This window comes from Triticum urartu, chromosome 1 (genome assembly GCF_003073215.2).
Source record: "Triticum urartu cultivar G1812 chromosome 1, Tu2.1, whole genome shotgun sequence".
Lineage (NCBI taxonomy): Eukaryota > Viridiplantae > Streptophyta > Magnoliopsida > Poales > Poaceae > Triticum > Triticum urartu.
This window is the reverse complement of record NC_053022.1, coordinates 547099617-547171705: the sequence shown is the minus strand read 5'-3', so window position 1 is coordinate 547171705 and position 72089 is coordinate 547099617. Positions and strand designations below refer to the sequence as shown.

At 46.3% G+C, this 72089-nt stretch overlaps 2 protein-coding genes and 1 pseudogene across 4 annotated transcripts in view; all 3 read left to right on the top strand.

The window, feature by feature from the left end:
- Positions 1 to 1763, top strand: part of LOC125528750 (auxin-responsive protein IAA19-like) — a 4387-nt gene extending 2624 nt beyond the window's left edge. The window contains exons 4-5 of the mRNA XM_048693193.1: positions 481 to 542; positions 1405 to 1763. Of these exons, the coding sequence (XP_048549150.1) occupies positions 481 to 542; positions 1405 to 1415 (73 nt within the window). The 3' untranslated portion in view covers positions 1416 to 1763. The remainder of the gene's footprint in view (positions 1 to 480; positions 543 to 1404) is intronic.
- Positions 1764 to 26497: 24734 nt separating this feature from the next.
- LOC125528739 lies at positions 26498 to 52396 on the top strand (annotated as a pseudogene).
- A 13176-nt stretch (positions 52397 to 65572) lies between these two features.
- On the top strand, positions 65573 to 70142 carry LOC125528720 (U-box domain-containing protein 25). 3 transcript variants are annotated; one of them, XM_048693164.1, is made up of 6 exons: positions 65573 to 67698; positions 69205 to 69290; positions 69385 to 69435; positions 69529 to 69624; positions 69745 to 69816; positions 69922 to 70142. In XM_048693164.1, exon 1 carries the CDS (start codon positions 66524 to 66526, stop codon positions 67613 to 67615), a length of 1092 nt encoding a protein of 363 aa, XP_048549121.1. In that variant the 5' UTR covers positions 65573 to 66523; the 3' UTR covers positions 67616 to 67698; positions 69205 to 69290; positions 69385 to 69435; positions 69529 to 69624; positions 69745 to 69816; positions 69922 to 70142. The 3 variants fall into 3 exon arrangements, with proteins under 3 accessions (XP_048549121.1, XP_048549114.1, XP_048549130.1); XM_048693157.1 differs by having other exon boundaries at positions 65577 to 68099; XM_048693173.1 differs by having other exon boundaries at positions 65577 to 68099; positions 69526 to 69624.
- The last annotated feature ends 1947 nt before the right edge of the window (positions 70143 to 72089 follow it).

Genomic DNA, 72089 nt, shown 5'->3' with positions numbered 1-72089 from the left:
AAAAATTTGCAAAACAAACTCTGCACTCATGAAATTTCGAGATGCCCCCATGAGCAAAATTTGCTATTTGGGTAATCAAGTCTTCCTAATTCTCCCTGAAGCTTCGCTTACCCTTCTTTTCTTTTAGAAAATGGAAGATATATTGCCTCCGGCCTCTGTGTCATGGATGGACACTGCCCTTCTGTGAATCAGTGTTCCTAGTAGACAGGCTTATTTTCCTAGCATTATTGACATTAACAGTACATATTGATTTTGTGAAAAAACATCTTTTGGGAATTGAGGTATCCATTTATTAAAAGATAATACACAATGTATATACACTGTTTTGGCCTTTTACTCCCTCACCTTTATCTGTGTATCTTTCTGTATGCTATTTAATTATTTCCTTATGCACAGCCTATGCCGTATAAATTGTTTGAATGAGTGGTCATGCATTATTTAGCTATTCATGTATGCTTACTATCATTCAATCATTTGCAGCTTGTTTACCACTACTTGTCGGAAACTGAGAATCATGAGAGGCTCTGATGCTGCTGGAATGGGTATGTATGTTCACACACATACTATCATGTCTCTTATATTTCTCCATTTTTGCTTTTGAAGATTTTGTTAGATTTTTTTTTTACTTCCATGTGAAATTTGTGGCTCCATTCTTTGTCATGGTTTTAGTATATCTTTAGTTTCATGGTGTGCTGGTATTCCTGATTACTAAACCAGTCCTTATCGTGGACTCGTGGTGATTTCACGTGAAAGAAAAGGCTCTAAAATATCATTTTGAACAGACTTACAATCTGACCATGATGTTGTTCTTAAAAAGATATATCCGGCAGAAAAAACACTGATCTTTAATCATATGTGGAATCCTATGAAATACTAGTTATAATTTGTATCTGGTAATTTATAGTACACTTCTTGACCAACATAAAGTAGTACCTGTATGCAATGTTCATTTTAATAGATCACTTCACTTGTGATGGGCTGGAATCGGACCAGCCACATATCAGCCAGAAGCTTAAAACCGAGTTAAGGCAAAAATCTGGATATACTGCAGAGGTTCATGGTTTAATTTGTCAAATCATGGATCAAGTCCCTTGATAAGTTAGATCTGGATAGCTTAAAAACTAAATTCGTTTGCCACTTCTGTTCTTTTCGAAGAGGAGGATCACCCCCGGCCTCTGCATCAATCGATGCACACTGTCATCGTTCGCCATTTCTGTGAACTGAAATAAAAGTGCCTTGAGGCATCATCCTCCATATCATACAATTAGAGGGTACCGACTAGGCGACTACTCTCTAGTTCTCTCTTTTAGCCGCCGTATCTTTTTGTTCCCGTCTGCATATCGTTCGACAGTTATCTGTTTTATTATCGATCTGATCTGAAGTGTATATACCATCTACTTGCAGCCCCAAGATAGCTGGAACCGACCGGCCAGAACAAACAGGAGGCGTCCGTCCGTCCTGGTCTCTCCTCCTCCTGAAGTCTTCTGTCTGAATCACGCAAGTGTGGAATTTTGAGTTAATGCTGCAAGGCGCCGCTGAAGGGTGCGAAGGTTGTCTCAACTCTCTTAAAGTGTCTGCGCTGCTGCTAGTTTATCTGTCTACGTGTGTAGTGGAATATGTGCGTCCTACTGTAAAACAATCCGTTTTTGGCCTCGCCGTTGTAGATGGTCCCTTTTGGTTCATGAAAGATCGCCGCCTGTATGATGATGCTTTCGCCTATGCTCTTACATATATATTTGAAGTCAAGTCGTATTTTATGAAAATTGGCGCAAATGGATCCATCTTGTGCTGTGCACGGAAGCAAATCTAATTTAGTTACCGTGAGAAGTTACTATGATAATATTCCTCGAGCATTTTTGGCTCTACTGGCTGCTAGAGCCAAACAGTATTAACCTCCAAAGCGTGTGGCAAAAGAATAGGTGTGCTTGGATACGAATATGTTTGGTTGATTATCCTGTTCTTCTTCAGCAAGAGAAGGACCCAAAGCTGCGTTATAGTATATCTGTGTACTTGACGGGCTCACCAGAAAAGAAAGACGGAGACTAAAAAATCCTGGAAAAATCATTCATCAGAAGAAAAAGTACTAGAAAATGTTACAAAAGACAGAGACATCTAGCTATTGATTTGGTTGATCCCTCAATCAAACGACAAACAACCACCATCGGATCTTCTTTTGACCTAACAACCCCGACAAATCAAATCTTCTCAGCGCCACCTCCTTCCCTACCGTACGCCGCCCCGGTTCCTCTCCTAACCTAACCTAACCTAACACCAAGATATGGCCGCTGCGCCCTTGCGCCACTGCCTCCACAACGTCCCACCAGCCTCACGGCCTTGCTCCAATCTTGATATTCCATGGAGGCAACGGGGAGGGAGAGGCAATAATCTAGGCTCCAGCCTTCTCTGCTAGGCGGCTCCCAGGGCAGCGGTTGCAGCGACCGGCAGATGTTGGATTCCGTCGGATCCTCAAGTCGCCCGTAAGTATAGCACTGCAAGCGAATTTCTACCCCCTCCGTCGAAAACCCGTAATTTCCAACTGACATCAAATTAACGCCAAACTACGCAAATAACCAGTTTATGCACCGGCACAAATTTCCATGTTCTTTTGCCACATGGAAAGGCAAAAAAATGTGCCTGCAAGGAGAAAACATATGGACAACAAGGAAATGTCAATTTGTGGCTAGAGTATTGATGGACTTTCTTGGTCCTCAAATTTTGTTCACCGATGTTTATTTAGATTAAACTAGCCCCTTTTGTTCCATTGCAAATCGTATTGAATTGTTGTGCCTTATTGTACACTGATATGTTACCTTCTTGCCGTGTATACAGAGGCTGAGAGAATGAGTACGATATGGAGATGGGGTGAGGGACGGACGGGCAAGAGAACAGATCGAGAGGAGCCAGCCGCCAGAGGAGGCGGCTCAAGGTCTGTTTGGTGATGTTTCCGTAGAGGTGTAACTGACAGCATTTTCGGTGTTTCTGACACTGAACAATTCCATGTGTATTTCATCATTACTGCTCCAACAAACTGATTGACTTCCCATGTCTAATTACAGTACTACCAAATTGACCTGTTTTCTTCCTTAGGTTCTGCATATGCCAAAACAGGGGTAGGCAGCTTATTTTGCACAGGGTGGTTAAGGGCTCAAGGCAAAGTGTCTTTTAGTTGCTGGCACACTTTTATACAGATATTTTTCGATATTTTAGTACTGTATTCAACGAAGACTTGATCAAAATGATAATGAGACAACATACGCAGGCCTTTTGTCGCTTTGATGCTACGATCCTGCAGCTTCAGATAGGGCTGATATTGCTGTTTAATTATATAGGTTGCACCAATGGTAGTGATTGTTTCAGAACAAGAAAGAATTCTAGGATGAGCACCTTTATACATTCCTTATTACTATGGCCAATACATTACATGTCTTTTGTGGTTTTACAAACTTGTACAGAATGATTTCTACATCATACATTGCGCCACTCCAAGAAAAGACTCCCTTGCTGTGCCGATTTAACGACTCAAGAGTTGTTTGACTAAACTGCATATACCATTTATGGAAATTGTTATGCCCAGTTCGATGCTCTGCCTCATTATTCTTTTACTTTCTAATTCTTTACATTTTGTTGCAGAATAACATATTGGATGACAAATTTCTTTAGCATCTCCATCTGACTTCAAGAAAGTGCTTATTGAAACCTGAAACATATAGAAGTAACCAACCGAGATTATGCCAACTTCTTTTAAGTGGAAGATCTGTATAGCTTCTATTGAGGGTGCGTGTCAGATAAATCATTGCACAAAGCATCAAGGTACAGATTAGACTACCTTCTGTACAAATATCAACCACTTTTCCATTTTATTTTTCAGGCTGACATTATGGCTGCAAGATTTATCTCCCTTGGAGTATTGAACTTAAAAACATGATAATGACATGTTCTTGTAACGTCACGATGATGACATGTTAGTGATAGAGTACTGCTTAAATGTCCCACGACATCTTCATGTCTCACTGATTAATATTTACAATTACATAATTTTATATTGATAGGATAACAAAGTAGAACTTCTCTCAAATCGTAGTATACATCAAAATATTTGGTGATGAAAAACAGAATATTCAGAGATAAGGAAGAGATACGTGTAGCTTTACATGTAATTTCTCGCTTCACCTACTTTTCAATCAAGCTGGTGCAACTACTACTCATAGCTGTCCTGACAATTGACTGAGTTTCTGTATGTGTGACGAGGGGTTGATATTGTGGCCTCTTGCGTTCTGATGATTACCAGGTTCAAAAAGAACAAAGGATATTGACACACTACTCGTGGTAGAGTTTGATATCGTGATCTCTTGCGGTATGAAAATTATTTGGTTTGAAGATATCATAAGATACACTCCTGGGAGGGTTTCATAAAGACGGGCATGTGTACTTCCAAATTTAGCTAGATCAATTTTCATTATCTTCTACTGTGCCCTGTGTTCTATGCTTGTAAGTTTCTTGCAGAATTTGATTTTAGGTTCATGTATTTTGAACGTACCATGATGAAGATAATCAAACAACACGCTTTTTTCAACTCAAATTATGGATTAACTTTGATATATGACAGAAAGTAGTATTTTGGTTCCCTTCCGAAATAATGAATTCAGAGGCGTTAAAATCTTAAAGTACTTACTCTACAATTGAGTCGATAAAAGGCTTCACTTTCAGGCCATTGTTAGAAATCATCCCAATTTACATTGATGAAGGTCAACCCTCTATTTTTAGTACATTGAAATCTATACCTACTAATAAAGCAAGGTGTGTTTCGCCAATTTTCATCCATTCACAGCCAAAAATATTTTTTTTTGTCCGAGGTGGTACTAAATTATTATGCGTTCGTCTGCTAGAAAAAAAGTTTTTTCCAGAATTTCGTATGTGGGCCACAGTGCGAAGCCAACCCACTTATTTTTCTGCCCACACAACTGGGAAAATTCTATTTTCCGTACAAGGCGATAAATAGTCTGAGCTTCGCATAGGACAACCAATAATGGACTTGCCCATTTTTCTTTTTTTTCTGTGTTTTACTTCTATTTTCATTCTCCTCCCCCTATCTCTTTTTTCCCGTCCAAGTTTATTTTTCTTATAGAATTTATTTCACAAATTCAAAAGTCTCAAAAAATATTCAGAATTTCAACAAAAATCAAGTTATAGAAAATATTCAGAGTCTCAATAAAAAATATCAAATTATAGAAAATGTTCAGAATTCCAATTTTTTTGCTATTTCGAAAAATATTCGAAACTTGAAAAAGTTTCCCATTTTTTCAAAAACTTCTATTGTTTTTCAAAATTGTTCAAGATTTCAGAAAAGAAAATGGCATTTTAGAAAATGCTACAAATTCGAAAAATATTCTTGTTTTAGTGAAATTTTCATAATTCAAAATAATGTTGAAAGATACACATTTTCCAAAAATGTTATGAATTTTCAACACATGGTCTCATTCTAAAAACTGTTCATGTTTTTATAAAAAAAGTTGGTGTTTTCAAAAAATGTTTGTGAATTTTAAAAGATGTTCCTGTTTCAATTTTTTTTTCTGAAAGTGTGCATAATTTTAAAAAAACTGTTCAGGATTTTAAAAATGGTTCATGTTTCCTATAATATTCAGAAACTTCATACCTTAACATTCCCTCGATCGAAAGGAAAAATAGATTGAATAATTCATGGGCTTTGTCTGGCGTACGAACGTAACAAAACTCTTAAATGCCCTCGATCCATGAATGGAAAAATAGCGGATTGATTACTTCACACCCGGCGAAACTGAGGCTAAATGTTTTTTTTCACGTGCACACACGGTTTTGCTTGCACATATAATTCTCACTAACTTTAAATGCACACTATTTTTTCTCCGTTGTAACGTACGAGCATATGTGCTAGTATTTCCAAATAAGGATTATATTCCTCACTTTATGGTGAAATAGTTGCATCGGTAGTATGCCACTTATTTTTGTAAAATTCATTCGTCCTATCTCAAGATCCCATTCTACACATTGATGTTAGCATCTGCCCTACGTTGCCATGTCATTCGCTTCTTGTCCTAATGTTTTGCCCTCTCTTCACCAAGCACGCCTGGCCCCTCATGGAGCCCGACTTCGTCCAACTGGCCGGTGATTTCTTTCATCACCATGCGGACCTCTTTGGATTCAACCGGTCCTTCATCGTGCTTCTCCCTTAGTCTGATTTCCCTACGTTGGCGAAGAACTTCAGACACATCTCTCTTCGAAACTAAGCCTTGACCTAGTGACTCCAAACTCCTCTTTGGTTCATCCAGAACATATGAGGTTTCTCAAAGGGAGGTGCATATCTGAAAATTTCATCTTTGCGGCTGAGTTGGTTCAATGCTGCTAGAAGTGCGCTACTTGCACTAGCAACGCAACCAAAAGTCCGAATTGATGAAAAGGGCTAGTCAATCCACATATACACTTCAACAATTGGATCTTAGACCACATCACATCTAGCCGCTCCGCCATCATCCTCAATGTCATCCCGGCAAGTGGATCTCATGCAAACATGTGGTTCAGTAGGGTGACCCCTTGTCACCATTCCTCTCTGTAGCAACCCGACCTGGTAAGGATCGAAGTCTCCGTGCTTACCGTGCTAGTCCCTGGATTGACTTGCTAGCACGCACAATACTCTGTGAAATAACAGAAATAACACACATCTCTTTATTACATCGACAGTTTAGGGGCAATAAAATTTATTACGAGGATATAGCATAAGGCCAAATAAACCAAATATTGTGGAAGCATAGAAGTAAATGAGTCCATCAACTCCATGGGCAAAAGCTGAGTGTAGAACATCGACCTAGAGCACCTTAATCCTCTTTGGATATATCTGCAACGTGATAAGTTACAACCTTATAGGTCGGTACATTGAATGTACTGGTAAGTCACGTCATAAGAGTATTATAATCCTACTTGTACATGCAATTTGGTTGGTGGAAAGCTCTAAGTTAAATTTTGCATAAAGCTAATTTTTTCCTAGTACAAAAGATATTATTCTACCACTACAAAATAGCAAAATAGCATATGATTGAGATGGTACCCCCATCACAATCTATTCCCAAAGTTTAATTAAACCCAAATGATTAAGTTAAGGGTGATGAGATATCCCGGCATTTCCACTACTAGACGCTCAAGATGTCCATAACCGGGGACACGACTAATCGATTAGGTTGACACTCTACAAAGGTTGCGCACTTTTCCCCACAAGACTCGACCACCTCCATGATCGAAAGATCGAGACATATTCTTTCGAAAGTATTCCCCCTTACCCATGAATAGGTCGGTGCACATACATATTCTACATCAGCTAGCGTATCCCGGAAGGGGTCACACTATCTACTCAACTAAGCCAGAGCCTATAATGGCTTATGGCTGCACACGTAAATTTCTAGACATGAAAACACGTTTGATCCCTTTGATCCTGAGCGGATGGACCACTAGTGTGCACTCACATGGATTCCCCATGAATGCTCACACTGCACTTCGCCACCATTCAAACCAATTCCGCCCAGGTGGTTCATTAATTATCTTAGGTCCTGTTTACTACACCGTCACTCATACTTTATCATGAATCACTCCCCAATCCACGTCTACATTTCCGAAGCAATATGATATACAACGGTGGCGACAATGTTGTAAGGTTCAGACCTACCTCAATGAAATATTGGGTATAAAGCATAGCCATCCGACATCAATTTCTATCATGCAATCCTACTACAGAGGACTAAGTGCATATAAAAACATGATCAAGATGTAAACTTGCCTTGGTACTGCTGATTTAACTCTAGAGAATGATAGTACACGGCTTCGCACTTCAGACAATCTATCGTCAAAGTAAAAAAACATACATAAGCAATCGCATTAAAAAAACATACATAAGCAATCATTTCCGAGAATCAAAATAACATGCAAACATGCAAAGACTCGGAAAATCCAAATGAAAATTCAACACACTTAACTTGAATGAAAATTTCTAAGTGCAAAAACAACATGTGACATATGGTTCGGAATGTGATGTGAACTAAAGTGCATACAAGGCATATTAGTAAAACTATCATGGACACATCCTAATTGTGTAAAATAATTGTGACAATGGTCCAAGTTATAGGATTTGGCTACGGTGACAAAATGCAAAAAGAATCAATTAAAACGGGGCTAAGGTTTAGGAGATATGGCAGAACCCATCTTTACAAACTTTTGATAATTTCAAAATGCAAAAAGAATCAATTCAAACGGGGCTAAGGTTTAGGAGATATGGCAGAACCCATCTTACAAACTTGAAATTATCAAAAGTTTGTAAAGATGGGTTCTGCCATATCTCCTAAACCTTAGTCCCGTTTGAATTGATTCTTTTTGCATTTTGTCACCGTAGCCAAATCCTATAACTTGGACCATTGTCACAATTTTTTCACACAATTAGGATCTGTCCATGATAGTTTTACTACTATGCCTTGTGTGCACTTTAGTTCACATCACATTTCGAACCATATGTCACATGTTGCTTTTGCACTTAGAAATTTTCTTGCAAGTTAAGTGTGTTGGATTTTCATTTGGATTTTCCGAGTCTTTGCATGTTGCATGTTATTTTGATTCTCGAAAATGATTGCTTATGTATGTTTATTTACTTTGACAATAGATTGTCCGGAGTGCGAAGACGAGTACTATCATTCTCTAGAGTTGAACCAGTAGTACCAAGCAAGTTTACATCTTGATCATGTTTTCATTACCTATGTTTTTGGGGTTTTTATCACTTATGCCATCGTTTGTGTCCCACTACTCAGTTTTGCCACTAGGAATTTCAACTGCTCAAAAATGCCATCGCTTTGTTAGACACATGCTCAAAAATGCCACTGGGCATCATTATTGTGATCTCAAATCTCTTTTGCCATGTCATAATGACATAAATATCTATGGACCAACATGTCAGCTCTCCCTCTATCTCACTACAATAAAGTGTGGGGTCCACTTGATCCCAACAGCATTCTTATTTTCCTGTAAAATTATTCGCTTGGTTACTCCTGACAAGTGGGGCCACACTTATCATTGTGAGATAAAGAGAACTGACATGTGGGTCCAGGTTTATTTTTGTCATATAACATGGTCAATGGGTTTGACGTGAAAATAACAACGTCTAATGGCTTTTTGAGCAAACATCTAATGAAACAATGGCATTTTTGAGATATCTAATGGAATTTTTGAGCAAGCATCTCACGGTTCGATGGCATTTTTGAGTATGTGTAACTTCTAATGACAAAACTGAGTAGTGAGACACAACTAGTGGCATAAATGATTAAAAAACCCATGTTTTTATATGCACTTAGTCCTTTGCGGTAGGATTGCATGATAGGAATTTATGCCGGATGGCTATGCTTTACACCCAGTAGTTCATTGAGGTAGGTCTGAACCTTACAACATTGTCGTCACCGTTGTATATCATATTGCTTTGGTAATGTAGATGTGGATTGGGGAGTTATTCATGATAAAGTATGAGTGACAGTGTAGTAAACATGACCTAAGATAATTAATGAACCACCTGGGTGGAATTGGTTTGAATGGTGGCGAAGTACGTGGGAGCATTCATGGGGAATCCATGGGAGTGCACACTAGTGGTCCGTCCGCTCAGGATCAAAGGGATCAAACGTGTTTTCATGTGTAGAAGCTTACGTGTGCAACCACAAGCCATTATGGGCTCTGGCTTAGTTGAGTAGATAGTGACCTCTTCCGGGATAGGCTAGCTGATGTAGAATATGTAGGTGTAGCGGCCTATTCGTGGGTGAAGGGGGAATACTTTCGAAAGACTATGTCTCGATCTTTCAATCATGGAGGTGGTCGAGTCTTGCGGGGAAAAGTGTGCAACCTCTATAGAGTGTTAACGTAATTGATTAGCTGTGTCCCTGGTTATGGACATCTTGAGCATCTAGTAGTGCAAATGCCGGGAGATCTCATCATCCTTAACTTAATCATTTGGGTTTAATTAAACTTTTGGGAATAGATTGTGATGGGGGTACCATCTCAGTCATATGCAATTTTGTAGTGGTAGAATAATATCTTTTGTACTAGGGAAAAACTAGCTTTATGCAAAATTAAACTTAGAGTTTTCCACCAGCCAAATTGCATATACATATAGTTTCATTATACTCTTATGATGTAACTTACCAGTACATTAAATGTACTGACCTATATGGTTGCAACTTATCACGTTGCAAATAAATCCGACGAGGATTAATGTGCGATAGGTTGATGTTCTACACCCAGCTTTTGCTCGTGGAGTTGATGGACTCATTTACTTCTATGCTTATGCAGTATTTGGTTTATTTGGCCTTATGCCATATCCTTGTAATAAATTGTATTGCTCCTAGACTATAGATGTAATAAAAAGATGTGTGCATGTTATTTCTGTTATTTCATCGAGTACTGTGTGTGCTAGCAAGTCGATCCAGAGACTAGCACGGTAAGCACAGAGACTTCAATCCTTACCAGGTTGGGTCACTACACTCTTCATCCTGGTCGTTGACATTCTTCAGCGTCTTGTGATGGCCATTGGTGCCAACGAAAGGCTCCAACACCCCTCATGCCCATCCTTCCCTATCCCGTGCTCCAGTATGCTGATGACATGATGTCCCTTTTGCGGGATTACACACTCAAGTTATTAGGCTCAAGGCTTTGCTTTACTCCTTCGCTCAAAGCGTTAGCCTGGCACTGAACTTCGATAAATGTATGTTTCTGCATATAAATGTGCAACATCCCATCTGCCTTGATCGGCAAGAGATGGACCGGAACTCATATAGGTACCAGAGCAAGCATGCGCTGGGAGGGGTGGTGAAGAAAGCCTCGCATAGCTACCCAAAAACTGCCAGATCTAAGATTGACCTGGGGTCAGGTTATGCATAACATCTCATACACATCCAAAATCGCAAACATGAAGCCAAAAATGGGGAAGCCAAGCCCGCAGAGGACGTGCTTGTTGGGAAACATAGTGGAAAACCAAAAAAAATCACACTACGAGTACCCAGGAACAATATGAAGATGCATATGGGTTTGGATCAACGATCGTTACCGACTCCAGGAGTCTAGCGAAAGTAGACGAGTCGGTGTAGATTGTACTTGGAGTCCCTCAAATATCGATGAAGATCCCATGAACCGCCCTCGAACGGAAGACCAAAAGCATGACCTCTCTACTTGGTTGCAAGCGTACGGTCTTCACGATCCGGCAGCGCTTCGCTGTCCAGAGCTAATCATCGCCAGAGAATTAGAGGGAGGAGATTAAAACCACATGGGGCTTCTAATTATGAGGATTAGAGGTGGCTAGGGCTAACTCTAATTAGTCAACTAGGAACAATAAGAACTAGAACTAGATCAACTAGAGAAGGCTCCAAAACTTATGTTCACTATTGGGCACCAAACCACCACTATATATAGGTTAGAGGGGAGAACGAGGGCTGCCACCCTCCTTGGGGCATCCAACCAATGGGAGGAGGAGTTGGACTCCTCCCCCACTCCTATTCGGCCTCCTTCCTTAGGGAAGGGGCGCCTCTCCCCACTTGGGCCCTTGTGGCCCAAGTTGCTTTCCACCTATTGGTCTTTTAAGGCCCGTTGATATTTAAATTAAATATAAAATGTTTACTTCTAGACTATTATATATATGTATGTATATAATTTAACATCCCAAAAACATTTTCCAACTATATATAATTAATCGGTAATACCCGGTATTACCTGATATTCATCTAAACCCTTCCGGTGACCCTGAAACGCTTTCGGAACCTCTTGAAACTATTCTGGATATTAATGAAACAATTCCAAAAATATATTCTCATTACTCTCGTACCACTAACACTCAGTAGATCGTGATTACCTTAAGCTTGTGACCCCATAGGTTCGGTAAATCATAGACATGAACGAAACCCCTTCGTTTAATGACCGATAGCGGAACCGTGGGCATCCATATTGGTCCCTATGATTACACGAATGATATCCGAGTGAACTTTTGGTTTTCATGTGATGTTCCCTTTACTTCGGGATACTTTACAAAATCCGGTGTGCATCGGTATCCCCCTGAGTCATCACCATGCTCACTATAACTCTCGTTATCGGTTTTGTTCTTCTTTCTCGTTAACGTGTTCCCGCATCCCCGTGACGTAGTCACCCGTGTCTGGCCAGTCGTTGATGGATGACATCACACCGAGAGGGCCCTAAGAATATCTCTCCATCACCAGAGGAGAAAATCCCACTCTCGAGCTATCTAATCACTTGCCAAACTTTGTAGTGAGCCTGAAAGTTGTCGTTATGATCACCTTGTTACAGATGACGTTTGAGCAACCTCAAAGCCCACCGTCTGGTAGGAAGTGACCGAGACACTCTCATGATCTGAGGAACTAAAACACATGCTAACGCTCTGTGTTATAATAGATGATTTCAAACGATATAATCACAAAGTATAACAGACATGTATTGGGTCGATTCAATATGACCGTTCTTCTAACGTCATACCCTCAATGTTGTTTTAGGACTATCGTTACACTTAACGATATCCTAAGATCCAGAAAACGTGATCACCAACAACACTTGAGCCAGTCTTAGAGGCGAGACTGGGAACCTATTGTTTACCGTTTATCATTTCACACGTGCATATGAGTTTTTCACTGAATCGCATATTTCAGGATCGTAGGAGTTATAAGATGAAATATAAACTCTTAATTATGAATAATAGAAATATATAATACAATATTATTGCCTATAGGGCATATTTCCAATAGTGCTTGACCAGAAATACCGTTTGATACTGGGATGAATGGGGAACCGTGAGCCCCTCCACCAAAAAGATAGGGTAATTTTGTGTAAGAATCTTAGAGCGAACAAGATTGTCTAGTCGTTCCTGCGAAACCAAAGATTCTGGCCATTGCAGTGCATCGGAGTTCCACATAAGCCCAAAATTGAGCGGCTAGCGGGTTCTTTCCCTTCCCGCTCTGACCTAGCGACCGTATTCTTCTTTGGGGCCATCCATAAAGTGCACCTACCTCACAAGAGCAATGTGGGAGGAGAAGGATGCCTAGAGGCTAAGAAAACAAAAGGGACATATACTGCCTTCACCACAGTTAGAAGAGAAACTTCATAGGCAAGACGAGACCATCTGGGGAGACGAAAAGGATCGACCATTAAAGGATCCGAAGGGGCATCATGGCCCGTAATTCACTGGAGGAAACATAATGTTTAGGAGGAGGGTCATTAAGCGACTTAACTACAAATAGTGATGGAGGGGGGGGGACTTGTCGGCGACGAGCCGATTTTGGGCCCCACCTTGTAGTCTCGAGGCCCAATCGAGTCAAGGAGACTTTTTTTTTTCTGGTTTCACCAGTGGTCCTAGGCCCAAAAGATAGGTGACTAAACTAACAGCCTCCAGGGATCGTCAGAAAATGAAAAAACCAAGACATGTCGAGTCAGGAGATCATGGAAGAGGCAGGTGAGGCCACAAGACATAAACATTGAATTTATTCATACCAATCTTAATCTCAATTGTAGGCTCAATAATATCTTCTTGTTTAGCAAGTAGCTTACCGAATAGCTTCTTTCTTTCATCGTCCAACTCATGTACCATAGCGGCAACATAATCAACAATGACATTATATGCTTCATCATTTGATACTTCAGGTAGTGGGTGTTTCATTACTATCATCTTTACGAAGTCTGCAATTGTATATGTATACTCTAGCACATGGCTCTTATCAAGCTCTTCTACGTTTTCTTCGCTACTTCTCATCATCTTGACATCCTCAAACGTGTTAGGCTCGAATCAAAGTTTGACTCTGCAATTTTAGCAACGAGTGCCTCCATGCCATTTGTTCTTCCATCTAAAGCCTGCACATCGTTAGTGAGTCCAACAATTTTACCGGTCAATTGACCAAGTAAGCTATCATGATTCTTTAGGCTATATTTAAGGGATTTCTATTTTCATGCCCCTGGTTGCTTAATTCTGCTCAGTTTTTCCCCACCCAACAAACATCTCTCACTTTCCTCTCCTCTACTCGGCCCACACTCAACAATGCCCGAAACGGAGCCTTGTCATCGGGTCAAACTAGTTGATTGTTATCTGGCTCAGATACTGACGTGTGGGATCCCCAGGGCCCACCTGTCCGTGTCTGGTTTATTGGGAAAAAGTGTAGCATCTACTGCCGCCCGTGGGAGTCGAACTCGAGAACCACCGTTGAATATGCATCATACGAGCCATCTAAGCTGTGTGCGTGTGTGCTTGGCAGAGCCTCGGCCTTTTGATCTGGCATTGTCTACGTGACAGAAGGGCCCACGATTTAGCGACCCAGGAAAGATAGATTGTGGTGGTGTCAAATAAAGAGATTCAGAGATTCAGAGATAGCACATTCAGATAAACTTAACAAAACATTCATAGATTTGTTCCCTTTGTTCAACGCTAACAGAGTGAACTGACATTACATTATCCCTTGGTACTAATAGGGGCTACATAAGATGGACGGCCGGCGCCGATAGCGACAATAGATGGATGACTACTTGTCTTCACCATCCGAGAGGATGATGGTACCGTCGTCGGTGTGGTCTTTATCATCAGAGGAGGATACGGCGACATTGTTCGGTCCATCCTCTTCCACCTCGATGGCGGTCGCTGCATGCAGAGTGGCCGCCCTCCTTTGCTCTTGAGCTGCGACCTCTTCTTCAGCCGCCCTATGAGCGACAGCCTCTGTCTGAGCCGTAGATAGAGACTTAGCTAGCATCGCCTCGTCGAGATGCTACTACGCCACGCGCAGGGCCTTCTCGGCCTAGGCACTGAGCACGGCAGCATCGTACGCTGGAGCCGGTATCTGTCCCTCGGCCTCCTCCTCCTTGGTGTTGACGTCGAGGTGCATCGCCTCGAAGACCACGTCTGCCTCAGTGTCCTCCTCATTCTCCCTGTGGTTATGGGACAACTCAGACGGCGTGGGCTCGAGCTCGGAGTAGTTGGTGTGGTTGGAAGTGCCGGATGAACAGCGGCCTGAGGCGGCCAACAAAGCGCCTACTTGGAGCCTGTGCCGGAGTTGAAGCCCGCTCCCACACCGGTGCCGGGCACCAGCGCCCTCGGGCAACGACTTCCTATAGGGATCCAGGTGGTGAAAAGCGTCCTCACCATGGCTACTGAACTGGATTTCACAGTGCGTGGAAGAAATGGAGTGGAGTGGAGCGGCAGTGGAACGACGCCCAACGACGGTATTTAAGCAGTGCCGGGAGTGGGATACAGTCATACAGGTGGCCATGGGAGAGATTGTTCTGGTGGTAGATCGATTTGGCGGGAATACACGGTGGCAGGAAGGAGCGGTGGACGCGGTGGTGGTGGCAATGGGGCACCGCCGCGTGACTCATCCGTACGCGCGGCGGCGAATCAGAGAAAACGGTGATTTTTGCAAAACACCCCCTGGTTGACCGAACATATAGAACCAGAGCCTAAAGAGACCGTTTACTTTTGCAAAAGACCCCCAGGTTGCCAGAAATCACTTTTTTGTGAAGGAAGTATGTGAACTAAGTTTTAAAATTGGGTCTTTCTATTTTTCATGCAAATTAGACCACATTGGATGCCCACTGCACTTAGACATTTCACTTCGAGTCAAACTTTTTGATCGGGAGATTTCATTTCCCAGCAGCTCATCTCAAATGCCGCAGATGCTATATCGGGCAATAGCGGCGCTAAGCCATTTAGCGGGGATTACTACATGTGCATTTTCAGTTGGAAAACAGAGGATTTTCGGTACATATTCAGACATAAATTGAGGGCAGGCCTAGCGCAATGGTGAAGTCCTCCCCGCTTATGCCAAGAGGTCCTGAGTTTGAACCGGCCTCTCTGCATTGCACTTCGCAAGGGTAAGACTAGGTTCCTATAATCCCTTCTCAGACTCCACCTTGTGTGGGAGCTTCTGTGCACTAGGTATGTCTTTATTCATACATAAATTCAAAAGAGTATCACTTGTCACCTAAAACAACTGAGGCTGCGCCAGGGACACCAATAGAGGTCTCAAGTTCGCAAAAGGAAATCAAACAAGTTACAAGGCTTCACTAGGGATGAGCTCCCGCGACAGCTCCCGCGTCGGGTGAGCGCCCCCGGCGGCGGCGCCTCGATCTCCCATCTCCGGCTAGCTGTGCAGCTACCCAGGCCAGATCCGGAGTCCCCTGCTCGCCCTCTCTCTTCTGCCAGGCTCGGCTCGGCTCGGGGTCATGCGTTGGGAAGGGATGGCACTCTCGCGTCCGCGCAAGTGGCGGCTGGGCGCGCGCCGCCGTCGCCCGGATCTCCGGCCTCCGTCCTCCGTTGCGGCCGCCGTGACCGGATCCGGGTGCCCCGCGGAGATCTCTCCCACGGCTGTCTCGGCGGCGTCCCGTCTCTTGGTTCGCTCGGCAATGCTGCTCGCCCGGGTCTTCGCGGCGGCCACCACTCCATCAGCGTCTCCGGCTGCTGCACCCGTCATCCTTCTGCCGTCTGCATCGTGCGCTCAGGCTGCAGGCACTACCCCGGCCGCGGGTGTTCTCCCTCGACCGCGGCCTCTGCCCCCAGCTTCCAGGTTCAGGAGGGAGGACGGGGGTGTGAAGGCTGCGTGCACGCCCTGTTCGGTGCCTGTGTCGACAACTGCTTCGGCCCCGACGCCTGGCTCCCCTGTTCTTGCCGGTGCCGCCTCGGATGTGTTGCTGCCGGCCCCAGTTGCCTCGGCCAATGGGGACGACGTGGGTTGTGAAGAGGAAATGGCCATGACGCTGCCACCACCGGCGATGTTGTGGGCATCTGCTGCTGACGACGATGACGATGAAGTTGACGAAGAGGAGTTGGCTCCCCAGACACCGCCGGCTGCCACCAATGCCCTCGACTCTGGAGGGATGTGCGTGGGGCACGACGCAGACACAAATGTGGGTTGGCAGGAGGTGCTGCCGCGGCGTGGCCCACGTCGTACGAATTCGTCGCCTTCCTCGACAATGGCTCCTCGTCCCATCCCCGCTTGGCTTCGCGGTAGATGTTACAGATGCTACGCTCATGGTCATCGCGCGGCTGTTTGCAAAGAGCCATTGCGGTGCTCCCGTTGTTTGGAGAACGGTCATCGTGCGCGTGGATGTTGCAACCGATGGCGTCCTCTAAGCTCTCTGCCAGGAACTGATGTGCCGCTCTTGTCGCAGCTCGATGTCGTGCATCGTCCTGCTCTTGCTTCATCTGAGGGTCCGATGACATCCGCACTCCCATCAAAGACTGCGTTGCTGCAAGGTTGTCTGGCACGTGTTGAGAGCTTTTTAGAACGAGCGGAGGCTGCTCTGAGTAGACTCTCCCTTGCGCCGGCTATGTTGCAGACCTCTCTGACGTCGCACTCTCCCTGTGCGGCCGGTGTTTGTTCCGCAGCAGATAGGGGGTGTGGAGTTATATGGCTCCTTCTCCCCTCGTGTTGGAGACAATTCATCCTTGATGCCTACCTCCCATCCTATGTTGTCTTCCACTGAGAGCGAGTCCATTGCCGTGCTTGTGGCTCCAGTGCTGCAGGTCATGCCCGAGCTTAGGGAGCTATGTCTGAATTTGTCAGTGGAACATATGAAGGTGGACACACCAACGACCTCAGGCGAGGGACAAGATCCACCTTTGTCAAGTGAGCAGCTGGATGTTCCTACGGTTGATGATGCGAAAGGGAAGGCGTCTGTGATGTCATGATGGATTGTGCTCAGTTCTCGTGCTATCGACATGGCCTTGGTATTTTGAGTCATCATTGTCGGTTTCTTGCTCGGGGTTCCGTTGCATTGTAGAAGTGTTGAGGGTTGTGCTTGTTGAGTGTTGGGAGTACTTGGCGGCCGTCTACGTGGTCGTGGTGTTTCGTGTTGAGTGAGTTTGTTTGTATCGGTTTTTGCCCGGTTTTCCGTAAATTAACTGGGCAATTCTCTTCTTCTTAATTAATCGATGAGGCAATTCTTTTGCCTCCGTTTCGAAAAAAAAACAAGCATGGCGGCATGATGAAGATCGACATGGCGATGTACTTGCCAGTGCTTTTTTTGAAGTTATGTACTTGCTAGTGCTAGTGAAGCAAACTGATAGAAAGGGGCTTGCCCTGTACATGCTAGCAATGTACCGGGAGTTAGAGACGACATCGTGGACTCGTCGCCTTGCCGCCTCACCCAGTCACCCTTCATTACCTCCGGCTTGCCGCTTGGATCCCTAGTCGCTGCCTCGCCCGTCACCATCTCCAGCTTGCGACGAAGAAGCCGCCGGCCCGCCGAGCACACGTGTGAATAACCGCCAAGCTACCGCAACATTTTCAAATGGGAGGGAGAGAAGGAAATGGGGATAGAGGGATGCTAGGTTTCTTGGACGAGCTGCCCTATCAGGGCAATTTGTGCTGAGATCTGTTTGGGTCCGCTGAAGCCATTCCGATGAAATCCGAGCGACCGCAAAGGAATTTAGCGCAGTTTTGCGTTACGATCCTGGCCTTCAGGGCAGATCGCGTAAATTCAGCCATAGCATCATGGGGCCTGCTTTCAGTTTGGGGAAGTCCGCATGAAGGAATTCTTGCGCGCGCGCGGGGGGGGGGGGGGGGGGGGGGGGGGGGGGGGGGGGGGGGGGGGGGGGGGGGGGGGGGGGGGGGGGGGGGGGGGGGCACTACCGGAATCGCCCCCTATGCCGACGGCCAGGGCCGTCGGCATAGGCCTGAGTCCCGTCGGGGTAGACCTATGCCGACGGGGCCGTCGACAACATATGCATCGGCACAGCCAGGGAGGCCGTCGGCTTAGAAAAGCCGTCGGCATATATGATACGTCGACGGGGGCCGTACATCTATGCCGACGGCACCGGCTGTCGGCAACTATCACGCCTAACGACGGCCGCCGTCAAGTCTGCCCAATGACTGATAGCCACGTGGCACCCCTATGCCGACGGCCTAGCCGTCGGCTTAGTCAAAACCTATGCCGACGGCTAGACCGTCGGCATAGGGGTGCCACGTGGCGACCATCCGCTGCTCTAGGACCAGGTCTATGCCGACGGTCGGGCCGTCGGCATAATTTGAAACTAAGCCGACGGCCAGGCCGTCGGCATAGTCCTTCATACAGAGCTCCCAGTAGCTGACACGTGGGCGCCTATGCCGACGGCCTAGCCGTCGGCACAGTTTTAAGCTAAGCCGACGGCCAGGCCGTCGGCATAGGCGCCCACGTGTCAGCTACTGGGAGCTCACGCTAGCCCTATGCCGACGGCCTGGCCGTCGCATAGTTTGCTTTTCTTTTTTTTCTTTTTTCTGTTTGTTTTCAGATCAATTCAATTCAAATAGCAGCACATATCAGCAGATATATATATATATATATATATATATATATATATATATGATGAGATAGACATATAAAACACAACGGGATATCATCCGGCACCATCACAACAATATATGCATAAGCATCATCACACACAAGTCTCTAAATGAACATCATCACAACCAACATAAGCATATAGAGAAGCACACAAGTCATCTAAATGATCATCACCACACACAAGTCATCTCAAGCATCATCACCACACAAGGATCATCGAGCACCGCGGAGGTCATCACCGCCAAGACGGCCAAAGCCCAGGTCGTCAGTGCTAGCGGCAGCGCTACCGCCAAGACCGCCTCCGCCTCCGCCTCCGTGGATCGGAGTGGTCGGGCTCCGTGTCTCCGGAGTGCTGCGAAGACCACCGCCAACGGTAGATCCACCTGTTCCCTGGATGTTGAAAAGACATATGCACGGGATATATGACTACGTTGAAAGGCATGACATGCTTTGGGTGAATAGATTGGGGATGAACTAACCGGCGAGGGGCCAGCGGTCTGTGCCACAAACTCCTCAAAGCTCATCAGCACTGGTTGTGCTGGAGGGCATTGTGCTGGAGGAAACTGAGGACACCTGCCGGCCGCCATATCCTGAAAAGCCTGCTGCATCTGGCTATCCCTCTGTACTTGGTGTTCATAAAGCCTCTGATGCCACGCCATGGTCTCCTGGCGTGTGTATTCCATGTAGGCCTACGGTATGACATGATGGAACTCATAAAACTGCTAAATGCGGAAAATGAAGTGAGAAATGAAGATAAGAGGGAAAATACTTACAGATTGTTGCTCCTGAAAGAGGTACTGTGTACTAGTCACTGGCTGGCTCGTGCGCTGGCTCAGGCTCGGGTCGATCCGACGAAGCTGTGTGTAGGAGATACTAGGAGTGATCACAGCATCGAGAACCGCCTCCCGATCGTGCTCCTTGGGCCCCATCCTCACCACCGCCATGTCGTCCAGAGGCGCCGCAATGGGGTCAGGTGTGTTAGGATGTAACTCCAGATACGCTTCGGAGTAGGCCTTCTTCCTCTCTGCGGTCTTCTTGCTGTAGTACTTGGGCTCGCCAGGCTTGGGGTCCTTCCGCGTATGGGCGATCTCCCACGCCTGCATGTGTGAGAGCGGCCGCTTCAGTTTCTCCTCCTGCACCACCAAACAGAGGTTAGTCATACATAAGAAAGTGATGGTAAATAGAAGAAGAAGAATGTTTAATGGGGTTAGTCATACATTAACTGCCTTGTGGAGATAATGGTTTCGGTTTCCCTGAGCATGTACTCCCTCCGTCCCTCGGTTAGCCTTATTTTTGGTTCTCATAGCCGCCCAGGCTCCAGCCTCATCACACCAAAGATCCACCAGTGCCGCCCAGGACTCGTCTTTTCCATAACACCAATTTGGACACACCTACATAATAAAAGCATAATGGCATGTAGGTGTGTCCAAATTGGTGTTATGGAAGCATAAAGCATAAAGCATAATGTACCACAAGGTACTGAAAGCATAATGAAAGCATAATATATGAAAGCATAATGATCACTCCACCGAGATGGAACACCACAGAACCTGCACCGTGACAAAAATTAAGAACATCACAATATCATCATTATCATCATCATCTATCATCATGTAACAATCATCGAAGCATAAAAAAATCATCATCATCTATCATCTCTTCCGCAAAAAAATGGACATCATCATCATCATCTAAAAATTAACAAGGCATAAAAAAGCATCATCATCTATCATCATCAACATCATAATCTATCATCATCAACATCATGATTTATCATCCAATTTTTTTTGCATTTCTTGCATTTCTCACATTTCTAACTATCATCAAATCATCTAACTATCATCATACACAATTCATCCATCCATCTAACCATCTATCATCATACATAATGCATCCATCCATCTATCATCTAACTAAATTAACAAAAAAATTGCTTCAGAGAGGGAGGGAAGGAGCTCACCATGGGGAAGGGCCGGCTCGGGGGAGGGCAGGCACGGAGGGGGAGACGGAGGGGAGCTCGGGCTCGGGCTAGGCCGGCCGGAGCAGCGGCAGAGGAGGGCCGGTGGAGCCTAGCCGCCGGCCGGAGCGACGGTCCAGCGACGGTGAGGGCGGAGTGGGCTCGGGGAGGTCCGGTCGGACCAAGCTCGACGAGGGCGCGGCCGAGGGGTGGTCGGGGAGGAGTCGACGTGTCCCACTGCGGCAACGGAAGGGCGGCGGCGGCGCGGGCCGAGACGACGAGGCCTGGACGGAGCGCAAGTGGGGCGGCTACGGGGAGTGGCGAGCGAAGGGCGGCGGCGGCCCAGAGCGCGGGTGGGGCGGCGGCGGCGCAGGGCGAGGGAAGGGCGGGGCGGCGACCGGAGCAAGGGAAGGGAAGGGCGGCGGCGGGCGGAGCAGTGGATCGGGCGGCGGCGCGGGTCTAGGATGGGGCAGAGGGGAGACGGGGAATGAGTGGTGGGGGCTAACCGCAACGGATAAGGCCATCCTATGCCGACGGCATAGCTGTCGGCATAGGTTTGGTCCCACCTGCTAGGGACAGAGCCGGCGAGTGGATAAGAGGCATATGCCGATGGCCTGGCCGTCGGCATAGGCCCGCCCCTTTGCCACGTCATCGATCCGTGGACATGTGCGCTGCTATGCCGACGGCTTAGCCGTCGGCATATATACTTTGCATTTTTTTAATTTTTTTGTTACGACATTTTTTTATTTTTTATTTTTTTGTTACGGCATGTGCTGCACCCCCCAACACCATTCCGGCCCAAACCACCCAAAGATACCCTCCATGTCGGCCCGACGTGGCCGTTTCCCCCCTCCGGGACACGGCAGCAGCCACGCCCGTGAGGTCTACACGGCAGGACGGGGGCCGTGGGGGGTAGGAATGCCACCGGAGCGTCGCACCGGGCCCTCATACATGCGGGGTGGTGTGGTGGCATGTCCGAAGAGGCGGCACGCGTCTCCGGGGTGTGCCCCCCCTCACGGACGGCGCCACCGCCGGCACCTGGAGGGGGGAAACGGACGCGTCGGGTCTACACGGAGGGGATCTTGCTGTGGGTCTGGCCCGGATGTTGCTCCAGAGTGTTCCTATGGGCTGACCTAACACAACCGGGTGGGGAGGTCCACTGGTCAAAGCCCGTCCGTGCAAAGTCAAAGGGCTAGATCGCGTGGTCAAACGCTACAGGGTTAGGCGGGACGGGGGCACTTGGGGGGTAGCAATGCCACCGAAGCGTCGCACCGGGCCCTCATACATGCGGGGTGGTGTGGTGGAATGTCCGAAGAGGCGGGACGCGTCTCCGGTTGGCAGAGGGAGTAGGAAGGAGAGCATGACCACGATGAGCTATGTGCAAACCTGATCCGTCGGCAGTGTGGATGCGGTCCCTTCCAGGGTACTTCTCCCTCACGGTGAGCAACTAGGTAGAAGAAGCTCACCGCGGTGCTGGAGGTTGCTGCGCTGTAGACGAACGTACAAGGGAATGCTTGTCCGGCGGTCTTACTTATGGAGAAGAGAAAGCGTCCAGGGACTGGAAGGGCACACACGGGCCAAAAGTTATGAAGGCGGCTGTCATTTAAGCCTGGGTTGCATTTTTAGACTTCTCATATTCCCAAGCACACTAGTTTGACCGTCGCAACAACTATTCTCTTCATATAACTCCTGCCAAAAAAGTGGAGAGTATAACTCCCAACAGTGGCTTACCCTATTAGCTGCAATGGGCTCGATGTGAGTGATATTTTATCTGTGCAGCTGGTCTCCCTTCCGTGCAAGTACCCGCACCATCCCCCTGCGATGTTTCGGTGGCATAGCTACACCCCGAAGGCCACCCCGAATCCCAGTTGACCAGTAGATCTAGCCCTTTGACTTTCGCCGGACGGGCTTTGATCGGTGGACTCTTCCACCTGGTTGTGATAGGTCAGCCCATAGCAACATCCCCGAACACGGTTTGGACCCAAGCCAACACTAGATTCCCTCCGGTTCCATCGCACCCGCACCATCCCCCCCTCTAAGTGACGGCTGCTCTGCCTTCCGTGGAGGGGGGCCACACCACGGAGCCCCAAGACGGGCGTCTACGCATGCCAGAACACTTTCACACATGCATCGGGACCCGTGCGATGTTTCGGTGGCATAGCTACACCCCGAAGGCCACCGCGAATCCCAGTTGACCAGTAGATCTAGCCCTTTGACTTTCGCCGGACGGGCTTTGACCGGTGGACTCTTCCACCTGGTTGCGATAAGTCAGCCCATAGGAACATTCCCGAACACGGTCTGGACCCAACCCAACACTAGATTCCCTCCGGTTCCACCGCACCCGCACCATCCCCCCTCTAAGTGACGGCTGCTCTGCCTTTCGTGGAGGGGGGCCACACCACGGAGCCCCAAGACGGCTGCTCTGCCTTCCGTGGAGGGGGGCCACACCACGGAGCCCCAAGATGGAGCCCCAAGACGGGCAGCCACGCCCGTGAGGTCTACACGGAGGGACGGGGGGCCACGGGATCTAGGCCTTTGACTTTGCACGGACGGGCTTTGACCAGTGCACCTCCCCACCCGGTTGTGTTAGGTCAGCCCATAGGAACACTTTAGAGCAACATCCGGGCCAAACCCACAGTAAGATCCCCTCCCTGTAGACCCGACGCGTCCGTTTCCCCCCTTCAGGTGCCGGCGGCGGCGCCGTCCGTGTGAGGGGGCACACCCCGGAGACGCGTGCCGCCTCTTCGGACATGCCAGCACACCACCCCTCATGTATGAGGGCCCGGTGCGACGCTCGGGTGGCATTGCTACCCCCCCACGGCCCCCGTCCCGCCTAACCCTGTAGCGTTTGACCACGGGATCTAGCCCTTTGACTTTGCACGGACGCGTTTTGACCAGTGGAACTATCCACCCGGTCGTGTTAGGTCAGCCCATACGAACACTTTAGAGCAACATCCGGGCCAAACCCACAGTAAGATCCCCTCCCTGTAGACCCGACGCGTCCGTTTTCCCCCTCCAGGTGCCGGCGTCGGCGCCGTCCGTGTGAGGGGGCACACCCCGGAGACGCGTGCCGCCTCTTCGGACATGCCAGCACACCACCCCGCATGTATGAGGGCCTGGTGCGACGCTCGGGTGGCATTGCTACCCCCCCACGGCCCCCGTCCCGCCTAACCCTGTAGCGTTTGACCACGGGATCTAGCCCTTTGACTTTGCACGGACGCGTTTTGACCAGTGGAACTATCCACCCGGTCGTGTTAGGTCAGCCCATACGAACACTTTAGAGCAACATCCGGGCCAAACCCACAGTAAGATCCCCTCCGTGTAGACCCGACGCGTCCGTTTCCCCCCTCCAGGTGCCGGCGGCGGCGCCATCCGTGAGCGGGGGCACAACCCGGAGACGCGTGCCGCCTCTAATTTGGACATGGCACCACACCACCCCGCATGTATGAGGGCCCGGTGCGACGCTCCGGTGGTATTGCTATCCCCCAGGGCCCCCGTCCCGCCTCTTCAGACATGGCACCACACCGCCCCGCATGTATGAGGGCCCGGTTAGACGGGAGGGTGTACCTGGGGGTAGCAATGCCGCTAGGTGTTGCTTTGGGCCCTCCTACGGTTGTGAAAGCGTGGTGGCTAGCGCAGGCACCCGGCACGCATCTCCGGGGTGTGCCCCCCATCTCCGGCGTCGCTGTGGGGCACGGCGCAGCGGCAGCAACGTCCGTGAGGGGGGCAATCGATATACCATCTGGGTATGTTTTTTTTGTGTTAGACAAGGCAAATTTATGTTGTGAAAAAAACAGGGAAAAGTAAATAAAAATAAGTAAAAAAATAAAAATAAATAAAAAAATAGAGATATGCCGATGGCAAGGCCGTCGGCATACCTGCGCACATGGCCACGGATCGATGACGTGCCTAAGGGCGCGGATCGGTGATGTGGCAACATCCATGGGCCAGACCTATGCCGACGGCCAGGCCGTCGGCATAGATTTGCCACCCCACGGACAGGCGAGCGACGCGGATCGATGACGTGGCGGGCGACGTGGATCGATGACGTGGCGTCTATGCCGACGGCCGCCGTTAGCCCGTCGGCGTAGATTGACGCCGTTAAAAGGCCGTCTCCGTCCGGGTAGCCGGGCCCACGAGCTATGCCGACGGCCTTCTCTATGGCGACGGCCGCCGTAGGCATATTTCTATCGACGCCGACGGGTGAGCTTTGCCGACGGGGGCCGTCGGCATAGATTGATATACGCTGACGGCTTTTCTATGCCGACGGCCTGGGCTGGGCCTTCGGGATAGGCCAATCTATGCCGATGGGGCCCGTCGGCATAGATTTGGCCGTCGGCATCGCCAGTTATTCTGGTAGTGGGGGGGGGGGCATTATTATTGTTCATCTAGGGGTGGATCTAAGCGATTGACCTTCAACAAAGTGGGAGCAACTAGAGCAACTAGTCAGAGGGTTTTCATACTTTATAGGTTTTTTTTTTACATTTTTTTAGCATGCACTGTAGCTCCAAGTGCACTAGTTAAAGGGAAGCACATGTGCACTTGGTAAGGGAAAACCTGATCACAATTCAGACTCTAAGGTTCAAGATATATTTTATTTTGAAAAAACCGGATCTAGAAAAGAGAAGCACACATTTAGCCCTAGTGGCACACATGCGTTGGGCCACTCGTGATCACCACAAATGTTGATGGAGTATGACCCTGCATTCTTCTCGGATCGCTCTAGTACAATGGATCGAATGAGTACTGGCCGGCCGCCATATAGGAAATTCAAGACTGTAGAAGAGTTCGGTCCGCCCAGTAAGATCCTCAAATTCACCACGGCCATGCGTAGTAGATTTGAATGTGCATTGCTAAATCTGTTGCTTAAATATATACTGATTTTTCTAAATGAGACTGAATTCCATCGGTACAAGTGGTACTGGACAAGCTCTTAGGGAATAATCCCAAGTTTATGAGGTACCCCTCCTGCATCACACAACATAAAAAACCGGCAAGGAATCGCTATCTCTACTCCCTCTCCAAACCATACCTATTCTTAATTGTTGTGTATGAAACTGACCCGCTACCTAACATGCAGGCATCTTTCGAAGGGAGTTTGATCTTGAGCGGAACCGGGGAATATGAAATTGGCTATGGACCCATGCACTCCTTGCTTTGTTTATCTGTCCTATCATATAAAGAGAGAATCGCTCTAAGGGCACCCACTGTTTTGACAACATCCATTCATTTGCACACCCTGCACTGGTTAATAGATACTCCCTCCGTTTCAAAATAGATGACTCAACTTTGTACTAACTTAAAGTTCTGCACTGGTTTGGAAAATCCATTCATTTGCGCACCTGCACTGGCTTCATCAGCTGCCTGTTGTTTCTGCCATGCCTATTCTCAGCTTGATTGTGCCATATCTTGGTGATGTCGAACAGTCCCAGCAGGAATGGATTGATGCGCCAGCCTCCAGAGGAAAACACGAACTTTACTGGTTTCCCCAAGCTGCTCCACTGCTTCTGGTCGGTCGACGAGGAGGGGAGGAGCTAGACTGCCGGCCTTCCAGGCAGTCCTCCCGCACCTTCCTCGTAGTCGTCAATAATAAAAGAAGAAAGACGAGAGGAAAAAGAAAACAAGAGTGGGTGGCTTGTGAGCCCCTCCCAGTCCCAGCGTCCTGACGCGCCAACAGCCGCGTCTCCTGCGCGTGGTCGCGTGCCCTCAAGGACACAACACGCTCTTCCTTACTTATCTCTCTGTGTTTCCACGCAGTTAACGACATTGTTGTGGGAGAGAGGGACATAGCTGGCATGAGCGGGTTCGGGGAGATAATCGCGAGCGCCGTGGGGAAACAAGTCGCGGGCATGCTCGGTGAACTCGCCACGGAGGAGGCCACCCTGCAGTGGAAGTTCAAAGACGATGTTGATGTCATGGCGGACAAGATGCAAGATCTGGAGGCCGTTTTGCATGATGCGGATGATAGGCTGCGTCGACGAGGAAGAGATGGGGAAGCTGTTGGGCGGTGGCTCACCAAATTCAAGTCCGTCGCCTACGACGTCGAGGACGTGCTGGACGATCTGGACGCCACCGAGCTCTTAAAGAAGAGCCAACCAAAGGTACTCACTTATTGAGCTCTCCAGGTCAAAAGATCTGGTCTACAAGCAAGTGATTTTTGTGGATTTTTTACTTTCCAGAGTCTCGCATCTTATAGATTATTAATGGATGATGCTCAAAGCAAAAGAGGCGCTTTGAATCTCAACAGCTGTTCATAATTTGTGTTTATATCAATTTTCTTATTTCTCCGAGTGAATTGCAAGAAACCACCACATTTGGGGCTTATCTTGCAGAAAACCACCTGGTCGCTAATCATTTGCAAAAATCATCGCACATTCAGTAAACATTTTGCAAAAAACACTGAACAGGTGATTTAGCCCGTTTAACCATTTTCTGACTAGTGGGGCCGGACTGTAAGGAGCTGATTTGGCAACAAATTGACATATACCTCCCTGAATCTTATAAAAGAAAAGCAATCAAGCCCCCCCCCCCCCCCCCCTCCCCGGAGGGCATCTCCTTCCTCTCGCCGGGAAGAAGCAGGACGGCGGCAGCTGGGCGGAGCTGCAGGTGAGGAACGGCAGCGCGGCGGCGGGATCCGGCCAGGAAGGGCCCGCAGGCAGCGGATCCGGCGGAACTGGAGGCGACGCGACGAACTGAGAGGGGGCGACGGCCTCGGCTCCTGCAGCAAAACGACGGCGAGGCGGAGAAGTTAGCAGCGGCGCGACACGAGGATAAGAAAGGGACCGGAGGCGGCGCAAGGAGCTCACCAGTGGGCGGTGAGGACGATGCAGAGGTCCAAGAGCGGGCGAGGCAGGGACGACGCGGTCCTCTGCTCGCTCGACATGAAGCAGCGGCGGCGCGGGACTGCAGGGACGTGGAGTTTGGCGGCGGGGACGACCGGATCGAGGCGCGGGTGCAGGTGACGAAGCTCCAGGCGGAGAAGGGGGTCGACAGACAGCGAATCCGGCGAACTAGGTGGCGGCGCGACGAACTGAAGGAGGCGGCGGCGCACATCCTCTGTTCAAAAGACAGAGAGATTCAGAGACGGGGACGAGAGACAGACAGAAAAAGGGAAGACCGCGAGGGGTCTTCACGGAGCAGGAGGCCATGGCGCTCTGCCGGGGACGCGTCGGCCTGCTCACCGTCGCCGTCGGCCACCGCGACGCGCACGCCGCGCTCGCCGGCTCACTCCTATCCATCTCCTCCTCGCTCCACCTCCTTCTGGCGGCGGGGGCATGGTCCAGGGGGCTGATTGATTTTTTTTAAAATCTACTAGGGGTCTGTGTGTGATTATTTTGGGCCCTACCTGTCGGAAACGCCCTCAACCACGCCAAATTACATGTTCAGTGCAATCTGCAACACTTTTACTGAATACGCCGTGGCTTTTGCAAATGATTAGCGACCAGGTTGTTTTCTGCTAGATAAGCCCCAAATGTGGTGGTTTCTTGCAATTCACTCTATTTCTCCATTTGCTCGAAATTTTGCATTTCTCATCCACCAAATTGCAGAGTATTTTCCGATGTCCTTAAAGCTTCAGAGTGACTATTAAGTTCAATTTATCTTCGCCAAGTTCTTTTGTCTTAATGCTTCGTAGGGATTCACTAAACTGGAATTGTTTATGCCATGAGGTGAGGGAGTAAAGTGATTGAAGACATTAAATCTTCGTCAAGTGTTGGGATAAGTTATCAAATTGTAGCAAATTTCAGTTACGTCAGAAATAACCAATCCCTATTTGTATACACCATCCCCCGTTCAATAATACTAGTATATAGCTTGGAACTTCCATCTTTAACTTCACAGAGATGAATTCAATGGAACTTCTTTAGTTGAGAAATGTATGAAACTGTGATTCTTTATATGGAGTCATAAAGAGACGTGTCTAGCAAATGATATTGACTTCAGTTTATTTACAGTTGAAGCTGTTCTTTTCCTGGAACAATCAAATTCTCCGGCGGATTACCATGCCTCACAAGCTGAAGAACCTGAGGGGGGAAATAGAAAAAGTAGGAAAGGAGGGCCAGGCTCTCAATCTTGTGAGAAATCAAGAACGGGCAGAAGGGAGCAGAAACAATGAAACTTTTGTAGGCATCTGTGATGAAGGCTTGAAATCTGGAGTGGTGGGGAGGGATATGGAGAAGGACAAAATATTCAGGCTGCTGCTAAACTATGATGATAACGCTAGAGAAGATATATCTATCGTCTCGATTGTCGGGCTTGGTGGCCTAGGGAAGTCAACATTGGCTGAATCAGTCTTTGTCCTAGACAAAATGGCCAACAATTTTGAAGTCCGAGCCTGGGTCCATGTGTCTAAGGAGTTCGATCTGGGCAAAATTGGGAGTGCCATCCTCAAAAGCATAAATAGCAGTATCAACCTTGACAACTGTAGTTTGCAGTTTTTACAAGAAAATCTCAAAAAGGAACTTGCTGGTAGAAGGTACTTGATTGTTTTGGATGATCTTTGGGAAGAGGATGCGGATAAGCTGGAAAGGCTGAAGCAGATGTTACAACATGGCTGCAAGGGTAGCAGAGTTTGTAACTACGCGGAACCAAAGGGTAGTGAATAAAATGAGCACCGGTGTTCTTGCGAACCAAAGGAAAATTTGTCCCGTGCCCAACTCTGATCAAATCAACTTGTGTGTATTATCAACTGATGACTGTTGGGAAGTAATGAAGCAAACAGCATTTGGGCCTGATGATGACAAAAGTGACTTGGAAGAAATTGGAAGGAAAATTGCAGAGAAGTGTGGGGGTGTACCACTCGTGGCAATTGCCCTTGGGCAAGTAATGTCCGAGTTAAGGACTGTCGAGGCATGGAAAAAAATAAGAGATACGAACATCGATTTAGGTCACAGAGATCACAAGGACACATTGGAGCGCCTCATGCTAAGCTATTACTACATGAAGCTGGAATTCAAAATGTGCTTCACATATTTGACGGCCTTTCCTAAGGGCTTTGTTATAGACAGTGATCGTCTAATTCAGCAATGGAAGGCTCTTGGATACATTCATGGGGATGACGGTAAAAGGTGCATTAACTACCTTATGGGGATGTCATTTCTTCAAATTTCAAGGTCCTCCGCGGTAAGTGTTGAACACTATTTCTCATGTTCTTGTTTGTCCATGTGTGTGTCGAAGACTTCCTAGGTTTGCTTTCCAAGTAAATAAAATCGATGACATTTTCAATTATATGTGACTGTTGCACACTCATCTTCAACAAATATGGATATATGCCCTCTTTCAGTTCATGATTACGTCTTTTCCTTTATCCTTTTCACTTTAAGATTCTTAACTAAATGCCTCCAATTTCCATATCCACACTTTTAAAATTTCAAACATGTTTATAATTCAACTTTTACATTGAAATGCATTTATTCTCATTAGGCTGTGTTCGAACTTTGAATTGCCTTACATTACATTTTGGCTTCAGGTTCTTTGTTATTCTTTGATTTAAAAATTACATAAATAATAATTGTTGAAGAACTTTCTTAGTTCGAATTTATTAATTCAGAATATATCATACTAAATTCCATAGGATTCTTTGGTATCTTTACATTAGATAAATATAGTGGGATCAACAAATCATTGCCGTAGACGTTTTCCAATTTATGAAAACTGTTGTAGAGATTACATGATCATTTAGACAGTAGGAGCCTAATGGTGAAATGTACCCCCTCTTCCAAAATGTAGAAGAACTACCACTATGTTAATAGAGTTATGAACATAGAAGAGTTACTAATATTGAGAACGTCGAACTGATACTGCTAAATCATCAAATATACTTTTATAGTAGTAACGTATAATTTTGTTTAAATGATGGTCAAAGCATTATGTTGGATACAGTATCAAGATCCCAAAAGACCAATATTTTGGGATGGAGAGAGTACTACTTCTGTGCTGCACACCAGCATAGATCAAGTTTAAACTCCTTAACTACTATTTTTTGGAAGATAATTATAGATTTACACATGACATTTAGTGTAGCGACCAGACCTCAAACAGTCTGATCTCTGTGCTCCGGTGTCATCCCTGGATCAGTAATGCTGACACCACACAGTACTCGGAGGATTTATAGCAGAGTAGCAATCACACACTTATTACATCGAGTGTCTCAAAAGAGAACTTATTACAATAAATATGGCTTAAGTCCATCTAATAACGATAACAGCGGAAGGCTTGGAAGATAAGTGAGTCCATCAACTCCAATGGCATCACTAAGTATAGAACCACGACCTAAAAACTCCTTAATCGTCGTCTGAAAAGTCTACAACATTAACGTTGCAGCCCGAAACGGGTCAGCACATGGAATATGCTGGCAAGGTAACACATAGAGAGTAATGGAATGAAACAACTATACTATATGCATATTTGGCTGGTGGAAAGCTCTATGGTTACAGTTTTGTGAAAAGCCAATTTTTCCCTACTTCAAAGGAATAAAATTTAATTACTATTATGGTGGTTGTTAAACATTGAGAATGGTTGACAGCATCCTCAATCCCAATTAAGCATCATCATTAAACAAAACCCAACAAAATTAATTTTAGAGTAACATGTTGAGATTCACATGAAAATCCAGGTACTAGATACTCAAGATGTCCATAACCGGGGGCACGGCTAACCATGATTAGTTTATTACACTCTGCAGATGTTTGCACACTTTTCCCCACAAGACTCGATCGCCTCCGTTTGGTTTCTCGCACTACAGGGTGTTTGAGAAGACGGATGACCGAGACATAGTCTTTCAGAAGCGCTAGCACCTTATGATCGGGTAGACCGTACCACCTACATCCCCTACATATGCTAGTCTACCATTGTAAGAGTTCGCACAACTTAGTCAACTATGCTAGAGCCCATAATAGCTTATGGCTGCACACGGAAGTTTCTAGTATGAATAGTCTCATGATCCCTTTGAGCCTGGGTGGCGGTCCAAAAGAAAACAGGCAAGTCCTGGAATACCTAGGTGCCTCAATCCACCCAGATGTGTGTTTAAGTTGTCACCTTAGATAAACCATTAATTAACAATCTCACATCTGTCATGGATATCACTCACCCAATCCACGTCTACTAGCATAGCATGGCATAATAAGCAAACGTAGAAGTAGCTCCCAAAGGTTTGATAATAACAGGTAATAGGTACTACCTCATCTACTTCCCATCCCACAATTTAATTAGATCCTAATCATGCAATGTATCGCCCTCGATGCGGCTATATCTCCCACGTGTCGAGGCATGACTTAGAGGCATAACCGCATTGAAAGAAATGTCGCAAGTTAGGCAATCTTCACAACATCCCATGTAATATAGATAATAAAAGGGGAGATACATAGATGGCTTACACTCGCCACGTCAATCAAGGTACATAAATAACCTTACATCATCCAAACACTCATGGCCCGACTACGGCGCCAAAATAAAAGATAACCCAACATGCGACACGGTCCCGATCACCCCCAACTGGGCACCACTACTGATCATCAGGGAAAGACACGTAGTAACGTTGAGAGTCCTCGTCGAACTCCCACTTGAGCTCAAGCGCGTCACCTGGAGCGGAATCATCAGGCCCTGCATCTGGTTTAATAGTAATCTGTGAGCCACAGGGACTCAGCAATCTCGCACCTTCGCGATCAAGACTATTTAAGCTTAATAGGAAAGGCAAGGTAAATAGGTGAAGCTGCAGCAAGCGACTAGCATATATGGTGGCTATCCTGTTCGCAAAAGAGAGCGAGAAGAGGAGGCAAAGTGCGATCGAGAAACTAGAGAACAACCTGCGCAAGCATTACTCCAACACCGTGTTCACTTCCCGGACTCTGCCGAGAAGAGACCATCATGGTAACTCACACTGTTGATTCATTTTAATTAAATTACGGTTCAAGTTATCTACAACCGGACATTAACAAATTTCCATCTGCCCATAACCGCGGGCACGGCTTTCGAAAGTTCAAATCCCTGCAGGGGAGTCCCAACTTAGCCCATGACAAGCTCTCACGGTCAACGAAGGAATAGACCTCCTCTCGAGACGTTCCGATCAGACTCGGTACCTCGGTTCTTCAAGACACTTCGACAGGTTAAAACAAATCCAGCAACACCGCCCGAATGTGCCGACAAATCCCGATAGGAGCTGCACATATCTCATTCTCAGGGCACAATCGGATAAGCAATCCGTACAACTAAAACCAGCCCTCGAGTTTCCCCGAGGTGGCGCTGCAAGGGGCTCTAGGTTGGACCAACACTCAGAGGAGCACTGGCCCGGGGGGGTTTAAATAAGATGACCCTCGGGCTCCGGAAACCCAAGGGGAAAAGAGGCTAGGTGGCAAATGATAAAACCAAGGTTGGGCATTGCTGGAAAAGCTTTAATCAAGGCGAACTATCAAGGGGTTCCCATTATAACCCAACCGCGTAAGGAACGCAAAAATCCGGGAACATAACACCGATAAGACGGAAACTAGGGCGGCAAGAGTGGAACAAAACACTAGGCGAGAGGCCGAGCCTTCCACCCTTTACCAAGTATATAGATGCATTAAGATAACATGGCAATATAATGATATCCCAACAAGTAAATAATGTTCCAACAAGGAACGGTCTCCAATCTTCACCTGCAACTAGCAACGCTATAAGAGGGGCTGAGCAAAGCGGTAACATAGCCAATCAACGGTTTGCTAGGACATGGTGGGTTAGAGGTTTGACATGGCAATTTGGGAGGCATGATAAGCAAGTGGTATTTATCATAGCATAGGCATAGCAAAAGAGCGAGCATCTAGCAAAGCAAAGATAGTAGTGATTTCGAGGGTATGATCATCTTGCCTGCAAAGTTGTCAGAGTTGACTGGATCCTCGAAAGCAAACTCAACGGGCTCCTCGTTAGCGAACTCGTCTCCCGGCTCTACTCAAACAAGACAAACAAGCAAACGGAACACAATCAACCACGTGCAAGGCTCGAACAATATGATGCAAGGATGATATGCTATGCGGGATGCGATGCGGGATGCATATGCAAGATTTGATAAGGAATGCATGAACCTGGCCTCAACTTGGAAATCCAAGTGTGCCACTGGAAAGATGAGATGAAATCGCTTGAAAACGATATAAAGAACGCTGGAATCGGAGTTACGGTTTGGAAATGGCAAGCGATTCAAATATGACCACGTTCTGCGATTTGCAGCAAGTAGCCATATAAATGCAACAAGATGAACATGCTACAGCACCCGAACATGGCATCAAAATACAAGGCAGGGATGCATTCATGATGCTTAACAAAATTCTAGCACTGAGCTACGGGCAATTCATCCATTAACAGGTTCAAACAAGCATGGCAAAAATGCATATGGTAAACAGATCTCAGACTTAGTGAAATTAACACTTGTCTGGAATTTCAGATCAGATAGCACTCTTCGGAGCATGAAAACTACATGCTACAGGATCTGAACATGGCAAAGTAAAGCATGACATGGAGCTACTCAAAGAGCTTTACAAAAGTCCCTTAGTGACCTTGAGCCCAAAGGGATCAGAAAATACATTTGCAAGCATGTGAACATGGCAAAAACATAATCAGTTCTCAGACTTAGTGAAAACTGGAGCATGCTGAAACAGATATCAAGTAGGCATGTTTACGAGCTCGATGCACTCACCACAGAGCAAGTCATGACAATCTAAGCATACACCTATCAAGAATACACAAAATGCAAGATAGACATGGCAAAAACAACAACATAGCATGCACGGATCAACTACAACATCATCGGCAAAATCGCTAACAAGTAGATAATCTGCCCAGATTCACGAAATGACAAAAGTAGAGCTCGATTGACTCAAGATAGGGTACTCCATAATTGCAAACAAAGACATGGATGGATAGAGCACTACAAGATTAACAAAACATCCTTACTATTCATCCTCAAAAGAGGCACGGATCACTAGGAAACAACATGAACATATGGCCATATGAGATAAACAGCTCAAGGACTTAGTGGAAATGCTAAGTCCCTGAAATCAGCATTACCAAGTGCCTCACTTTGCAAGCTTGTGCTAGTCACCATACACATCACAAAAATACATGGGTTACACCTCTGGAAAGATGTCAAAACCCTTAACAAAACATATGTAGAGCTCATGGGCATATCATGCACACAATAATCATGGCAAAAATGACAAATATCTAAATGGAGCAGCAGATCTGACAATTATCTCAAGTAGCACTCTTCTAACAGCATTTCGGGCATCAAGATGAACTCAAATGAAAATGATGCAATGGAATGAAATGATGTACTCTCTGAGATGGACATTTTAATATGCTATATGCCCAAAACGGAGCTACGGATGCGGAGTTATAGCACGATGAACATTGCAAAAAAAATACTAGAGAGGGGAAAAGTCAACCCTAGTGGATCTAGGGTTTGGCACTGTAGCGGCGGATCTGGCGGCTACTGTTCACCCACGGCGTCGAGGTCGCCGGACGTGGGCGAGGTTGCCGGAGAAGAAGAGTCCGGCCGGGGTGGCACTAGCCGGCGACGAGGGGCGGCAAGGAGGCGGCGCCGGCGGGCACAGACGCCGAGGTGGCCGCGGGCGGCGTCTGCCGGTGCGAGGAGGCGACGAGGCGGCGTCTTGGCGGCGGCGGCCGGCGAGCTGGCGGGCAGCGGAGGCGGTCGGCGAACGGGGCGAAGACGGCGGCGCGGCGAGGACCGGGCGGCGGGGAAGAGGCGCGGGGCGGCGGAGCAGATCTGGGCCGCGGGGGCCGGTTGCGGGCTCCCGCGGGCCGCGGCGGAGGAGGCCGCCGGGGACACGTGGCAGACCCTGGTTGGCGGCGGCGATTTGATCCGGCGCGGGCGGACGTGTCCGGCCGCGCGGAGACGATTTTTTTTAGGGTTTCGGACGAGGGAGATCCGGATTTTCGGAGGAGGGGCTATATATAGGCATAGGAGGAGCTAGGAGAGTCCAAATGAGGTGCGGTTTTCGGCCATGCGATCGTGATCGAACGCTCTAGGTGATGGAGAAGGTTTAGGTGGGTTTTGGGCCAAATTGGAGGGGTGTTGGGCTGCAACACACATGAGGCCTTTTCGGTCCCTCGGTTAACCGTTGGAGCATCAAACGAAGTCCAAAAGGTACGAAACTTGACAGGCGGTCTACCGGTAGTAAACCAAGGCTGCTTGGCAACTCTCGGTCCAATCCGGAAATGTTTAATCCCCACACACGAAAGAAAGGTAGAATTGACCACCGGAGGAGAACGAAGCGCCGGAATGCAAAACGGACAACGGGGAAAATGCTCGAATGCATGAGATGAACACGTATGCAAATGCAATGCACATGATGACATGATATGAGATGCATGACAACGACAACAACACACAGAGACAAAAACCCGAACCCGAGAAAATAAAATAACTTAAGGCCGGAAACGGCAAGAGTTGGAGTACATATTGGGTAAGTTACACCCGGGGTGTTACATGCAATGTGTGAGGATTTGATCTAATGCAATAAAACTGGGTAGTAGAAAAGGTATGATCAAAGTGTTACTTGCCTTGCTGATGATCCGGGAAACCTAACGATTCGAAGTAATAGGCGGCGCACTCCGGGTACTCTATCGCAGACAAACAAACAAGAATACAATAAGTACTCATCTAATGCACAGGTAAAATGTAACACCCTCGATGCGACTATAGCTCCCACGTGTCGAGGCACGACTTAGAGACATAATCGCATTGAAGGCATATGTCGCAAGTAAGGTAATCTTTACAACATCCCATGTAATATAATAATAAAGGGGAGATAACATAGTTGGCTCACACTCGCCACGTCAATCAAGGTACATAAATAACATTACATCATCCAAACACTCATGGCCCGACTACAGCGCCAAAATAAAAGATAACCCAACATGCGACACGGTCCCGATCACCCCCAACTGGGCACCACTACTGATCATCAGGAAAGGAAACATAATAACGTTGAGAGTCCTCGTCGAACTCCCACTTGAGCTCGAGCGCATCACCTGGAGCGGAATCATCAGGCCCTGCATCTGGTGTAATAGCAATCTGTGAGCCACGGGGACTCAGCAATCTCGCACCCTCGCGATCAAGACTATTTAAGCTTATAGGTAAGGCAAGGTAAATATAAGTGGAGCTGCAGCAAGCGACTAGCATATATGGTGGCTATCCTGTTCGCAAAAGAGAGCGAGAAGAGGAGGCAAAGCGCGAGCGAGAAACTAGAGAACAACCTGCGCAAGCATTACTCCAACACCGTGTCCACTTCCCGGACTCCGCCGAGAAGAGGCCATCACGGTAACACACTCAGTTGATTCATTTTAATTAAGTTAAGGTTCAAGTTATCTACAACCGGACATTAACAAATTCCCATCTGCCCATAACCGCGGGCACGGCTTTCGAAAGTTCAAATCCCTGCAGAGGAGTCCCAACTTAGCCCATGACAAGCTCTCACGGTCAATGAAGGAATAGACCTCCTCCCGAGACGTTCCGATCAGGCTCGGTACCTCGGTTCTTCAAGAGACTTCGACAGGTTAAAACAAGACCAGCAACACCACCCGAATGTGCCGACAAATCCCGATAGGAGCTGCACATATCTCGTTCTCAGGGCACACTCAGATGAGACATCCTACGAGTAAAACCAACCCTCAAGTTGCCCTGAGGTGGCCCCGCAGTCTACTCGGTTCGGACCAACACTCAGAGGAGCACTGGCCCGGGGGGGGGGGCGGAAACCCAAGGGAAAAAGAGGCTACGTGGCAAATGGTAAAACCAAGGTTGGGCATTGCTGGAAAAGCTTTAATCAAGGCGAACTATCAAGGGGTTCCCATTATAACCCAACCACATAAGGAACGCAAAATCCGGGAACATAACACCGATATGACGGAAACTAGGGCGGGCGGCAAGAGTGGAACAAAACACTAGGCGAGAGGCCGAGCCTTCCACCCTTTACCAAGTATATAGATGCATTAAGATAACAAGATAATATAATGATATCCCAACAAGTAAATAAATGTTCCAACAAGGAACGGCCTCCAATCTTCACCTGCAACTAGCAACGCTATAAGAGGGGCTGAGCAAAGCGGTAACATAGCCAATCAACGGTTTGCTAGGACAAGGTGGGTTAGAGGTTTGACATGGCAATTTGGGAGGCTTGAAAGCAAGTGGTAGGCATCGTAGCAATGGCATAGCAAAAGAGCGAGCAATCTAGCATAGCAAAGATAGTAGTGATTTCGAGGGTATGATCATCTTGCCTGCAAAGTTGTCAGAGTTGACTGGATCCTCGAAAGCAAATTCAACGGGCTCCTCGTTAGCAAACTCGTCTCCCATCTCTACCCAAACAAGACAAACAAGCAACAAGGACACCATCAACCACGTGCAAGGATCAAACAATATGATGCAAGGATGGTATGCTATGCGGGATGCGATGCGGGATGCATATGCAAGATGTGACAAGGAATTCATGAACCTGGCCTCAACTTGGGAATCCAAGTGTGCCACTGGAAAGATGAGATGAAATCGCTTGAAAACGATATAAAGAACGTCGGAATCGGAGTTACGGTTTGGAAATGGCAAGCAAAACAAATATGACACCGGCCTGCGATTTACAGCAAGTAGCCATCTAAATGCAATGAGATGAACATGCTACAGCACTCAAACATGACAACAAAATACATGGCAGGGATGAATACAAGATGCTTAACAAAAGTCTAGCACTGAGCTACGGCCAAATCATACATTAACAGGTTCAAACAAGCATGGCAAAAATGCATATGGCAAACAGATCTCAGACTTAGTGAAATTAACACTTGTCTGGAATTTCAGATCAGGTAGCACTCTTCGGAGCAACAAAACTACATGCTACAGGACCTGAACATGGCAAAGTAAAGCATGGCATAGAGCTACTCAAGGAGCTTAACAAAAGTCCCTTAGTGACCTTGAGCCAAAAGGGATCAGAAAATACATTTGCAAGCATGTGAACATGGCAAAAACATAATCAGATCACAGACTTTGTGAAAACTGGAGCATGCTGAAAACAATATCAAGTAGGCATGTTTACGAGCTTGATGCACTCACTACGGAGCAAAATGCAAGCTAGACATGGCAAGAACAATAACATAGCATGCACGGATCAACCATAACATCATCGGAAAAATTGCAAACAAGTTGACAATCTGCCCAGATTCACAAAGTAGCAAAAGTAGAGCTCGATTGACTCAAGCTAGGGTGCTCCAAAATTGCGAACAAATACATGGATGGATAGAGCACTATAAGATTAACAAAACATCCTTACTGACCATCCTCAAAAGAGGCACGGATCACTAGGAAACAACATGAACATATGGCATCATGAACTAATCAGCTCAAGGACTTAGTGGAAATGCTAGGTCCCTGAAAACAGAATTACCAAGTGCCCCACTTTGCAAGCTTGTACTAGTCACCACACACATCACAAAAATACATGGGTTGCACCTCTGGAAAGATGACAAAACCCTTAACAAAACATATGTAGAGCTCATGGGCATATCATGCACACAATAATCATGGCAAAAATGACAAATATGCAAATGGAGTAGCAGATCTGACAATTATCTCAAGTGGCCCTCTTCTAACAGCATTTCGGGCATTAAGATAAACTCAAATGAAAATGATACAATGGAATGAAATGATGTACTCTCTGAGATGAACATTTTGATATGCTATATGCCAAAAAACGAAGCTACGGATGAGGAGTTACGATGCCATGAACAAGAGCACATGGATCTGAGATTCGGGGACTTAGTGCAAAAACAACCTCGAGATAAAAGTCAACGGTTGCACGGAAGCCGAGGCGGTGGCGGATCTCGCGGAGAAGACGAAGATGGCGGTCGGTGAGGTCGGGGTCTCCGGATCCGGTCGCTCCTCGACCGGATCTGGCCGGAGGAGGGAGGCGCCGGCGGGGGCGGCGCGCTGCGGCGGTTTGCGCGGCGGCGGCGGCGGGGACCCGCGGTGGCGCGGCGGCCGGTGGACGCCGGGCGGCGGCGGCTCGTGCGCCGGCCCGGAGAAGGAGGCGGCGGGCGGTGCACTCGGGCGGCGGGGAGGCGCCCTGGCGCGACGGCGGCGGCGGATGGCCTCGGGGGCCCGGGGTGGGCTTCCCGGGCCGGCGGCGGAGGGAGTGGCGGCTGAGGCGCGGGGCCAATGATGGCGTGCCACGTGGCGGCGGAGGGAGTGGGCGGACACGTCCGTCAGTGGCGAATTTTTTCCGGCGCGCGCGAGGTGGCGGATCTAGGGTTTCGGGGTGAAGAAGAAGAAGAAAACGGAGGGGTCTTTATATAGGCATAGAGGGAGCTAGGAGAGTCCAAATGAGGTGCGGTTTTCGGCCACACGATCGTGATCGAACGCTCTAGATGATGGAGCAGGTTTAGGTGGGTTTTGGGCCAAATTGGAGGGGTGTTGGGCTGCAACACACACGAGGCCTTTTCGGTCCCTCGGTTAACCGTTGGAGTATCAAACGAAGTCCAAATGATACGAAACTTGACAGGCGGTCTACCGGTAGTAAACCAAGGCCGCTTGGCAAGTCTCGGTCCAATCCGTAAATGTTTAATCCCCACACACAAAAGAAAGCTAGAAATGACCACCGGAGGAGAACGAAGCGCCGGAATGCAAAACGGACAACGGGGAAAATGCTCGGTTGCATGAGATGAACACGTATGCAAATGCAATGCACATGATGACATGATATGAGATGCATGACAACGACAACAACACACGGAGACAAAAACCCGAACCCAAGAAAATAAAATAACTTAACACCGGAAACGGCAAGAGTTGGAGTACAAATTGGGAAAGTAATATCCGGGGTGTTACATAAAACTCAAATAAGAGATCTAACCAGAAGGTTCAACTTAAGAACTCCGGTTGGCAAAAAGAATCAAATCGAACGAAGCAACAAAAATTAAACGACGAAAGAAAACAACTTCGTTCTAGTAATCTGGATCTAGGGCAAATTTTACAGTAGAAAAAACTTGTTTAAGTTGGTTAAACGGATAGAGGGTTTCGAGACGAATCCCTAGGCACTTGAATCGCCTGATTCCGATAAACGAGCGAAAAGTTAAACTAAAACAAAAATCGGATCAGGAATCGCGATCAGAAAAATCGCGGATTTAATCCAAGAAAAAAAAAGGCGAACGCCGAATTTTTCTCTTTTTTTCGGCACGGAAAACGAGGCGCGACGAACCTCGGCGGCGAGATCCGGCGGCGGCGGCGGCGGACGTCGGCGGCGGCTTCTTAGGGCGGCGGCGGCTTAGGGCGCTTTAGGGTTTCCCCCGGGGCCGGGCCTCGGCTTATAAAGGCCTCCCGGGTCGGTGTCCAGGTCAGACACGGCCCGTTAAGTCGGTTCGTTTTTTTAATTATTCCGCTTGGAAGAAAAATAAAATGAAATACTAAATTGACTCCAAAAATTCCGAAATAAATTTTAACGGGCTTCTAAAATCAAGACGCACAAGATGAACATTTATTTGGGCCCTAAATGCAATTTTGAAAAACGCACTTTTTTCCTAAATTCAAATAAAACACCGAAAAACTCCGAAATAAAATCTTATTTGATTTTATTATTAAATCCTCAATATTTCTTTATTTTGGGAAAGTCATTTTATTCCCTCTCTCATATTTTTGTAATAGAAATAATTGATGATAAAATAAATAAAATCAAATGATCCTATTCTCAAAATTTGAGAAAACTTAAATATGAAAATAACAAAATCCTCAACTCTCTCCGTGGGTCATTGAGTTGCATAGAATTTCTAGGATCAACCAAAATGCAAAATAAAATATGATATGCATGATGCTCTAATGTATAACATTCCAAATTGAAAATTTGGGATGTTACATTTAGTGTTCCTATGTTATGACGCCCACCAGCCAACAGATAAACATACTTTAAATATCCAGATTCACCTTGACTAGTCAACCATTAGGGCGAGTTGGATGGGGAGGAAGGTATTAGAAGTCTAATTGACCATTAGAAGAATTAATTATCAATTATGGGTGTTAGATGAGCCTCATAGATTTTGTGCATTCCGTTAGTCACTATCTTTTTTTTGCGGGGGCGTTTAGTTACTATCTGCGGCCACTAATTTATAAGTTATTAATGTTAATCATAGAAAGATTCTTCACTTGGTAACTAAGCATAACCATGTCGGGTTTACATTTTGGGTCTGTCTATGACACATCTAGATGTGACATAGTTATGTCACATCTAAACTGATATTCACTTTGTTTGTGGTCTATTTTTTTTGTCTTTGTTTTTTTTGTTTCTTGTTGCTGCATTATGTATTTATGGAAGCTTAGATGTGACATCCTTAAAAAACATCTAGATGTGAATTAGTCAAACTGTTACAGTTTATTCTACAAGACTAATTTGATTTTACTTCCCTCTGCAGATTAGGTCAAGTCCAGTGCATGCCAATGCTCCTCGAGAGCTCACAATGCATGATTTGGTGCACGATCTTGCAACGATAATTTTGGGTCATGAATCTATTGTTCTAAATGCTACTGATCCGAGGACTAGGAAGAAAGCAAAACGTCGTTATTGCCGACATGCACAGTTGATCAACTACCAGAATCAGTATAAGGTTTTCAATTATCTGCCAGGCAACATCAGATCCTTCCATGTAAGACATTCAGAGAAACAGCAGCTTCCCCAGAAGGCATTTTCCAGAACCAAGTACATACGGGTCTTGGACATAAGTGGATGTTTAGTTGTGGGGCAATCTACTCCAAGCAACATACTTTTGCCATGTTCCGTGCTTCAGTTGAAGCTACTTAGGTACCTTGATGCCTCTAGCCTGCCAATCACATCACTTCCTGAGTCTTTCCATTCACTTCAAAATATGGAAACTCTAATTCTGTCCAATTGCTCACTTGCAACCTTGCCTGACAGTATCTGTAGCCTCAACAAACTCTGCTATTTGGACCTAGCTGGCAATGCGAGCCTCAGTAAGCTCCCTGACAATTTTCATCTTCTTAACAAACTCATGTTCCTAAACATGTCTAGTTGTTCCAAGCTAACCGAACTTCCTGACAATTTTAGCCTGGAGTGTTTAGAACATTTAAACCTATTAGGTTGTCATGAGATAAAAAATCTACCACAAGATTTCGGCAATCTTGAAAATCTTAGGTTCTTGAACCTTTCTGATTGCTACAAGATTTCAGTTCTACCAGAATCATTTTGCCAACTGAAGCATTTGAAAGACCTAAACCTTTCAGATTGCCGTGCCCTTATAGTAGTCCCTGAGTGTTTTGGCGACCTTTCAGAACTTGAATCTTTGAACGTAACAAGTTGTCCCAGGCTAGCACGGTTGCCTGAGTCAGTCTGCAAGATGACTAATCTGAAGTGTCTCAATTTGTCATATTGCTTAGGGATGCTAGAGCTCCCCTTGTCACTAGGTGATCTTAATCTCCAAATATTGGACATTTCTGCTGGTGCTCTCGGTCACTTGCCAGATAGCATCAGTAAAATGGCTAGTCTCACCCAATTTGTGGTCACGTCAGGACATCCTAGGGTATTTGGAGAAGCCCAGGAAATTAAGAAGAGTCTAAATTTACCAGGCCGCACAGTACACAGAGTACGCAACACAGGAAGATACAACAGTATTGTTGAGCTTGGACATGTGAATTGCCCTGAGCTGTTAATTCGATCGCTTCAGCGTGTCAAGAGACCGGAAGATGCAGAGACAATCAAGCTGCGTGATAAATCATGTCTTAGACAGCTAGCTCTCCATTGGAATCAGAAGAATATGAATGCTGATGCATCCTCGGCTGAATCTATTTTGGAGAGGCTCATACCAGCTCGAAATCTTGAACAGTTTATGATACAAGGGTATATGAGCAAGGGTTTCCCTAACTGGATGTCGCACATATCCTCCCACCTCCCTTCTGTTACCTATCTGAGTCTTTTTGATTTAGGTGCATGTGATAATCTTCCTCCATTTGGGCAGCTACCAAATTTAAGAAGTCTATATCTGCAGAAAATTCCCAACGTCACGAAAATTGGCAAGGAATTCTATGGAGAGGGTGGAACTTGTACGAAATTAAGATTGCTACAGTTGAAGTCGATGGACAATTTGGTGGAATGGTGGACAACACAGACAGGCGAAGAAGATGGAGAATTTTTAATCCCTAATTTGCATAATCTAGAGTTGAAGGACTGCCCAAAGTTGAAGTTCCTACCATATCCCCCCAGAAGTATGTTTTGGATCTTGGACAATAGCAACGAGGCTTTGGCAGGACCAAGACTTGGATTTTGGGAACTCTCGTCTTCCACTCTTCCTTGTCGCATGGGTATAAAAAATTGCATCTTTCGTTCTTCCGAGTGGTGCATACTACAGCAATTCCCCGCTCTCGAAGAATTCTCATTGACCTCCTGCCGCGGCTTGAGGGCCTTGCCAGAGGCCATTAGCTGCTTCACCTCTCTCAAAAAACTAAGTTTGATGTCGTTGGAGGACCTTGAGATGCTGCCGGATTGGTTGGGATATCTCCCTTCTCTACAAGTCTTGGGCATAAAAGATTGTCGCAATTTAAGAATATTGCCTGCAAGTATGGGAAATCTCACTGCTCTGAGAGTACTAATGCTTCTCGAGTGCGAAGGACTATATAGGTTGCCGGAATGGCTAGGACAGTTCAGTTCCCTGCGAGAACTTCACATCAGAGACTGTTCCAACATCACATTTTTGCCTGAAAGCATAAGAAACCTTACTGCCCTGGAGGAATTGTACATTTCTGGATGTTCAAGTCTGGTCCATAGGTCCCGAAGGGAGGATGCATGTAAGGTTTCTCACATCCGTAAAGTAATATTAGAGCCAGAGGAAGAACCAAATGAAGAAGGACAAGAAGAATTATTAGCGCAAGAAGAAGGACAAGAAGAATTAGAGGTACACAACTACAAAAAGCCCTTTTATTACATCTTTGTAATTACAGGTAATCACTTATAGTTTCATTTGCACATGTTATTGCAATGATCTTGAAGACCTGGGCATTCAAAGCGTGCACATATGTTTCACTTTCGTGTATGTCCATATGTCATTCACGTACTCAGTCACTTTATATGACTTCTGCTTTACTAACTCTTAAAGACAGGATGTTAGAATTGCTGCCAAACCCCCTGATTACTGTACCACAGTACTGAACTTCCAGATTAGCAATAGACCTGGGCATAAAGCCTTGTCTCTCAAAAAAAAATCGGTGTCAAATGTGTATAGGGCCATAGTTGGAATTGGTGTAAGCGGGCAGGCGCGGGGTGTGTGGGGGTAGCCTTTTGGGTCGAACATATGTAACTCGGTTCTGTTATATAAAGGCATCACATGGTAGCCAAAATAGACTTGACAAAGCTGGTAGGCTAGACATAAGATCACGAGGGTGACCGGACTAGCCCTGGTGTGATGGTCTTGATGCGTCTGATGACCTCGACGGACTTGTAGTTGATTATACTATGTTGTTAGTTCATGAAAGAGGAGCACGTAGTCATGCTCTAGTGATGTAGGGGCTGATCCATGAACCTCGTTAACACATAGTCTCTCAGTTTACTTTCCGCAATGGCCTAATCATGTAAGTTGTAGTATGCACAGGAATCATGTATGGATAGCCTATGGAGAGAATTAAGTGAAAGATGGTCAAGACATAGAGAGGACCGAGAAGAACTAGAGGTATGAAACTCCAAAAGCCCAGTAACTTTTAATCTAGGAATTATGGTTTCATTTGCACTTCTAATCTAATAATCATTGTTTCATTTGCACATGTTCTTGCTACTAATCTAAAAATGTTAGTGAATTATTTGTGAAAAAATGTCCACAGATTTGTTAAAATGTTCGTGAAACAAAAAAAAATCATGAATTTGAATAATGTTCACAAAATCCAAAAATGTTCACGAATTCTAAAGATCTTCATGATTTTGAAAAAATTTAAAAAATGTTCATGAAATCAATAAATAATCCCTAATTCAAAAGATGTTCATGAATTTGAAATATGTTCACGGATTTGAAAAAATATCAAGAAATTCATAAAATGTTCATGAATTCAAAAAATCATGAACATATTTTGAATATTGAAAAATAAAAAATAAAAGAAAATAAGAAAGAGAAGAAAAATTAAACAAAAAGAAAGAACCAAAGGAAAAACAAAATGAACGAAGCCGAAAAGAAAGAACAGAAAAGCATGGCCCATGACCAGCACTGCCCGCATAAGGGGCGCTCAAGCGATCCATGCACAACTTCTGCCTGATTGGAGATCGGCGTTGTTCTAGTGGCAAGTCATTTTTCTGTTTTCCCCTCCCTCCCACGAGCTCCCGGGAACCCTTAGTCCGCCGCCACACCCCCTCCCTCAGCCATCCCCTCTGGGCCACCCAGAGTCGCTGCCGGGCGAAGCCCGGCTGGCAGGGGCGGCGGCGGGGCTTTCCCTTCCCCTCCGCTCGTGTCCCACGGCTGGCGCGGGGCGGCCGGTCGAGTGGGGGCGCTAGGCTATGGCGGGGTCCAGCGGCACATCTTCACGGCGGCGACAAGAGTGCCTAGTGGTGTCGCGTTGGCTTCCTGGGAAGCGTTGGTGGTGCAGCGACTGCCGAAGACTCAGATCGGGCGGTGGCGTGCTCAGGCATCTTCTGCCAGATCCCTTCAGGTTTGGCCTCGGGTGGTTGCGGGCGATGTAGGGTGGTGGCAGTGGTCCAGCAGGGAAGCTGCATACGTGGTGGTGGTTTGCAGTGGCGTGGCTGCAGCCATGGTGGCCAGCCTGAGTCTGGTTGCGGCGGCGGGACGTGTTCCGACGTCGGTTCGTCTGCGGCCGGGTAGGGTGGGCGCTCTCCCTCTTCTTCTTTTTTTTAAAGCAACTTGGCTTTATTACTTAACTGTTGTTGGGCAAATCACCCAAAACACGGTCACCCACATGGGTGCGTATATCGGACTCCCACTGCATGCATACAGTGGTTTTGATCATACATGCGGCCAAGGTTGGCCAATTCATGAGCTACTGTATTTGCACTTCTCCTACAAACCGAAATGGAGAACTCAGGGAACCAAATTTTCAGTTGATATTTCATGTCCTCGATCACCGCAGCGTATGCCGAGGAATCCACCTTCCCCGGGTCAAGAGCATCCGCCAGGAGCTGTGAATCCGTTTCAAACTCCACTCGGGTCATACCCATATCTGCAACAGTGTTGATCGCTTGTGACATCGCCATGGCTTCTGCCGAGAAAGCATCGCTGATATTCTCGCCTCGACTTGCCCGTGCACAGAGTAAGTGACCATCCTTCGATCTGATAGCAACTCCCCATCCTGCATGTTGCTGGCCAGGAACAAACGACCCGTCGACGTTAACTTTGTATACCGAATCTTTGGGGGGGGGGGTGCCATTTGTCCGGCGATGGTTTGGCTTCTGGCTTCCCGAAAATCTGCATGAACTCAAGGACGCTGCTTCTTGATCGTCGAGCCACTTCTTCAGCCGAGGTAGGCATGTCCCCTTCTCTCATTATGTTTCTGTTCGACCACCACATCCACCAAAAGGTTAGCACTAGTAGTCGCTTTTTTTCATCAAGACCCCACAGAAAATCAAGCATGAATCTCTTGCGCTCCGCACGAACCTGGCCCGGCGAGGCATCCCCATTGAGGACACCAAATGTCTGTTCTGTGGCAAGGCCGATGAGGATGGAGCGCACCTATTCATCAAGTGCAAAAACGCTAAGGAGGTCTGGAGGGAACTTGCTATGGAGAAAGAGAGGGCTGCCCTAGAGCGCATCACGTCCGTGCTGGCGCTCTCCCTCCTCTGCTGATATAGGTACGGGCCTCGGCAGGCAGGGGCAGTTTCTTGGTGCAGATTTTGGGGCTTTGCTCATGTCGAGTAGGGGATGGCCGAAGAAGGAAGGGGGTCTTCGTGGAGAGAGGCAGGGCTGTCCCTTGTCCGCGATGGCGCCGTGCGGTGTGTCCGACGGCTACAACTTGGGCTGCCGGAGCTCCCCTCACATAGATCTAGCCGGCGCGGCCACCTGTCTTGCCAAGATGTTCACTTTGGGGTGGAGGGGGGGGGGTCTTCTGCCCTTTTCTGGTCGGGCGCGTCTGTATGGTGTATCAATGGCCGAGAGGTCTCGTATGCCGGGGCGGCGGTCCTAGTGGTAGGAGCTGGCGTGCTCATGGACGGAGCATGCGACTCAAGCGTTTTTCGGTGACCATGGCCATGCAGGGGGTATGCCGTTCGGTGGTGGTGGTGAGGTAAACCGTACCACATTTTATTGATGATGAGTATAGACGGGGTGAAAACCCATTCTGACTTGTCTAGCCGCCGGCGGCGGCATTCTGGCGCCGTCCCCTTCTTGAAGGTGTTGTCGCGGTTACTCATTGTTCGTCGTGGTGCTAAAGGAAACCCTGATCTTTGGATTGGGCGATGGCGGCATTTTGGTGTACTTCCCTTTTTGAAGGCGCCGCCTTGGAGCCCATGGTTTGTCATGCTCAGACTCTCTCATTGCGGTGGCTTGTCCACAGTTAAGGGCCTCGGCGACTTCATAGTGATGCTTCTTGTGCAGCTGATGTTTGCTTGGAGTTGTTTGGGGTGGTGTTGCTGTTTCAATGTCTTTGTATCCAGCCTTGGGTGTGTGTTGTGTTGTGGTGGCGTGAGCTTGTATTGGATTGCTCGGTGATGGTTGCTTTATATATAAAGTGGAGGAAACCTTTTTTCGTCTCGTTCTAGTAGCAAGTGTTGTATTGAGTTTTGCATGCATGGTCTGTACCAGTGCTATACCGGTGTTAGGGCAACTCCAACGCTTACCCCAAACGGACGTTCGTTTTGTCCGAATTTCATCCGTTTGGGGGTGGCAATGTGGTCGTGTCTGCCCAGATTTGTGTTTGCGTCGGCCGGGCACCGAACGCGCGGCCACATCTTGTGCCCCATCTCGTCCACCGGAGGCCAAGTACAATAAAATCAAGCATAGAAAAAATTGATTAAATCAAACATATAACAACATGTTCAAAATAGTCTTTTATTACAATCCAATTAAAATATTAAAAATATCAAATAGTCTTACAAAACCACTCAAATTTTGTGCACACGAAAAGAGATTAAACCGATAGATCTACTGATTGCCAATGTGATCCCACATGTGCTCAACCAAGTCATCTTGCAGCTGCGTATGAGTGTTTCGATCACGCATCTCACGATGAAATTGGACAAATTGTTCAAAGGTTGCAGGAGGTGGGTTCTCAGGCTCAACATTCTCACCCTGGAAATCAAACCCTTGGTTGTAGATGCTGCCATCATACTCATCCTCGATGATCATGTTGTGCATGATCACACAAGCAGTCATCACCTCTCAAAGCTTCTGAGTGCTCCATGTCAATGCAGGGTTTCGAACAATACCCCATCGAGACTGAAGCACACCAAATGCATGCTCCACATCTTTCCTAACACTCTCCTGCATTTGGGCAAACCTCTGTCTCTTCTCTCCTTGCGGATTGGGTATGGTCTTCACAAGAGTGGACCACAGGGGATAGATACCATTAGCTAGGTAATATCCATTATTGTAATGGTGGCCATTGATCTCAAAGTTGACCTCCGGGCAGTTGCCTTCTGCAAGCCTTGCAAACACTGGAGAATGCTGAAGAACGCTAATATCATTGTGATAACTAGCCATGCCGAAGAAAGAATGTCATATCCACAGATCTTGTGAACCACAGCTTCAAGTATGACAGTGGCACCTTTTACATGTCCCTTGCACTGCCCCTGCAAAGCAAATGGACAGTTCTTCCACTTCCAGTGCATACAATCGATACTACCAAGCATGCCCGGAAAGCCCCTCTCGGCATTAATCGTCAACAACCTCTCTGTATCAACGGCATTTGGTTATCTCAGGTATTCAAGACCAAACAGAGCCACCGTGGCCTTGCAGAAACTGTACATTGATTAGAGACACGTGGACTCACTCATATGAACATACTCATCCACAAGGTCACCAGGAATTCCATATGCAAGCATGCGAATAGCCGCAATACATTTCTGGTAAGAAGAGAAGCCAAGCTTGCCAAGGGCATTCTCTTTGCATTCAAAGTATGGGTCATATGCAACCACTTCTTCTCGAATACGATTGAACACATGCCTTCTCATTCAGAAGCGGCGACGAAATTGATGCAGTTTGTAGAGTGCGATTCTCTCAAAGTAATCGGAATAGAGGAGGTCGTGCCCTTTCTCCCTATTGTGGTTCAAGGCCGGAGCATGGTCGGGGATTGATCCCCTAAACCGAGGCCGCGTCGTACTGATGTGGTCATGGACGACCAATGCTGCCACCACTATGTCCTCATCGTCCGAGGACGAATCATCCGATGAACAAATGAAGTTGTGAAAGTACTCATCTCAGCTTTCCATGGTACCTTGCGAGCAAAGCATCGAACACCTTGCGGTCGTGGTGGAGATGCGGCCGGAAAGGGCACGTCGAGCCCGTTGGTAGGCAGCAAGGTGGACGATCGTGGGCGGAGGGCAGAGCGACGACAGGGGAGGAAGAAAAGGGGTTGTTCCACCGACGGGCAAAGCAAGGTGGACGGCAGGCGTGGCGGCGGTAATGACGAGGGGCCGAGGGAGGAGCGAGGAAAGGGGAGGAAGAAAAGGGGCTGTGTCACCGACGGGCGGGCCATGGGCAGACAAGGGCACGCATCGCGCCTGTCCGCGTGTGTCCGTTCGGCCGCGAACGCGGCCCATACTTGGGCCGGGAATGCGTCGAAAGCGGACCGAAAACGGACATTTGTTTGTTTGCTCCCACGCGTTGGGCCGTGGTTTGTGTCTGTTTACCCCCAAATGGACGCGAGCGGATGATTTGGGGTCGTGCCTTGGAGTTGCCCTTAGCACGCGTCATGTCCGTTGAACTTGTCCTTGGCAACGGTCTGTTTGCTTATCTTTTGGTGTTCTTACTTTTACCATGATTACCGGTGATTTAGATTTTGCTCGTGGAATGTACCGGACCTTGAATAGACAATGCAAAATGTTCCTGATGTTCACCCTTTCACCTCACCTTGTCCTAATCCAGGAAACCAAAACAACTCTGCTATCTCGGCCCCTAAACTCAAATCCTTCATGCCTCGATCCCTCGACGAATTTATCTAGAATTTTATGTCAGTATCCAAGTTTGCTAATCTACTCTATATATACTTCCTGATCTTCATATTGACATGTGGCTTGACCTTCAAAAACAGGCCACAACATGGCCCCACTTGGCAATTGGCACCCCCCTCCATCTACCTCAATTGCGAGCCTCCTCTAATGCGCCCAACATTTCTCAGCTAGGTCCCATGTTGTCTATGGCCCATGCATGGAATTGTGGCAAGTTTAGCCAAGTCCTAGCTCCATTTTTGCAGACGTAAGGCAGCTTAGCTAAAAAAACACAGGCATACTTCGGCATTCGGCATTCTTAACCTTCAATCGAACATGTCCCAACTCCCTTACTTTTCATCTCAAAAGCAATATAAGGAATAGACTGATTAGGTATACAATTTCTGGCATAATCAAGCTATGCAATTATTAGAACTTTGTGTTGAGACATGGTGTTAGTATTACTTGCTTTCGATAGCTTAAACTTTTGGATGCACTAATTACTGATGCAATGAAATTTAGTAGTATTCTGTAATATGAGCCATATAGTTTTTTATACCTATTTCATCATACCATGAATAACTGAAAATACTATTCTCACTGAACTCACAGATGTCGGACTCAGACTCTGAACATCTCTATCGTTTTGGGCAAGAAGATTCAGAAAATGAGGATGACGAGCAAGAATATTGGGCAAACGAGGATGACAAGCAAGAAGATTGGTACCTATAAGATCTCAGTAGTTTGCTATCAACATATGCCGAATAGTGAGTTGCTGTGGAGACCTCTGTAATTTGCAATCACAATCTTATAGGTACTCAACTACAAAGTTACTCCCTCTGATCCAAAATAAGTGTCGTGGTTTTAGTTGATCGGAGGGAGTACCAAGTACCAATTTTCTTTTTCAAGAAATATAGTACAAAGCAGAGCTTACATACACGCATGTACAATCTGACCATGATGTTATCTGTAAAAAAAAAATACCGCGTTAAAAACACTGGTCTTTAATCATAGGTCAAATCGCATCAAATAGTCGTCACAATGTGTATCTGGTTATTTGGAGGAGTACAATTCTTGACCAATGCAAAGTATGGAAGCACTGTTGTATCTGTGTGCAATGTTCGTTTTGGTAGATCACTTGTTATGGGCTGAAATCGAACCAGCCACATATCGCTGGAAACATAAAACAGAGTTAAGGCAGGAAAACTGGATATGCTGCAACAGGTTCATGGTTTCGTTTTATCAAATCATGGATCAAAATCCTCTTGTGGAAAATAAAGTTAAAAGCCGACATCCTAAAAACTAATTTCGTTGGCCATTTTTGTGAACTAAAATGGAAGTGCCTTGAGGCACACCATTCTCCATGGCATACAATTACGGAGTACTGACTGCTTATGTTTATTGATATGATTTTAAGTACCCTGTATATCCTATGTACTTCCTCCTCCTGAAGTCTGAATCACGCAACTGTGGAATTTTGAGTGCCGCTGAAGGGTTCAATGATTGTCTGAACTCTGAAGTGTCTGTGCTGCTAGTTTATCAATCTACTTGTGTAGACGAATATGTGTCCTAGTGTAAAACATCTGTTTTGTGCCGGTGACTATAGATGGTCAGTTTTATCTATGGAAGATCAACGCTGGCAGCCTACTACGGCTTCCTGCATGTTCATACCTCTAGTGATTCTCTTACATTCATATTCTGAAGTGAAGTCGTATTGTGTGGACCCATCTTGCGTTGTGCCGGGAAGCAAAGCTAATTAGTGCGTGGGCGATCCACTGATGAATAACATGTAAATTACGGGTCGCTGGATTCCCATCCGAAGAAAACAGAAACGGGATGGGTGGATTAGATCCAGAAGCAAGAGTAAAAAAAAAAAAGGAGTGCAAGAGGCACGATCTTGGACCTTCGCAAACCCACGCCGTCGTTTGGGGGACATCTCGTGCCGAGCAGCTCGCGGATCGGTTTTGGCAGGGAGGTATTCTCCTCGTCAGACCTCCGTTGGCGGCGGTGCGCCCGTCGCACGGCCAGGATCAACAGCCTGTCCAACTATATTTGTGAAACAACTTCTTCAGTTAACATTCAGTCTTCAATTACGGTGCAAGGTAGAAGCGGTGTGTCGGCGAATCCTGAGCGTCCATCAGCCATCCAAAGGAGTATATTATATTTCTCCGGTAGTCACTGTCGCTGCCTGAAGCTTTACCTTCTCCTTTCTTTACCTTTTTTTTTTGCTTTATGCTATATAATTGATTGCCTTGAATATGTACACTTCATGGCAAGTAAGTCATTGCTTGAATCTGGACGGTACATCAAATCTGCAACAAAAGCCTCTCGACCACAACTCGCAGCCAGGCAAGTTTTGTAGTTGGCTTGAATGAATATATACCCAGAATCATCTGCAGTGTCATAAGCCCAGAGACATACATGAAGCAATGTGGATGGCAAGAAGGCTTGAGCAATCTTGTACTGTATCCTATAAAGAGACAGATGCCACCACCTGTTGAACTTGTTTAATCTGCAGTTACAACTCAGCTGAATAACAAACAGTTTTAGAATGCCAAACTAAAAAGCATGTGTGAACAAGTCAGCGAATTCAAAAATCATATCCATGCATTAGTCATTGGAGAAGATGAAAATGGCATCCCTGAAGTTGTGCTTGTACTGTACTGATAGACAGTTTGAGCAATATCAGGAAAATGCGATGCAGAGAAGCAACTACAGTTACACTTATATGCATGCTGCAGAAGGACTCAATATGGCCAAGCACAGTTTTACCTCGAGAGTCCAATTGGGAAACCTCAAAGTCACCACACTAGTAGATACTAGCAGCCGTGACACATTCCTGTATTCTGAGTCTGCTTTTTGAGCAACCTGTCGGTTAACTAGTAACTGCAAACTAGTCAAAGTCAGAGTAGCAAAATGGCAACATGCTTTGGCGCAACGGCAACTGTCTGAACTGCAAGTATGTCGTTCCAGCCTTCAAAGCACTGCCTTTACAACGCACTTCTAGGATACTTCCTTCGATTATTAGGAGCAGACTGGCTGTATCAATGTAGTGAGGTTCAAATGGAATTCAGAAAAAAGACTATCTGATATCACAATGCCTTCTGGAGAGATAATCCAATTCTCTAACGAGACGCTGCCTAATTCTCAATGCCTCCAAAACCTCAAGCAATTGCCTAAATTGATGACCAAAGGAGTTAGTGGGCCTGTCAGTATGGACAACCGATCACTAAAAATCTGATACTATCCCTCTCCCACTACTCTTTTTTTTAGACAATCCTCTCCAACTACTTTTTTTTGGTAGCTCTTCTCCAACTACTTTGCAAGAGTAAACTGCAACCAGTTTCTGCAAGAATGTCCCTCTTGTTAATTTTGGCGCACGGGCCTGTAAGTGGCCTTGGCTTATCTAAACCTAGGGTTCCCCGATAATGCGTTTCGAGGACGGACGGGCACACATTCCCTTTTTTTGTAAAAAAAGAAATCAAATACTTCCTTTTAGACACCTCCCCAAAATTCCGAAATAAAAATGTGCACTTGTATTAATAAGAATTCCTAGTATTATTTTTTTATAAATTTCCAGTAATTTGTATGTGAGTACATTTTCGTACAGTGGTGTACAAAAAGAATGAAAAATATGTGTATAAAAACGGGCCTGCCTTTTTATTGTTTGTGTGCCAGAACTTTGTCTGTTTTGCATAGCCTACAAATCATCATGTTATTTTACGAAATTTTATAGATATGTAAAGAATCTCTACATGCATCCCTCCAGGAAAAATTTGAATCTTTTCAGAAAAATTAACAGCATTTTCTGTTTCCCAAAACAGCAAGCTTCATGGGCGTCCGGTAGCCAAAACTTTGCGCTCATCCCCCTCCCCCTCTTACACTTAGATATGACTAGAGGTTAACATGCGCTTCACCGCATCGTTCTTCATTTGTGGGATTAATTTTTTATATCTATTAGATTATTTGTGATTGATTTTTTTTGTTTTGATTTTATCCGAATTGGCTTCTGTTTTAGTTACCCTCTGGCGGTGTTTTTTTCATTCATATATCGTGTCGGGTTGGTGTGGAAGACAATATTTGTTTCAGCAGGAGAGTGAAGTTGTTTGGTGCGAGCAGCTTGCCTGCAGTCCAGTTCAATCCCCTCCCCTGGCAACGTGAACAGGTGCAAATATTGCTCCCCATAAACGGAGCAATACCGTGCCACAGATTCTACGGCCTCCAATAAAATCGTGACGAGGCAGCTGCATAACTCGTGACCAAGACCCAAAGCATACACTGTGTCGTCTGCACGGGATGAGCATTGGCAGCGTGAGGCACGGCGGTCGGACCCTGCGCGAGCGCCCACGATGGTTACGTGACGCACTAAATTCGAGCAGACCGGACGGACGAGCAGTTCGCCCCTCGCTCCCTCCGTCCTGCCCGATCGATCACGATACCGACGTGCTCGGGAGGGACGATGGATTATTGATGAGGCGGGTCCCGTCCCGACGACGGGCGGAGGAGCTAGGCTAAGGCTAGGCCGGCACGCAGGCGACCGGATCGGCAGAGCGGAGGGCCCGATCCGTCGCCGGCGGGACCGTATATCCCCACTGCCCGGCCACCACGGAGCAGAGGCAGAGGACCACGGCGAGCTGAGCTGAGCTTGACAACACCTCGCCTACTCCAGCCCAGGGCCCCGCCGGCCGCGCCGGAGACCGGACGGACCACCCATGCCATTGCCATGCATCGATCGAAACGACTTCGGATCTCGATAACCCAACTCGCCTCGACCCGTCATCATCCATGGACGGCCTCCGCGCGGCGTGCGCGCGCGCCGGCGTACGGGCAACTGTTCCAAAGTCCGTATGGGTGTGGACGAGCGAGCCGGGCACGTCCGTCGCGTCAGGAGCAGTCGCCCCATAACGACGACGGGCGGGCAGGTCACGTGGCCTCGGGTCCCTCCCCCAACAACTCGGTGCGATGCATGGGCTATGGCTGGGTTGTTGGCTCCTCGTTTGTACCCTTGGTGAAGTGACACGACGGCGGCCGGGGATGGATGCGGCAGCGGAGTTATGGAAGTCACGCGCATCTACATGTGGGAGGATGGCATATGGCATGACTCCAATTCAATGAGCATCCCCCATCCAGGACGTGCTGCTACTACGACTTCTAAATGAAGATGAACAACTCGCCGGACATGCACCTACTGCTCACGTTTATTCACGCTCGCCCTCATCCACGTTCCTGATTATTAGAGTTAACTAGCAAAGGAGCCCGTGCGTTGCAACGGGAATAAAGTAAATTTCAAAATTCATGTAATATTGAGGAGTTTATCTGTCGTGGTGAAATATTGAGCTATATCTCTCAGTCCGTTAAATTCTTCATTGTCTTAATATGAATTCATATTTTATACTTGCCCACTTCAAAGATAAGATGGCCGGTTAGAAAATAAAGAGTTTACAATGATTGATGCTCTTTTGTTAACATTGTCGTCAACAGTAGGAGCAAACCGACTGCATCAACGCAGCCATGCTTCCCTTGACACCAACATCACAGCCTCAAGGAGGACCAGTATTGAAGCATGCAAAGCCGGGGGAGAGATGGTACGACAGAGGGGAGTAGCCACATGAACGTGGGGTATGGAATGACTAAGGACATGGTCACATGCTTCTCTCTCCCTCTCTCTCCATAGCCGACGTGTGAAGCGAACAATACGTGGCCCCTCCTTCACCCAGTTTAAGCAAGATGCACCGTCGTCGTACTCTTTCAACTCTCCATCCCTCCATCCCTCCTCTGTATTTCACACCAACGGCACTGGTAACATATAGAGTGGAAGAATATATCGACGGGAGAAACAAATCCTCATATGCGCTTAGCAACTTATTCTATTATGTTACCATTTCTCCTCCGTGTCACCATCGCTAATGATGCTTATATTGTCCATCCGTTCACGACTAACATGATCAATCTAAAGTGATGTGCTTGTGATCATACTATGGCATAACGCTCGTGTGTCGCTATAAAGTAAACACTGAACGATGGGTCCTCTTCCTCGTGCGATGGTGAAGGGTGCCACCGTGCCAGCAGGTCTAGCATGGCCGACTTCTGCTAGGCGGCACATGCTTTGTCGAGCACCTTAAAATCGTGAAGCCCTCCTCGTTGATTTGGCGTATATAGTAAAGCATGTCATTGATGCAACTGGGGCACCACCGATCCACCGGTCACCTCGGCAAAGGAAACATATTGTTGACTTGGAGCAAATAATAATAAGAAACATATAAATCAAAATAGCTACCTTTTTTACGCGATGAGAATTTTACTTACCTTTTTTGCGAAAAGTGAATTTTTCTTACCTTTGCTTTTCTAGGCAGGTCTATCAATTAATGCATGGCCGTTGTACGTTTTACATGAGTCGGTAGTATTGGATTTTTTTTCTTGAATTTGCATGCAGGTTTACCAACTATGCACGGCTGTTGTGCATGTTTGACAGTCCCTAGACGCAGGCAGTATGATCTCGCGGAGCTCATCAGCAGCAGCCGCCGCCGCCCCCTGTTGCCTGCCTTGCGTCGCCGGAGCTACAGCGGCACCATGGCCACGGCCACGCAGCTGGCCGACCTGGAACGCAATTCATGTATAGCCGACTGTCCGTTTCTCGCCTCACTGGTCCTTCAGATGTTAATTTCCATCTCCTTCCTTGTGTGACAACATTCTAAGATTTTTGTTTCCATGTCTCTCCCATTGGCCCATATTATATTTTCATATCCTTCCTTCCTTTTTCCTCATATATGAGAATTTATGCCCTCTTTATAACTTTCCTTCCTGGACCATATCGAAATTGATTCCCTCTTTTACAACATTCTAAGATTTTTGTTTCCATGTCTCTCCCATTGGCCCATATTATATTTTCATATCCTTCCTTCCTTTTTCCTCATATATGAGAATTTATGCCCTCTTTATAACTTTCCTTCCTGGACCATATCGAAATTGATTCCCTCTTTTACAACATTCTAAGATTTTTGTTTCCATGTCTCTCCCATTGGCCCATATTATATTTTCATATCCTTCCTTCCTTTTTCCTCATATATGAGAATTTATGCCCTCTTTATAACTTTCCTTCCTGGACCATATCGAAATTGATTCCCTCTTTTATGACTTTTCTTTCTGTCCGTTGATTCTTCAGGAGGCTAATTGACATCAAATTATAAGCGTATATAAGTTGTTCTGATGCAGTATAAGCAAGCGAGGTGGGACTATTTAATAAGTTAAGAAATAGTCTTTTCTATAAACAACAATGATGTAACTCAGATGGATTTGGGCTTTGTGTTAGTACCTCAGGTGGGGAGTTTGATCCACCACGCCAGCTCCTATTTTTGCCTCCTCAGATCGGACGGGTCTGATGGTCCGCGGCCCAGGCGCGCCGAGACCCAATGCAGCGACCAAGTGTAAGTTCGTAAATAGATTTTTGGACCATTAGAAATTTAGTACCACCTCGAATAAGTTTTAAAATTCAATGTAAAAGTGTAAAATCACCGGAAGAAAGCGCATTGTGACGGTGAACCCACAGAGTCAATCTGTGCTTTATTATCAGGGAGAGATTGTAGAAAACCGACACAATGTGGGCTAGATTTGTAGGAAACATGAGTTTGCAGTTTTGATACAAAACCCACATATTCTCGGTGTAATTTTTTGCAAATAATAATAATAATACTAGTCGATGGCTTTGGCCCTTTTCATGATGATTATGACAGGTGGGTCCCACTTTGGTTCCGACATGACGTACTGTTTCACAAGCGATGATGTTAGCCAGCGTTAGACGGCGCTACGCAAGAACGACATCGCCTTTCTTTTCACCTTCCCCTCTCTCCCGCGTCTCCATTCTTTCCAGCGCGGTAGGCTTCGGTGGCGGTGGAGACCATAGGCCACCAGAGGACTTCTGTGGGAGCTTGAACCCGACCCACACCATGACGCAGTTGCCGACGCTGGAGTACGTGACCGTGACAACTTAGGCCGGCGCTATCAAGACAACTCCGACAAGAAGCCGTCGGCGGGACTCAGCATTCAGCGACGTCTAGTAAGTATCTATGTGAAACCCTGGCCTTCTTTGCTCACGTGCGTGCTGGCGATTCTAGGATTAGGGTTCTAGCAAGCTTGGGGGGGATAAGCAATTTGTTGATTTGTATTTGTTAATTGCATAATTAAACACTCTAGATTGTTCATAAATAAATAGGAATTACATTTGTTAATTTACAGAAAATACCATGTTTTCTATGCATTCTTCTTTCTTTATTTAACTTGATGTATTAAACAATAAGTTATTGTTATATTGTACTCTTTTAAAGGCAATGTATATTGTACACTCTAGGTTGTTCATAAATAAACCAACATGAATTTGTTAATTTATATAAAATCTCCTGTCATTTTAAAGGTAGTGTTCTAGTATTTGTTTAACTTTATTTGTTAAACATTAGCCTATATTGTTATTGGATAGTAAAGTATATTGCCACGTGTTTATTAAACAGTAATGTATATTGTACACGCAAGGTTGTTCACTAATAAATAGGAATTGAATTTGTTAATTCGGATAAAATACCACATTTTTTAAAGGCAATGTTTTGTTTATTTAACTTGAATTATTAAACAATAATGTATATTGTTATATTGCAGGTTTTTTTGTAAATGAATTGGGAATTATTACTAACCAACATGTGATTGTATGGTTATGAGGACATTGGTATCCCAGCCCAGTAGAGTTCAAGCCCTAGACTTGACACTGGTCCTCACATTTTTCTAAATTTATTACAGCCTTTCCAGCGATGTGCATTCAGTGGAAGGAGACGTTCCCATCAACTACGAAGACGTATGTGGCGACTTCGTCAATCTCAAGATAATGTGTCAGCTCAGTCTCTCGGAGGTGCTCATATGGATAGACCGTGCATGCGTGCGTTCATAAAGGTGAGTGTATGTGCGTATGTATGAGCGTCTGTGTTTGTATTGTGTTAAAAAGAAGAAGTGAGTGTCAATTTAGAGAATACCCCCTATTTTGTATAGGCAGTGTTCTGTTTATTAAACTTTTTGTTTTTCTGTCTTTATTTTTAGTTTGGATGATGATGTTCGGGAAGTTAGACTATTTTTTCATGAAAGAAATAACCTTGAGAGGAGCAATTCATTCCAGACATCACATATCATAATTTGTTAGCACTCATAGGGACTGAAGGATATAGTTAGAGGGATTGCATGTATTTTATGAGGCCTGCTGGTGTGGGTGTAGGATGGTTGGAAGAAATTAGTGATGATGACAAGGTGGATGAAATACTTGACGATATTGCCAATGAAGATAAGAAGATGGTTGACCCAACAGTCATTAGGGCCACTGGTCCAAGACCTACATATATAAATAAAGGTTATCTTAGTGAGCAGCAGCTTCCTCTTAGATCCTGTTTGTTTAGGCTTATGCTCCAACTTTTGTAGCTTTTCCATTAGAGCCACCCGACAGTCATTTGGGTTCGGCTTTTGGCTTATGAATCAATATTGTTATATGATGGTATAAGCCAAAAGCCAAAGCCGAAAGCCCCTAAATAGGATCGTTTTAGGCTTTTTTAGCCAAAGTTGAAAAGCTGCAAAAGGTAAAGTATAAGCCTAAACAAATAGAGCCTTAGTGATTTTGGAGAGCATGCTGTGTATGAGATCAATAATGATGAACTGTTGTTCATATCACCATCTAAAAATCCACAATGAGTATCACAAGTTCATCTGTCAGAGGTACTATAGTTCTACTCCACACAACAGAGCTCAAATCATGCTATGGAGGCTGAGCATGCCACGGAGCAAGATCATCATCTTGCAAGAGTGCAAGACCATGTGGCCATGGAAGAAGGCAATGCATCAGACCGTGATTCTGGACCGAGAGGGATTGGAAGAAATTATGGAGCAAAAGGGGAGAAAAAAATTCAAGGTTTAGGAATCATAAGAAGGCGGTTAGGGCTGGAAAAAAAGTTCGAAGCTCGCGAGCTAAACGAGTAGCTCGTGACTCGGCTCGAATCGACTCGAACTCGAAGAATAATGAGTCAAGCCAAGCTTTAGTTTAAGATCATATATAGAACGAGTTAAACGAGCCGATCTCACGAGTACTCGTGTAACTCGTTAGGCCCCGGACAAAAGATCAGCCTAGCACCGTACATCCCAGGTGCACAACACAATGCCTAGATGTTCAAGGAAATTACAATTGTTTGGTCATGTATATGTTACTAATTTGCTGATCATTGTGGTCATGTACAATTGTTTATGGTCAATGGTCATGTACATGACAATTGTAAGTTAAACTTGTACATGCCTACAATTGTTCGTGAACATTGTAGATGTTTAATATGTACATTTTACATTCCCAAGTAATCATTTTTATCATATTCGTAAGTTTTTGTGTTCATATCATTAACAAGCTTAACAAGCTAAACGAGCCAGGTCGCGAGTTATATGAGTCGAGCCAATCTTGGATTCGAGCTCGTTATAGTAACGAGTCGAGTCGAGTTAGCTCGTTAACGAAATGAGCTTTAGCGAGTCGAGCCGAGTTGGCTCGACTCGGCTTGAATTCCAGCCCTAAAGGCGGTTGAGAAGGTGGAGTCAGTCAGAAGAAAACTTCCGGTCCCGTTGACTGATTATGGTACTAATTTGGAAGCAGATGAGAAATTATTGCTATGCTAGATGAGATGTGGAGGGAGACAGAGGACCAGTCTTTCATTTTGAAGGAGACACTAATGTGAATGGACTGTATGAGCCAGATGAAGAAGAGGAAGAGGAAGGGGAGGAAGAGAAGCATGAGGAGGTAGCCCAAGAGGGGCCAGTAAGGAAGAAGAAAACTAGAATGAGGACAACCACAAGGTCAAATTCTAGTAATCTTTGAGGAAGTGCCGATACAATCATTTGATGAGAGAGATCAAGGTGATTCGAATGAGGAAGATGATGAAGGGTGTGTTTGGTAGCATTCCCAACCTAGCATGGTTGTTCTCCTCTGATACATGCTCAGTGTAACATGATGAGTACATGCATTTGCTGTTGTTTGGTAGCTGTGTATGTGCGGAGACTCTGTTTGGCAGCTTGCATTTGTTTAGACATGTCGGTCGGCATTGTAGCCACCAGTATTTTTAAATAAGTGAACAAAACATTTCAAAAATGTGAACACTTTTTTGAAACATGGGAAAAATAACATTTTTGAAAATTTAGACATTTTTTGAAATTCAGAAGTTTTCTAAATTTTTTTAAAAAATGAAAGTTTGATTTTTTTAAAAAATAAACAAAATTTGAAAATCTGAAATCATTTTCAAAATTAATTTTTTACATAAATATGATTTTTTTAAATAACAAAATTTAAAATTCTGAACATTTTTTAAAATCTTAATAAATTTTGAAATTTTGGACATTTTCCTAAAGTTTTAACAAACTTTAAAAATCTGGACATTTTTCAAAATTTTGAACAATTTTCGGTATTCTCAACATTTTCTGAAAATTAAATTATTTTTTAGAAATCTGGAACATTTTCTGAAACATATTGTCACTCGCTTTGCTTATGCATGCTGACCAGCAAACGGTTGATGGGGTGTTCTCTCTTCGTACATGCTAAGAGGGTATTTGGACTGAGTTCGTGCATGCTGAGGAGGCCCCGTGCAGGCTACTAAACACCCAAAAATGGGCCGGGGAGGGAACTCTTGACCTTATGCACCCTCCATACACTCTGCCAAACACACCCTTAAGTGTTGGCCTGTGATAGGAACAGTATGACAATCAAACTCAAGCCCGGAAATTGGTATGATGTGGGTAGAGAGAACCTAGAGGAACAATTTTGTAAAAAAAAAGTTGTTTCCTTGATTTGTAATAATTTGGAAGGGCACTTCTCACTTTTCACATATTAGAGCACAACAATTATGAGCTTCAGAAACACTACAATGATAGAATCGTAGATGTTTGCACAAATGAAGACTGCCTTTTCTATATCGAAGCTAGCTTTTGAGGTTGCAAATGAAAGGATCTTTTGCATTAGGAAGACAAACTTGATGCACTCATCTCTACTCCTAGTTGGGGAGTTGGTAGGTGGTATGGTCGCTTCATACCCCCCCCCCCCCCCCCCCCCCCCCCCCCCCCCGCATCGATCCTCTCCCACCCATTTTTTTGGCGCCACACATTCTTAAAACAGACCAATCAACCCGGTGTAAACTAACCAATCAATCTGGTTAAACATTAAACATTAAGATGTTGTGTACCTCCCATACACAACGTCAATCAGCCATCAAACATGAATTAGTCACAAAGCAGCAATTGATACCTCCCATATACAACATCAATCAGCCACCAAATACAATTCAAAATTTCCATTGACTTCCATATACAATACTTAACCTATCCATATTAGCGACGGACACAAATTGAAACACAATTCAAAATTTGCATCTGGGCAGGGCTACGAGGTCTAGTTCTATTCCTCTCCTCAGTGGTACTGCGAGCTCTTGCTATCCCCATCTCCTCGGCGGTGCTCCTCGGCGGTGCCTGCTACCTGTACGAGGAGGCCGAGGTGCTCTTCACAGGTCGCTTCTCCACCATGACCGCAAGGCGTTCGACACTTTGCTCGCAAGGTACCATGGATAGTGGGGACGAGCATTTTTCAACAACCTCATTTGTTCATCGGATGATTTTTCGTCGAATGACGAAGAGTTTGTGGTTACTGCATTGGTAGTTAATAACCACATTGCTAGGCACCGGCTTAGGTTCAGGGAATCAATCCTAGGCCATGCTCCGGCGCTGAACCGCAATAGGGAGAGCAGTCATGCCCTACTGAATGCCGATTAATTTGAGAATTCCCCGCTCTTCAAACCCCATCTTTCCTGGCGAAGCTTCTGTATGGCGAGGCATGTGTTCAATCGTATTCAAGAGGGAGTGATAGCATTTGATGATTACTTTGAGTGCAAGGAGGATTCTCTTGGCAAGGTTGGTTTCTCCTCTTATCAAAAATGCACTTGCATACGGAATTCCCGGTGATCTTTTGGATGAGCACATTCGTATGAGTGAGTCCACATGTCTCAAATCAATGTACATGTTCTACAAGGCCGTGGTGACAGTGTTTGTCCCTGAGTACGTGAGAGAGACCAATGCCATAGATACAACCCGGTTGTTGGCGATCACTGCAGATAGAGGCTTTCCGGGAATGCTTGGCAGTATAGATTGTATGCACTGGAAGTGGAAGGACCATCCATTTGTTTGGGAGGGGCAGTACAAGGGACATGTAAAAGGTTGCACTGTCATACTAGAAGCGATTGCTTCAAAAGATCTTTCGATATGTCACTCTTTCTTCGCCATGGCCGGTTCTCACAATGATATCAACGTGCTTCAGCGCTCTCCAATGTTCACAAGGCTTGTAGAAGGCCATTGCCCAGATGCCAACTTTGAGATCAACGGCCACTATTACAATAAGGGATACTACCTAGCTGATGGTATTTATTCTCGTGGTCAACTCTTGTGAAGACAATATCCAATCTAGAAGGAGAGAAGAAACAGAGATTTGCCGAAGTAGAAGAGAGTGCTAGGAAAGACGTGGAGCGTGCTTTTTTGTGTGCTTCAATCTCGATGGGGTATCGTTTGACACCCTGCACTCACATGAAGCACCGAGAAGTTTTGGGAGGTGATGACTGCTTGTGTGATCATGAATAACATGATCATGAAGGAGGGGCGTGATAACAATATCTACGACCAAGACTTTGAATATGAGGGTGAAATTGTTGTGCCTGGGCACCAAGAACCGGCAACGTTTGAACAATTCATCGAATTTCATTTGTGAAAGGTGTGATTGGCATAATGATATGCAACTCCAAAATCACTTGGTTGAGCGCACATGGAGTCACATTGACAACCAATAAATGTATCGGTTCATTTCAAACTATTTGCAATGTTTAGTTAAAAAATACTAGTACACATTTATACGCCGGCCATGTTGAACGCACTAACAACGCGTTCCGCAGAAAAGACCGAACAATGCCTCTTTGCTGTTACCCAAACGGATAAAATCCAGAGAAACCGGACGTCCGTTTGGGCTGGAGTTGGCCCAACTGCAAGTCCTTAAATCTGCAGAAGAGAAGACCTCTACATACACGCGTACGTGCAGCCGTGCAGGAGGCTGGGAAATCTGACTCGCTCACCCGACACCGTTGATTGGCTTGCACACAATCGGATGGCCGATCGACCACTGCACTGCCTCCTCCAATAATGCAGACCAACCGATCGATCCACATCCACTGAGGCAGTCAGCCAGTCATCCTCTCCCGCCATCACCAAGTCACCAACCACCAGCAGCGGCAGCGGCAGCAGTGCCAGGAATGACATGATTGCACGGTTCCGGCGATCCGCCGGCCACGTACTCACTCGCCGACGTCGCATGCCATGCGCAGTCACGCATCGCCATGGAACGAACGAGGATCCCCCTCTGCTCCCCCCTGCTCCCAGTGTCACATCCGTCGCCCTCTCCCAGCTCTCTGCCACCGCATATGCGCCCCGTCCGGTAGGTGCGGCTAGCCTCTCTCTCGCCCGCCATAGCCCGCCCCCACCCCGCAGCCAGGACCGCGGTGGGGGCTCCGCCACTGCGCCGCCGCACATGCTCCCGGGATCGATCGGTCGATCGGATCGCTCGCTCCCTTCCCCACCGCCTGCCACTGCAACCCCGCCGCTGCCTACTCGCTTTGTTTGTTCCCCTCCCCGCCCGGTAAAACGCACGCGCTGCTCCTCCGACCGGCCTCGCCACTGCGGTGCGCCGCTCGTTTTCACCGCGCCGCTCTCCTAGCTTTTACCCCGGCACCGGCTGACGCCCGCCTCGGTCACCCGCTGTTAAGTGCCCGCCTGCGCCTCGCTCGACAGCGCGCACAGGCGCAGCGCGAGGCCGCATTCAACTCGCCTGGGCCACCACCGCCGCGCTCTCCTCTCCTCTGCCCGCCACCTCCATATCATCATCCCGCCCGGCCGCCCTCCACCTCGCGCCGACAGACGTAACAACCCACCCCGCACCGCTCTGCGCGTGTCCGCCCCGCCTCCACTGCTGGCATTTACGTGGCGCTTCTGCTGCTGCCGCTGCCGCTGCCGCTGCGCTTGCTCGCGCGCGGAGCGGGACGACATGAGCCGCGGCGCGCACCGGGAGATGCCGGCCGCGGGCGGGGGCGGGGGAGTGGGGACGAAGCTCAAGGCGACGCCCCGGGCGCTCTTTTCGTGTGGCATCTTCAGCACCTGCACGCACCCGGCGCTCAGCCCCACGGCCACGCCCAACAACAATGCCGCGGCGGGGAATGGTGGGGTGAAGGGTGGCGGTGGTGGTGGGTCGGCCACGCCGGGCGGCGACGCGTCACCGGCGCTCGTGGAGGCGGTTGCGGCCTCGGCGGTGCCGTCGCCGGTGCAGTGGCATCGTCAGAAGCAGGTGGTGCACGGGGGTAATGCTAACGGCAGCAACGGTGCCGGGCCGTCGTCGTTTTCCTCGTCCTCGTCGAGCTCCGCGTCGCAGAGCTTCACGCAGTGGCGGCTGCCGGTGCACCACCCGCAGCAGGCGGCCTCGTCGGCGTCCGCGGCGGGGGCAGGAGCGGCCAGCCACGCGGTGGCGGGCAGCACGGAGGAGAAGTTCGCGGCGGGGGATGTGGTGGCGGCGCTGCGTGCGGTGGAGCGGGAGATGGAGGCCACCGAAACTTCAAAGACGGTGCCGGCTGCCGTTGTTGCCGGGGTGGTGGCCGCGGTGCGGGAGCCGGCGACGGCGAGGCTGGCGGCGAAGGTGCTGCTGGTGATGCTCCTGGAGGAGGGGAACCGGGAGGCGGCGGTGGAGGCCGGCGCGGCGTCGGCAGGCGTGGAGGCGGTGGCGGCGTCGGGCCCCGCGGGCGCCACGGCGGAGCGCGCGCTGGCAGCACTCGAGCTGCTCTGCACGGCGGCCGGGGGCGCCGCAGCCGTGCGCAGGGAGGCCCTGGCGGCGCCCGTGCTGGCGCGCGCCGTGGAGGGCATGTCCGGGCGCGGGCGCGAGTGCGCCATCGGCGTGCTGGCGGCCATCTACGGCGGCGAGGAGGCGGCCGGCGCGTCCCCGCCGCCGCCGGAGGTGGTGAAGGCGGTGGTGGGCGCGATGCAGGGCGAGTGCAGCGCGCGCGGGCGGCGCAAGGGCGCCCAGCTCCTCCGCGCGCTCCAGGAGGGCGGCCGCCTCGGGCTCGCCTGGGACGGCGTCGGCGGCTCCTGATGAAGCGACGAGCAACCGGCCGCCTCGGCGTCGGCCTCACTCCACTCCACTCCACTCCACTGGAGTGAAGCTCGAGTAGAATGGTACGCACCCCACGCGCAGTGACGGACTGACGGGACGGCTGATGATCAGCGGGCGGACTGGATCTGATTAGGTGGCCACTGTTGCAACAACCTTGGGTGATTGATTACATTACATTACATTAGATAATAGAGAGGGATTGTCTGTTTTACATCCGACTGAAATCCAATTCCATTTCAGTCATATATTTCCACCGTGTTTTACATCCGATTGTCTCTTGTCTTTCCCTCTCTCTTCCTTTAAAAATCAAAAAGAGACCCTGAGAAAGACTAAACGGGTCCCCGCTTTAAAACCCCAAAAAAGAACAAGCTGCATAACCTCTCCATCGCACACAAGAACAAGAAGCAAACACGGCGGGGATTCCTCCAAGGGAGCAGAGCTGGAGAAAGACATGGATTTCCAGGTGAGAGACCTCTCCGGCCAAACTTCTCTGCGTCCCTTTCACTAACGCTCCTCCCATCTGTGAGAAACAGCTCCCTTCACCTTCTTCTCAGCATCTGCATGAAAACAGAGGGGAAGTTACTACACCTTTGCAACAAAAGTAAGAAACCAGAACAGAAAAGGAGCATGGGGTCGTTGGATGAACATAGACATGAAAAAGCAAGATCAAAATCAACCTTTACATAGTGGAATTACAGCAAGTTTTTACAATGATTTTGCACTAGATTTACAGTGCATTAGCAACAGTTTTATAGTGCAATAGCAGTAGATTAATAGTGAATTAGCACAAGATTTACAGTAAAATGTTCACAGTAAAACATGCTACTATATATTCCGATGAGATATTGCAGTGAAAACCACTGAAAATTACACTGTAAAACAGGGCAAATAGTATGAATTACAGTGTAAAATAAATGTAAGTACACTGACATTACACCGTAAATTACATTGAATAAATTCCAAAATGAAAATTACACTACAATATGGACTGGAATTTTCAGAACATGGCATTGCAAGTACACAGGTATTTCAGTTATAAAAGCCCCTTCCGTGTCCAATCTACGCAGACCAAATGATTTTCCAGTAGATTTAGAATGCATAACATTTATAGTGCAATAGCAGAAGATTTACAGTGAAATAGCAGAAGATTTACAGTAAAATGTTTACAGTAGAACATACTACATATTCCAGTGGAAACCACTGAAAATTACACTGTAAAAACAGGGCAATTAGTGTGAGTTACAGTGTAATTACAGTATAAAAAAATGTAAGTACACTGACATTACACTGTAATTTACATAGAATAAATTACAAGATGAAATTACACTACAAATTGGACTCCAATTTTCAGAACATGGCACTGTAAGTATCAAGAAGACACACTGTAACCTATCTTGGTTGTCAATTACATAATGCAAGATGCCGCGAAAAATTCATCTCTAGCTTGTAATTTAGATCTTTGTTGACACCTTACATAGCTCAGAGGAAACACTGAAATTCAAGCAAAAAACAATAGCTTTGCTTAAGAACATGATACTGAGTACTTCCATTTTTTCTTAAAATTTCAGGAACAAGAAGCTGAAGGAAACGAAGGGAAGCAAGAATGCGAGGACAGGAGTCATACCTGCAAGATGAAGAGGATGCACTCCTTCATGTAAGCCAATAATTGCTTCTTGTGGAAAATAAAATAAAGAAAGCAAGGATCAGGTTGTTGTATCTAACTGGTTTGTAAAAAATCGTATTTACAGAACGGGGCGTACACATTTACTGAACTTCTTCAAGTGCAGATGATGTACAAGGTAAAAAAGGAAATTGGAAACATTGCAAAAAGAGCACAGCCTATAAACACAAAAATTATACTTATGCATGCATTTTACCGCCCTACCTAGCAGGAAAATTATTCTGGATTCCAGGGAAGTACAGAAACTGACTACAATCTGGCGAACACTGCAACCAGCAATTATCAAACATGAACACACAACGACACGGTAAGCATTGCCCTCCAGATTAAAAAAGAATGCCCAGATGAGACTATTTTGCGTATATATGACTATAACACTGGTAGTGTGATTGAATGACAATGTTTGTGGGTTCACTTGTTGATGCAGGGAGAAACTGTGATGATGAGTGTTCACAACCCATGGGATGTCAGTCTATTTGACAACATGGAACCTGACAAGGTAAACTCACATGATAGTTAAGATGGCTGACTTGGACTAGCTAAAAAGTAACTTCTGGTGAAAATAATCCTTAAGATGGCTAAAACTAACAAACAATAAATACAGGAACCTGAAGAATCTGCATATGATACATCTGCAACACAAGCAACAGAGAAAGGGCTAAATCTACAAGCAACAGAAAGAAGTGAAGAGACAGAAAAACAGCAGTAAACTCAAACCGAAGAAGACAAGGAGTACCTAGATCTTCCTACGAGATGTTCCTATGAGATGTTTCATGTACAGAAAACGAATTTACAGTTAAGTGTACACAGTAAATAGAAATCAAACTCCTAGATCTTCCTACAAGATGTTTCAGAGAATTTCAAAGAGAGTAAACTACAAACCATACTAGAAAAACTGGAATTGCCCAACATACCTACAGTATTTACAATGCCATTAACACAGTAAAAGCATACAAGCTGACTGTAAAAGAAAGAAAATAAAAATACTAACCTAATAAACAGGCATGGAATTACCAAATAAACACACACTAATTACAATATCAAGAGCATAGTAAAAAGCATACAACCTTACTGTAAAAATATACGAGAAATAGAGAAACCAATTTTCTAGGCCTAGAAACTAGGTATTACCCAATATACTAATTACAGTAACACGATCACACTAAAAAAGCAGTCAAGCTCACTATCAAAAGGCTATCCTAAAAGCAAGGTACAACTTGGAATTTCCCAGCATACATGCACTAGTTACAGTTGAATGAGCACGGTAAAAAGCCTCAATGCTCACAGTAAGTTGCTTAAGTTGCTTTCAATCTTACTGTAAAAGACCAAAACTAATTACAGTACAAAGTAAAGATGCATGAATACAGAAATAGGACCATAACCAAAAAAACATATTTACATACCACATTACGGTCTCCTGCAGTAGTTATCTTCCGTTTCAAATATCTAACTTCTACAAACCAAAAAAAAGAGAGTAAAATAAAAGGTATACTAGCAAGATGCCCATGCGTTGCACGGAACATCAAGATGCATTTCTATGAGTAGTTTATCTTGTGAGAGAAAAGGATCAACGAGGGAAAGCCTTATTTGCAAATGTGGAGAGGGGTGTGGGTATCATTTTGCAAAATTGCCATAATTTCCTTCCTATCCGTCAGATATAAATCGGACGGCCTATATTGCAGGATGGCAGGCACACCATCAACACCAACTCTGTTTTTTATAAGAGTAGAGATAAGAACATATGGGATATGAAAACAAAAGATATATAAGAACACTTGTGATATGAAAACAGAGAAGAACATCGAATAGACGAGATCAAAAAGGCAAATCAGAAAAGTTTACTTACATGATTCACATAAATGTTGAACAATTGTGTGTCAAAAGTGCCATCATCCATAGAAGATTCCAACAGAGAGCAAAAAATAACTAAATTAAATAATTTGAAAGCGGAAAAAGCAAACTAAATAAGGAATAGATGTTAAAAAGATGAGAAAATAAACCTGAGACATTTTAAAACAAACAGCATCTGCAAAATCGTCAGAAACAAAAGGATTATATAAACATTCAACACTGTCATCAGGAGAAACGGCATGGGGTCCCTGCTCACAAGCTTTACGCAATCTTGCCATCCAAACAAACCAGAACTGCAACTAACAAAAAGATAAAATCAACAAATTTACATAGAGAATTACAGTGTAAATGCAATGACAATCTAAAGTACTTACATAATGGAAAATTCAAAAAACACTAGTGTAAATACAATGTAAAATCATATAAGTTACACATGGATATACAATGTAAGCACATTAAAATATGAAGCGTAATTACTGAAAATTACAAGGATACACAGTCCAAATTTACTAAAGATACAATAAAAGGACAGACCCAGTGCATAGAAGCTCCCACAGAAGATGGGGTCTGGGGAGGGATTATAGGAACCTAGTCTTACCCCTGCGAAGTCCAAATTTACTAAAGTTACAATATGATTACAAATACAAATTACAGTCCAAATTACTCAACCTGCAGGGTAATTACACTGACATTACATTGACATTACAGTGTAATTAACTCAAAATTACTGAACTTACAAATACAGTCCAAACTAGTGAACTTTCAATGTAATTACACCGACATTTGAAGTGTAATTAATGCAGAAACAATGTAAGGACACTAAATATTTGAAGTGTAACTACTGAAAATTACAGGATTAGAAAAAATGACAATAAACAAGACTGGAAATATAAGGAATACAATCCAAATTACTGAAAAAGA

What these genes read in the sequence shown, in the direction of transcription:
- LOC125528720 (XM_048693164.1), top strand. Translation starts at nt 66,524, where the DNA reads ATGAGCCGCGGCGCGCACCGGGAGATGCCGGCCGCGGGCGGGGGCGGG.